Source organism: Oncorhynchus keta, chromosome 11, assembly GCF_023373465.1.
Source record: "Oncorhynchus keta strain PuntledgeMale-10-30-2019 chromosome 11, Oket_V2, whole genome shotgun sequence".
NCBI classification, from domain to species: Eukaryota; Metazoa; Chordata; class Actinopteri; order Salmoniformes; family Salmonidae; genus Oncorhynchus; species Oncorhynchus keta.
The window spans coordinates 18846463-18918551 of NC_068431.1; the positions used below are offsets into that span (position 1 = coordinate 18846463).

The window sequence follows — 72089 nt, forward strand, 5'->3', positions numbered from 1 at the left end:
CGGTGTCGGCGCGCTGCGGGAGCCGCGCGTCAGGAGGGGGGTACTGTCACGAGTCCGACCGAGGGTGTTTCCCCTTCCCGGGCGGGTGGCGCTCGGCGGTCGTAGTCACCGACCTATTAGCTGCCACTGATTGTTTTTCCTCCCCCTCCTTGTATGTTTAGTGGTAGCACCTGTTCATGTTTAATTAGTTTGTCTTTATTAGACAGCCGGCCCGCCTGGTTGTTGTGCGGGATTATTTCTATGTAACCTTCGGCTCTGTTGTAGAGGTACGTGTGCCTTGTCGTGATTTTTTCCATTTTACTTTTTGATTCCCTGTGGTTGGGAACGTACTTTTGTGAGCACCCCGTGGTGCGTTGGTGCTATTAAAAGACGCACAGCATTGAACTGTGAATTTAAGTATGCTCTCTCTAATTCTCTCTTTCTCTCTTTCTTTCTCTCTCTCGGAGGACCTGAGCCCTAGGACCATGCCTCAGGACTACCTGACATGATGACTCCTTGCTGTCCCCAGTCCACCTGACCGTGCTGCTGCTCCAGTTTCAAATGTTCTGCCTGTGTTTATTTTTATTTGACCATGCTGGTCATTTATGAACATTTGAACATCTTGGCCATGTTCTGTTATAATCTCCACCCGGCACAGCCAGAAGAGGACTGGCCACCCCACATAGCCTGGTTTCTCTCTAGGTTTCCTCCATAGATTTTGGCCTTTCTAGGGAGTTATTTCCAGCAACTCAGCTTCTACACCTGCATTGCTTGCTGTTTGGGGTTTTAGGCTGGGTTTCTGTACAGCACTTTGAGATATCAGCTGATGTACGAAAGGCTATATAAATACATTTGATTTGATTTGATTTGATCTGTTGGTGCGGTATGCAAATTGGAGTGGGTCTAGCGTTTCTGGGATAATGGTGTTGATGTGAGCCATGATCAGCCTTTTAAAGCATTACATGGCTATCTTTGATAAGCTACCCAGGAAATGGCTGAAAATAGCCCATATTAATATTAAGTAGCCATAGAAATAAGGTTAATGAAATCAATAACTTGCTACCATCAGATAACATTCATATATTAGCCATTTCTGAGACTCACTTAGATCATTTATTTGATGATACAGCAGTAGCAATACACGGATATAACATCTATGGAAGAGACAGAAATGCTTATGGGGGAGGTGTTGCTGTATATATTCAGAGCCATATCACTGTAATGCTGAGAGAAGATCTTATGTCAAGTGTTTTTGAAGTTTTGTGGTTGCAGATTGGCACATCTTGGCACATCTAAAGCCTTTTCTGATGCTATAGGCCACCAAGTGATAACAGTCAGTACCTAACTAATATGTTTGAAATGCTTGATAGTGTATGTGATGTAAACGTGGAGGTCTACTTTCTTGGGGACCTGAATATTTTCTGGTTTTCATCAAGCTGTCCACTCAAGAGGAAGCTTCTCACTATAACCAGTGCCTGTAATCTGGTTCAGGTTATTAATCAACCTACCAGGGTGTTAACAAACATTACAGGAACAAGATCATCCACATGTATTGATCACATTTTTACTAATACTGTAGAACTTTGTTCTAAAGCTATATCCGTACCCATTGGATGCAGTGATCACAATATAGTGGCTATATCTAGGAAAGTGTATTGAACACGATGGGAGAGATAGAGCTGGTTTCAAGCGCAGGTGTTTATTTGTAAAGGACCACAGGAGCAGGCAGGTAGCTGGGTCCAGGGGCAGGCAGAAGGTCATACACAGGGGGTCCAAAAAGGCAACAGTACAGGCAGGGAAAAGGCAATAGGTTGATAACAGGAAATCCGATAGGCTAAAGTACAGGCAGATAATAGCCCTCGTTAGTGAGGCAGGCCAAAACTATCATACATGGGAGGTTTAAATCACTGGAATCCCAGCGCCCTGAATAGAAGTGTGTCAAAAAAGAAACAATACCTCACAATGATGGGATATTGGAAAGAATTCAACTAAATAGTGTGTGATAATGACATACAGGTGTGTGAACAGGTGATCAGAATTCAGGTGATTGGGATCTGGAGAATGAGCTGTGTTCAGGGGATCTATGTGTTTGAGAGTGTGAGCTGGAAAGTTGGCTGGAAAGTGAGCTGCATTTGGGGATCTACGTGTTTGAGAGTGTGAGTTGGAAGCAGACGTTACAGAAAGTCAAATATTCCAAAAGCTGGGCCTAAAATAGTGAATAAGAAAGCATACAAAAGATTTTGCTGTGACTCTATTGTGGATGATGCTAAAAATATTTGTTGGTCTGATGTGATTAATGAGGAGAATCCAGATGCTGCACTTGAGGAATTTATGAAATTGCTTCTTCCAATTATTGATAAACATGCACCTGTTAAGAAACTAACTGTTAGAACTGTTAATGCTTCATGGTTGATGAGGAATTGAAAAACTGTATGGTTGAAAGAGATGGGGCAAAAGGAGTGGCTAATAAGTCTGGCTGCACATCTGACTGGCTTACTTACTGCAAATTGAGAAATTATGTGACTAAACTCAACAAAAAAGAAGAAGAAACTGTATTATGAAGCCAATATCAATGATATAAAGAATACTGTACTTTAAATGAAATTATGGGCAGAAAGATGCATATAACTCAATTTTTCATCGATTCAGATGGCTTATTCATCATGAAACCATTTGATGATGCCAATTATTTTAATGATTATTTTATTGGCAAAGTGGAAAAACTTAGGCAGCAAATGTCAACAACAAACAGTGAGCAATTGTATTCATGCATAAAAATATCAAAATAATGAAAGAAAAGCATTGCAAGTTTGAATTTTGTAAAGTTCGCGTGGGAGAAGTGGAAAAATTATTGTTATCGATCAATAATGACAAACCTCCTGGCATTGACAACTTAGATTTGGGGCGGCAGGTAGCCTAGTGGTTAGAGTGTTGGGACAGTAACCGAAAGGTTGCTAGATTGATTCCCTGTGTTGACAAGGTAAACATCTGTTGTTCTGCCCATGTACAAGGCAGTTAACCCACTGTCCCTGGTAGGCTGTCATTGTAAATAAGAATTGGTTCTTAACTGACTTGCCTAGTTAAATAAATTTTTGTTTTTTATATGGAAAGCTACTGAGGATGGTAGCTGACTCTATAGCCACGCCTATCTGTCTTATTTGTAATCTGAGCCTAGAGGAAAATCTTTGTCCTCAGGCCTGGAGGGAAGCCAAAGTAATTCCGCTACCCAAGAGTGTTAAAGTTGCCTTTACTGGTTCTAACAGCAGACCTGTAAGCTTGCTGCCAGCTCTTAGCAAACTGTTGGAAAAAATGTGTTTGACCAAATACAATGCTATTTCTCTGTAAACAAATGAACAACAGACTTTCAGCATGATTAAAGAGAAGGGCACTCAACATGTACTGCACTGACACAAATGACTGATGATTGGTTGAAAGAAATTGATAATAAGAAATTTGTGGGAGCTGCACTATTAGATTTCAGTGCAGCCTTTGATAGTATTGACCATAACCCGTTGTTGAAAAAACTTGTGTTATGGCTTTTCAACCTCTGCCATATCGTGGATTCAGAGCTATCTATCTAATAGAACTCAAAGGGTTTTCTTTAATGGAAGCTTCTCTAATGTCAAACATGTAAAGTGTGGTGCACTGCAGGGCAGCTCTCTAGGCCCTCCACTCTTTTTGTATTTTTACCAATGACCTGTCACTGGCATTAAACACAGTATGTGTGTCCATGTATGCTAATGCTTCAACCATAACTGTCAGGCAAATGTGTATAGGTGGCAGGGAAGTATGGGTACGAAGACCCGTCGCGCACCTAAACAACAAAAACACTACACTGACAATAAACAATCTCTGACAAAGACATGCGGGGAAACAGAGGGTTAAATACACAACAGGTAATGAATGGGATTGAAAACAGTTGTGTGGGAAGACAAGACAAAACCAATGGAAAATTAAAAATGGATCAATGATGGCTAGAAGACCGGTGACGTCGAACGCCGAGCACCGCCCGAACAAGGAGAGGCAACGACTTCGGCAGAAGTCGTGACAGTACCCCCCCCAGCCTCGAGGACGACCCGGAGGGCGAGGTGCAGGGCGATCCGGATGGAGACGGTGGAATTCTGATAACATGGAAGGATCTAACACGTCCTCCACCGGAACCCAGCATCTCTCCTCCGGCCCGTACCCCTCCCAGTCCACGAGGTACTGAAGGCCCCTCGCCCGACGTCTCGAATCCAAAATGGATCGAACAGAGTACGCCGGAACCCCCTCGATGTCTAGAGGAGGCGGAGGAACATCACGCACTTCAGCCTCCTGGAGCGGGCCAGCCACCATCGGCCTGAGGAGAGACACATGGAACGAGGGGTTAATATGGTAATTAGTGGGCAGTTGTAACCTATAACATACCTCGTTCACTCTCCTCAGGACTTTAAACGGCCCCACAAACCGCGGACCCAGCTTCCGGCAGAGCAGGCGGAGGGTCAGGTTTCGGGTCGAGAGCCAGAACCGGCTGATACCCTAATACACATTGAAAAGGAGTAAGGTTAGTGGAGGAGTGACGTAGCGAGTTCTGAGCCATCTCTGCCCAGGGCACGAATTTCGCCCACTCTCCCAGCCGATCCTGGCAATAAGACCGCAGAAACCTACCCACATCCTGGTTAACTCTCTCCACCTGCCCATTACTCTCGGGGTGAAAACCTGAGGTAAGACTAACCAAGATCCCCAGACGCTCCATGAACGCCTTCCAGACCCTTGATGTGAACTGGGGACCCCGATCAGACACTATATCCTCAGGCAACCCATAGTGCCGGAAAACGTGTGTAAATAGGGCCTCTGCAGTTTGTAAGGCCGTAGGGAGACCGGGCAAAGGGAGGAGATGACAGGACTTTGAAAACCGATCCACAACAAAACAGGATCGTGGTGTAACCCTGTGAAGGTGGAAGATCAGTCAAAAAATCCACCGACAGGTGCGACCACGGCCGTTGAGGAACGGGTAGAGGTTGTAGCTTACCTCTGGGCAGGTGTCTAGGAGCCTTGCACTGGGCGCACACCGAGCAGGAAGAAACATAAATCCTCACGTCCTTAGCTAAAGTGGGCCACCAGTACCTCCCTTCAAGACAGCGCATCGTCCGACCTATCCCAGGATGACCAGAGGAGGGTGACGTGTGAGCCCAATAGAGCAAACTTCCGGCGCCGACAGAGATGGCCGCCTCGCTTCGCGTTCCTAGGAAACTATGCAGTTTTTTGGTTTTTTTACGTGTTATTTCATTAGTACCCCAGGTCATCTTAGGTTTCATGACATACAGTCGAGAAGAACTACTGAATATAAGATCAGCGTCAACTCACCATCAGTACGACCAAGAATATGTTTTCCGCGACGCGGATCCTGTGTTCTGCCTTACAAACAGGTCAACGGAATTGATTCCATGCAGCGACCCCAAAAAACGACTTCGTAAAAGAGGGAAACGTAGCGGTCTTCTGGTCAGACTCCGGACACGGGCACATCGTGCACCACTCCCTAGCATTCTTCTTGCCAATGTCCAGTCTCTTGACAACAAGGTTGATGAAATCCGAGCAAGGGTAGCATTCCAGAGGGACATCAGAGACTGTAACGTTCTCTGCTTCACGGAAACATGGCTCACTGGAGAGACGCTATCCGGGGCGGTGCAGCCAACGGGTTTCTCCACGCATCGCGCCGACAGGAACAAACATCTTTCTGGTAAGAAGAGTGGCGGGGGCGTATGCCTCATGACTAACGAGACATGGTGTGATGAAAGAAACATACAGGAACTCAAATCCTTCTGTTCACCTGATTTAGAATTCCTCACAATCAAATGTAGACCGCATTATCTACCAAGAGAATTCTCTTCGATTATAATCACAGCCGTATATATCCCCCCCCCAAGCAGACACATCGATGGCTCTGAACGAACTTTATTTAACTCTTTGCAAACTGGAAACCATTTATCCGGAGGCTGCATTCATTGTAGCTGGGGATTTTAACAAAGCTAATCTGAAAACAAGACTCCCTAAATTTTATCAGCATATCGATTGCGCAACCAGGGGTGGTAAAACCTTGGATCATTGTTACTCTAACTTCCGCGACGCATATAAGGCCCTGCCCCGCCCCCCTTTCGGAAAAGCTGACCAGGACTCCATTTTGTTGATCCCTGCCTACAGACAGAAACTTAAACAAGAGGCTCCCACGCTGAGGTCTGTCCAACGCTGGTCCGACCAAGCTGACTCCACACTCCAAGACTGCTTCCATCACGTGGACTGGGACACCGCTGATTCGGTGTGCGAGTTCATTAGAACGTGCGTTGAAGATGCCGTGCCCATAGCAACGATAAAAACATTCCCTAACCAGAAACCGTGGATTGATGGCAGCATTCGCGTGAAACTGAAAGCGCACTGCTTTTAATCAGGGCAAGGTGTCTGGTAACATGACCGAATACAAACAGTGCAGCTATTCCCTCCGCAAGGCTATCAAACAAGCTAAGCGTCAGTACAGAGACAAAGTAGAATCTCAATTCAACGGCTCAGACACAAGAGGCATGTGGCAGGGTCTACAGTCAATCACGGACTACAAGAAGAAACCCAGCCCAGTCACGGACCAGGATGTCTTGCTCCCAGGCAGGCTAAATAACTTTTTTGCCCGCTTTGAGGACAATACAGTGCCACTGACACGGCCTGCAACGAAAACATGCGGTCTCTCCTTCACTGCAGCCGAGGTGAGTAAGACATTTAAACGTGTTAATCCTCGCAAAGCTGCAGGCCCAGACGGCATCCCCAGCCGCGCCCTCAGAGCATGCGCAGACCAGCTGGCCGGTGTGTTTACGGACATATTCAATCAATCCCTATACCAGTCTGCTGTTCCCACATGCTTCAAGAGGGCCACCATTGTTCCTGTTCCCAAGAAAGCTAAGGTAACTGAGCTAAACGACTACCGCCCCGTAGCACTCACTTCCGTCATCATGAAGTGCTTTGAGAGACTAGTCAAGGACCATATCACCTCCACCCTACCTGACACCCTAGACCCACTCCAATTTGCTTACCGCCCAAATAGGTCCACAGACGATGTAATCTCAACCACACTGCACACTGCCCTAACCCATCTGGACAAGAGGAATACCTATGTGAGAATGCTGTTCATCGACTACAGCTCGGCATTCAACACCATAGTACCCTCCAAGCTCGTCATCAAGCTCGAGACCCTGGGTCTCGACCCCGCCCTGTGCAACTGGGTACTGGACTTCCTGACGGGCCGCCCCCAGGTGGTGAGGGTAGGCAAAAACATCTCCTCCACCGCTGATCCTCAACACGGGGGCCCCACAAGGGTGCGTTCTGAGCCCTCTCCTGTACTCCCTGTTCACCCACGACTGCGTGGCCACGCACGCCTCCAACTCAATCATCAAGTTTGCGGACGACACAACAGTGGTAGGCTTGATTACCAACAACGACGAGACTGCCTACAGGGAGGAGGTGAGGGCCCTCGGAGTGTGGTGTCAGGAAAATAACCTCACACTCAACGTCAACAAAACTAAGGAGATGATTGTGGACTTCAGGAAACAGCAGAGGGAACACCCCCCTATCCACATCGATGGAACAGTCTCTTCGCCTGCCGGATGTACTCCAGATTGCGGTGGTCAGTCCAGATGAGAAAAGGGTGTTTAGCCCCCTCAAGCCAATGCCTCCACACCTTCAAGGCTTCTACGACAGCTAACAGCTCTCGGTTCCCCACATCATAGTTTCGCTCCGCCGGGCTGAGCTTCTTCGAAAAGAAAGCACAGGGGTGAAGCTTCAGTGGCGTACCCGAACGCTGAGAGAGCACTGCTCCTATCCCAGCTTCGGATGCGTCCACCTCCACTATGAATGGCAAAGAGGGATCCGGATGAGCCAGCACAGGCACCGGGGTAAATGGAGTCTTCGGGTGCTCAAAAGCCCTGTTCGCCTCAGCCGACCACTGCAAGCGCACCGGGCCCCCCTTTAGCAGTGAGGTAACGGGAGCTGCCACCTGACCAAAACCCTGGATAAACCTCCGGTAGTAATTGGCAAACCCCAAAAAACGCTGCAACTCCTTTACCGTGGTTGGAGTCGGCCAATTACGCACGGCTGCAATGCGGTCACTCTCCATCTCCACTCCTGAAGTGGAAATCCGATGCCCTAGGAAGGAGATGGATTGTTGGAAGAACAAGCATTTCTCAGCCTTGACATATAAATCATGCTCCAACAGGCGACCAAGCACCCTGCGCACCAGGGACACATGCTCGGCGCGTGTAGCAGAGTATATCAGAATATCATTGATATACACCACTACACCCTCCCCGTGCAGGTCCCTGAAGATCTCATCTACAAATGATTGGAAAACTGATGGAGCATTCATCAACCCATATGGCATGACAAGGTACTCATAATGACCTGAGGCGGTGCTAAATGGCGTCTTCCTCTCATCATCCTTCCGAATACGCACCAGATTGTACTCACTCCTGAGATCCAATTTTGTGAAAAAACGTGCCCCGTGCATTAACTCAATAACCGCATTGATCAGAGGTAGCGGGTAACTATATTTCGCTGTGATTTTTTTCAGACCTCGATAATCAATGCACGGGCGTAAACCGCCATCCTTTTTTTTCACAAAAAAGAAACTCGAAGAGACGGATGAAATGGATGGCTGAATGAACCCCTGATGCAGGGATTCAGAGACATATGTCTCCATAGCCTCCGTCTCCGCTTGTGACAGGGGATACACGTGACTCTTGGGATATGCAGCGTCTACCAGGAGATCTATCGCACAATCCCCCCGTCGATGAGGTGGTAATTGAGTCACCTTCTTTTTGCCAAATCGGCATATTCGGGGGGAATGCGCACGGTGGAGACCTGGTCTGGACTTTCCACCATAGTAGCACCAACGGAAACCCCTAAACACCTACCTGAGCATTCTTGCGACCACCCCGTGAGAGCCCTCTGTGGCCAAGAAACAGTGGGGTTATGGCAAGCTAACCAGGGTAGGCCTAGCACCACAGAATAGGCAGGAGAATCAATAAGGAAAATACTAATCTTCTCCTTGTGACCCTCCTGCGTTATCATACACAAAGGTGCGGTTACCTCCTTGATAAACCCTGACCCTAATGCTAAGGCATGAATAGGGAAAGGCATATCCACAGGAACAATAGGGATCCCTAAACTATGAGCTAGACTTTTATTAATGAAATTCCCAGCCGCACCTGAATCTACTAGCGCCTTATACTGGGAATGCATTGAAAAATCAGGAAAAGAGACAGAGACAAACATTAGTGCAGCAGAGGGCTCTGGATGAGAATGGTGCCTACTCACCTGGGGTGATGCCAGAATGCCCTGCCTGCCTTCTCTATTCCCAGAGGAACCAACCCGGCACCGACCAGCAGTGTGCCCTCTGCGACCATGAATGGTGCTCAAGCGAGAACCCCCTCCGGTCTCCCTGCGCACCATCCCTCCCAATTCCATAGGTTCGGGAGAGAGGGTGCGGGAGGATGGAACAACCAGACCCCGATCTAGACGTCCACGAGTAGCCAGCATGTTGTCCAGCTTGATGGACATGTCCACCAGCTGGTCGAAGGTGAGGGTGGTGTCTCTACAGGCCAGCTCCCGACGGACATCCTCGCGTAGACTACAACGGTAATGGTCGATCAGGGCCCTGTCGCTCCATCCAGCGCCGGCAGCCAAGGTCCTAAACTCCAAAGCAAACTCCTGTGCACTCCTCGTCTCCTGCCTCAGATGATAGAGGAGCTCCCCCGCTGGTTTGCCTTCAGGTGGATGATCGAATACTATCCGGAATTGGCGGGTGAACTCCTCAAAATGGTCCAACGCCGCATCCTCCCTTCTACACACAGCACTGGCCCATTCCAGGGATTTCCCAGTGAGGCATGAGACGAGGGCGTAACTCTTCTCACGGTCAGATGGTACTGGGGAGGCCGTGGCTAGATATAAGTTCAGCTTAAGGAGGAAACTCTGGCAGCCGGCAGTATCTCCGTTGTATCCCGTGGGTAGGGATAAATGGATCTTCGATTCCGATTGTGGTGGTGGTGGCGCTGGAGAAACTCCCTGTCTCTCCCAGCGATCCATATTCTGGACAATGCGATCCATGACGGAGCTTATACAGTCAAGCTCCCTCGCTTGTTCCTGAACGCGTTCCTCCAGCTCCATGAGCATAGTGTCCTCTCCTGCTGACTTATAATAATATAATATATGCCATTTAGCTGACGCTTTTATCCAAAGCGACTTACAGTCATGTGTGCATACATTCTACGTATGGGTGGTCCCGGGGATCGAACCCACTACCCTGGCGTTACAAGCGCCATGCTCTACCAACTGAGCTACAGAAGGACCACAGAAGGACTTCATATTGTAGGGTCAGAGATTCTGTCAGGCATATGTGTATAGGTGGCAGGGAAGTCAGGCGCAGGAGAGTCAAACGGAGTGTAAAATGGAGTCTTTTAATATTGTCCTAGTAACATGCTCCATAACACTAAACAGGAAAAGAACATAAACAAATATGGGTACGAAGACCCGTCGCGCACCTATACAACAAAAACATTACACTGACAATAAACAATCTCTGACAAAGACATGAGGGGAAACAGAGGGTTAAATACACAACAGGTAATGAATGGGATTGAAAACAGGTGTGTGGGAAGACAAGACAAAACCAATGGAAAATGAAAAATGGATCAATGATGGCTAGAAGACCGGTGACGTCGAACGCCGAGCACCGCCCGAACAAGGAGAGGCAACGACTTCGGCAGAAGTCGTGACAATAACAGCATCAGCAAACACAGCTAATGAAGTCACTAAAACCCTTAACAAAGAGTTGCAGCCTGTTTTGGAATGGGTGGCCAGTAATAAACTTGTCCTGAACTTCTCTAAAACTAAGAGCATTGTATTTGGTACAAATCATTCCTTAAGTTCTAGACCTCAGCCAAATCTGGTAATGAATGGTGTGGCTGTTGAACAAGTTGAGGAGACTAAATTACTTGGTGTTACTTTATATTGGAAACTGTCATGGTCAAACATATAGATTAAATGGTTGGAAAGATGGGGAGAGGTCTGGCCGTAATAAAGAGATGCTATGCTTTTTTGACACTACACTCCAAAAAGAAAGGCTCTGCAGGCTCTAGTTTAGTCTAATCTTGATTATTGTCTTAATTAAATCCCAAATTGTTTACATAGTCAACTTACACACAGCTCTGACATGCACACTTATCACACCAGACATGCCACCAGGGGTCTTTTCACAGTCCCAAAATCCAGAGCAAATTAAAGAAAGCGTACAGTATTAAATAGAGCCCTAATTGCGTGGAACATCCAAGTTATTTTACTTCTGTTGAAATAGGACAAAAAGGCTACAAAACATTTCCATACACACAACAGCTGTTAGATACTGCTAACTGATAGATAGCTAAAGGCTATAGCCAAACTAGCTGTGGTAGCTACTAGCTAGCTAGTTCATTCTCTTCAGACAGAACTTCAGTCGAGAGTGGATGAAACATTAGCTAAAGTTACATGTCAGTTACACTGCGATTTGTTCGAGACCACCTAAAGTGAGACTGATTCAATACCAAGACCGGAGCAAATCGAGCCCGAGTCAAGACAAAGACTGGAGGGGGGGTGAGACCAATTCAAGACCGAGACCGGGAGGGGGACAAAGGGTCCGAGACCGAGTCAAGACCGAGACCAGAAGAATGTGAGTCCAATTTAAGACCATGATTGTCATTTTGTCAAATCACCAGCATAATAAGGGTTCAAAATGTCCAGTATTCCTGTGTTTATATTTCAGGACAACATATGGATTCTTTAGACTTTCAGAATAGTGAAAAAAATGCATTCTGAGGGAAATGAGAGACACTCTATGAATTATTAGTGACCCAAACACAGTGGGGAACAATGGGCCTTCAACACCTTCAGAGAAGGGCTATGGATTTATTAAATTATTATTATTATAATGACAAGTATATTCTTTTCAATTATGTTCTGATTCAATCTCTTCAGTTTTTGTTGGAAAGGAACGGGTTAACACTAAAGAGAAAAAATATATAAAATATATTTTTCTGTCTCTAGGGAAATCAATCTAGCTAGCTAAGTCAGCCATTGGCTAGCTAGACCATAAGAACCTAGATAAAGGTATCTGCCGTTCAACTGTATTAAGGTAACATTTTGGAGTGCATGCGGAATCAACCAATCACATTTTGACTTAATAGTATATGAGTGGGACCATTTTTACAAAACCGAATGGGAACTTCTGCCTTCTTGAAGGCCAACAGGTCATTGTGCAGTAGTTTTCCCCCAGTCTAGCTAGCTAGCTTTTGTTGTCGACTAGTTTGCAGCGGCTGCAGCAGGTCTTATCAAATAGTATGTTGTTGCTAATCTGTGAGCTTCTCCTTTTTCAATAATAACTTTCAATAATAAGCTAAGTTTCAAATGATCATCATCTGATGAGTGGAACTGTGTTTTTTTATTGCAGTGTGCTTGCTGTTGTTAGCCATCTCTTTTGAAAATAACTTATTTGTGTCAAGCTTTATTGCATTTAAAATTGAACTGACAGCATTTTAGCAACATTACATATTTTTTAAATCGGTACATATACAACCCAGGAAAGAATGACCCTTTAAAAAAAAAACGTAGATATAGTCATTTTCATGTTTTCATTAATTCTTAGAATGTTTTGGAATTACGTATACTAAGAAATTTGTGAAAATTCTATAGCAATATAGAGTGCGAAAACGGCCGTGTGTTTGGACAATTAATAGACACTGCAGTAAATAAAACTGAATAAAAACATATGTCTTGTCCAGGACTGGAGTCTACACAGACCAGTGCGCTATAGCCAGTCAGAGCTACAGTAGACCTTTATACAAACAAGCCATTTGCCACACGGGTCTGCCATCATTCACTTTGAACTGGGCTGTGTGTGTTTACAGGCAGTAGCAACAGCGTGAATTTAAGTCATTAGAACGCATTCGCCAAAATACACAAAATACACCTGAAAGGATTTTAAGAAAATATATAAACACCACAGGAGTCCTCTTACATTTAGGAAATTCACAGTCCTATTGATCGAACAACCATGAACAGGTAGTCTCTCTCTCTCCCTGAGTTATGCACTTCAACAACAACAAGATCAACACAAAAATCACCAAAAAAAACACAAAAAAGTTTTCCTGTAGATTTTTCAGATTTTCACTCTCAAAATCACACATGATCTAAGTCCACAACAATTGCTTAAACCACATCAATCTGATTGGGTGGGCCTGTCAGGGCCTGGTTCCCCAGTGGGTGGGCCTCTGTCCACCCAGAACCATCCATGTCTACGCCCCTGATGCAAACATCATATGATGACAATATTGAACATCACAAATAGCCTACTAACCAATACTTCAGACTAAATGTTTTCAATACCTGATTTGCATAACCATTTTTGCCTTAGTTAGCATTTACTTGTAGATACTGTATCATAAGTAGAAATGTATTTTCTTCCCTTCCTTCTACCGATGTCATTCTTCTGTGAGCTACTCCATGCCAAAACCAGTGAAGAGCTGCACACTTGCTACCTGCAGATGATATTCCACTGGCTATACAGTATGTGCAGCACACACATGAATATACAGTACAAACCTGTAAAACAACGAAGGCCTATAGGTTTGCCACTGCGCAAACATGTCTGTAACAGATATAAAGGCTGTTAAGATATACATTTTTCAAGAAAGGAGTGTATATATTCGGCCTGGCGAAGCGGTTTTATGCGCTGCTGAATGAAGACGATAACGACACGTTTTTTACTCCGCTGGACTCTGGAAGAAATTACGAGTCTTCATTGTCCGAAACAGAGTCAAAGTTACCTCTGCTGCAGAGGATAAGTTCATTAGAGTTACCAGCCTCAGAAATTGCAGCCTAAGTAAATGCTTCACAGAGGTCAAGTAACAGACACACCTCAACATCAACTGTTCAGAGGAGACTGCGTGAAATCAGGCATTCATGGTCAAATTTCTGCAAAGAAACCACTACTAAAGGACAGCAATAAGAAGAAGAGACTTGCCTATTCCAAGAAACATGAGCAAGGGATATTAGACCGGTGGAAATCTGTACTTTGGTCTGATGAGTCCAAATTGGAGATTTTTGGTTCCAACTGCCGTGTCTTTGTGAGATGCAGAGTAGGTGAATGGATGATCTCAGCATGTGTAGTTCCCTCCGTGAAGCATGGAGGAGGAGGTGTGATGGTGCTTTGCTGGTGACACTGTCTGTGATTTATTTAGAATTCAAGGCAGACTTAACCAGCATGGCTACAACAGCTTTCTGCAGCAATACGTCATCTGGTTTGTGTTTGGTGGGACTATCATTTGTTTTTCAACAGGACAATGACCCAACACACCTCCACGCTGTTTAAGGGGTATTTGATCATGAAGGAGAGTGATGGAGTGCTGCATCAGATGATTTGGCCTCCACAATCACCCAACCTCAACCCAATTGAGATGGTTTGAGTTGGACAGCAGAGTGAAGGAAAAGCAGCCAACAGGTGCACAGCATATGTGGGAACTCCTTCAAGACTGTCGGAAAAGCATTCCAGGTGAAGCTGATTGAGAGAATGCCAAGAGTGTGCAAAGCTTTCATCGGGGCAAAGCTCAGCTTCTTTAAAGAATCTAAAATATTAAATATATTTTGATTTGTTTAACACTTTTTTGGTTACTACATGATTCCATACGTGTTATTTCATAGTTTTGATGTCTTCGCTATTATTCTACAATGTAAAAATAAAGAAAAGCCCTTGAATGAGTAGGTGTCCAAACCTTTGACTGGCACTGTATATTTATATTCTGGACTTTGACATTGCTCGTTATTGGGATTTGCTTGTATTGTTAGGTATTACTGCACTGTTGGAGCTACACCCGCGATAATATCATCAAAATATGTGTATGCCACCAATACAATTTGATTTGATTGTACAATGCAATACAATTGGCTGCATCACCGCTTGGTATGGCAACTGCTTGGCATCTGATGCAAAGGCGCTTCAGAGAGTTGTGCGTACGGCCCAGTACATCACTGGGGCCCGAGCTCCCTGTAATCCATGACCTCTACACCATATGGTGTCAGATGAAGACTCTAAAAATGGTCAAAGACTCCAGCCACTCAAGTTCTATCTGATACCGCACAGTAAGCAGTACCGATGCAGAAAGTCTGCAACCAGTAGGACCAAATAGTTATTCTGAGTATCTACTGGTTAACTGTTTAACTATCTGAATTGAACCTTTTTGCACTAACTCTTTTGACTCATCACATATACTGCTGGTACTATTAATTATGTATCCTTACCTATATGTACAGGGGACAGCAGGTAGGCTAGTGGTTAGAGTGTTGGACTTGTAACCGAAAGGTTGCAAGATTGAATCCCTGAGCTGATAAGGTAAAAATCTGTCTTTCTGCCCCTGAACAAGGCAGTTAACCCACTGTTCCTAGGCTGTCATTGAAAATAAGAATTTGTTCTTAACTGACTTACCTAGGTAAAAATATAATAATAATATCTACCTCAATTACCTAGTATCCCTGCACATCGACTCAGTACTGGAACCCGGTGTATATAGCCAAGTTATCATTCATTACTCATGAAAGAAGTATTTATTCCTCATAGTATTATTTTTCATTTTTTTCTCTCTCTTGCATTGTTGGAAAAGGGCCCGTAAGTAAGCATTTCACTGTTAGTCTACTCCTGTTTACGCAGCATATGACAAATACATTTTGATTTGAAATGTATGTGTGTGGAATGCTGATGCTGATATGACTTTGTCACAAGGTGGCAGTAAAGCCTCATTAATGTATGAAGTCTGAACCCTGATGTACAACTGAAAAGATTGAACAAAACTGTGCCCTGTGGTAGAAAACATACCCACACTTGGTAATTTGACAGATGTTCTTATCCAGATCGACTAATAGTTGGTGCATTCAACCAAGGTAAGACAACCACATATCACAGTAATTGAAAGTAAAACCTTCCGCAAAAAGTAGACATCAAGAACTCTATCTATACGTCACCACACAGACACATACCTGCATTTTGAGTGAGAGTAGATCAAGATGTTTGCTTTCGCATGGTACCCCAATCCAGATGAATCAAAAGAAGAAGAATCTCATTATAGCATGTGTAGTGTTGCAAAGGGAGGGCATTTTACCAGTACCTTTTACAATTTAACGTTCAACAGTTTGGCGAATTTGTAAAAGGTCTAGAATAATAAAAGAAGCATGTAAGATCAGTATTACACCTGCTTATGCTATATTTGTTTTGCACATTGCACCACAGTCTCCTGACAATGTATGCCCCTTCCTTCCTCACTAAATCTCTGATCTCGCCCTGCAGAGTCCTGCTAATAAATGATGGAGAACAGTGATAATGGGCCTAATGATAAACTACAGTTGCATGGTGGGAATGAGCAGATGACAGAGTGCAAACACGTACACACGCACACACACACAGCCATGTCTCACTGTGTGGTCTGTGGTTGTACTGTGTGTCTGTGTGTGTGTGCGTGCCTGCGTGCATCTGATCTCCCTAAGGAGTCCTCAGACTGGACTTGGTTAATGAGATTATAACTCATTGCTGTCACAATCTGGGAACTCCCAGTTCCAATCCAATTCTAAACCCATGTCATTACCACACGTAAGCATAAGTCTACCACAATGCAGTTAGGAATGTATGCTTGTTTATATACTGAACAAGAATACAAACACTACATGCAACAATTTCAATGATTTGACTTAATTACAGTTCATATAAGGATGTCAGTCTCTCAAAATAAATTAATTAGGCCCTAATCTATGGATTTCACATGACTGGGAATACAGATATGCATCTGTTGGTCACCTTAACAAAAAAGATAGGGGCGTGGATCAGAAAACCAGTCAGTATCTGAAGTGACCACCATTTGTCTCATGCAGAGCAATACATCTCCTTCACATAGCGTTGATCAGGCTGTTGATTGAGGCCTGTGGAATGTTGTCCCACTCCTCTTAAATTGCTTTGCGAAGTTGGATATTGGCAAGAACTGGAACACGCTGTAGATCTATAGCATCCCAAACATGCTCAATTGGTGGTATGTCTGATGAGTATGCAGGCTATGGAAGAACTGGGACATTTTCAGCTTCTAGGAATTGTCTACAGATCCTTGCAAAATGGGGCTGTGCATCATCATCATGAAACATGAGGTGATGGCGGCGGATAAATGGCACGACAATGGGCCTCAGGATCTCATCACGGTATCCCTGTGCATTAAATTGCCGTAGATAAACTATAATTGTGTTATATAGCCATCTCTTTTGAAAATAATTTTTGTTGTGAAACATTGTTTAAATCTTATTAAAATCTGTATCTATACAACCCCAGGAAGAATGACCCTTTAAATCAATTTAATAAAATCTGACAAGCTACCACTTGGTCATTTCCACTTTTTCATAAATTCTTACAATGTTTGGGAATTATGTATACTAAGGCATTTGTGAAAACACTATAGCAATATAGAGTGGGACATTGGCCATGCGTTTGGACAATTAATAGACACTGCAGTAAATAAAACCACATAAAGACATTTGTCTTTTCCAGGACCGGGGTCAACAAAGACCGGAATGCTAAAGCCAAATAAGAGCTACAGTTGACTTTGAACTGGACTGTGTGTTTAAAGGCAGTTGCAACAGCATGACTTTAGATCATTAGAACGCATTCGCCAAAAGACACCAGAATGAATTTCTGCAAATATGTAAACACCATGGGAGTCATCTTACATTTGGGAAACTTTACAGTCCTATTGATCAAACAACCATGGAAAACCAGGCTCTCTATACCTCAGTTATGCACTTTTTTTATGTAACCTTTATTTAACTAGGCAAGCCAGTTAGAGAACAAATTATTATTGACAATGACAGCCTACCGGGGAACAGTGAGTTAACTGCTTTGTTCAGGGATTCAATCCAGCAACTTTTTGGTTACTTAGCCAATGCTCCAACTGCTAGGCTACCCGCCAGCCAACAACAAGATCAACAACTAATGGTAGCTAGAGCTAGATGAGCTAAAATCTAAAGAAGGAACATTTCAGCTAGTTGGCCTATAAAATTGCACTGATAGGAATCCCGAGTGGCGCAGTGGTCTAAGGCACTGCAATCTCTGTGCCACTAGAGATTCTGGGTTCAAGTCCAGCCTCTGTCGAGACCGGGTGGCGCACAATTAGCATAGCGTTGTTAGGGAGGGTTTGGCCAGCAGAGATATCCTTGTCTCATTGTGCACTAGCTACTCCTGTGGCGGACCGGGCGCAGTACACGACCGCCAGGTGTATGGTGTTTCCTCCGACACTTTGGTGTGGCTGGCTTCCAATTGGATGGACAGTGTGGCTTGGTTGGGTTGTGTTTCGGAGGACGTATAGCTCTCGACCTTTGCCTCTCCAGAGTCCGTATGGGAGTTACACGATGACACAAGACTGTAACTACTACCAATTGGGGAGAAAAAAAGGGGTGGAATTGTATTTTTTATTTTTTTATTTAAATAAAATTTGCACTGATAAACAATGAGGAATTGTAGCCTCCTCGTCCTTCTGAAGTTTGCCTGCCAATGCATGCTTGTCCCAACCAAGCACCCAAGTTAACTAGCTGAAGTTGGCTAGTTTGCTATCTAAACTCAGCAAAAAAGAAACGACCCTGTTTTTCAAAGATCGAAAAATCGAAATAACTTTACAGATCTTCATTTTAAAAGGTTTAAACACTGTTTCCCATGCTTGTTCAATGAACCATAAACAATTAACGAACATGCACCTGTGGAACGGTAGTTAAGACACTAAGAGTGGGGCAATTAAGGGCACAGTTCTGAAAACTTAGGACACTAAAGAGGCCTTTCTACCAAAAGAAAGATGCCCAGGGTCCCTGCTCATCTGCATGAACGTGCCTTAGGCATGCTGCAAATAGATACGAGGACTGCAGATTTGGCCTGAGCAATAAATTGCAATGTCCGTACTGTGAGACGTCTAAGACAGTGCTACAGGGAGACAGGATGGACAGCTGATCGTCCTCGCAGTGGCAGACCACATGTAACAACACCTGCACAGGATCGGTACAGCCGAACATCACATCTGCGGGACAACAACTGCAACAACTGCCTGACGCACAATCCCTCCATCAGTGCTCAGACTGTCAACAATAGACTGAGAGAGGCTGGCCTGAGGTCTTGTAGGCCTGTTGTAAGGCAGGTCCTCACCAGACATCACCAGGAACAATGTCGCCCATAGGCACAAACCCACCGTCACTGGACAAGACAGGACTGGCAAAAAGTGATCTTCACTGAGTCGCAGTTTTGTTTCACCAGGGGTGATGGTCGGATTCGCGTTTATCGTCGACGGAATGAGCGTTATACCGAGGCCTGTACTCTGGAGCAGGATTGATTTGGAGGTGGAGGGTCCGTCATGGTCTGTGGCAGTGTGTCACAGCATCATCGTTCTAAGCTTGTTGTCATTGCAGGCAATCTCAACGCTGTGCCTTACAGGGAAGACATCCTCCTCCCTCATGTGGTACCCTTCCTGCAGGCTCATCCTGACATGACCCTCCAGTAGGACAATGCAACCAGCCATACTGCTCGTTCTGTGTGTGATTTCCTGCAAGACAGGAATGTCAGTGTTCTGCCATGGCCAGCGAAGAGCCCGTACTTCAATCCCATTGAGCACGTCTGGGACCTGTTGGATCGGAGGGTGAGGGCTAGGGATATTCCCTCCAGAAATGTCCAGGAACTTGCAGGTGCCTTGGTGGAATTGTGGGGTAACATCTCACAGCAAGAACTGGGACATCTGGTACAGTCCACAAGGAAGAGATGCACTGCAGTGCTTAATGCAGCTGGTGGCCACACCAGATACTGACTGTTACTTTTGATTTTGACCCCACCCCCTTTGTTCAGAGACACATTATTCATTTTCTGTTAGTCATATGTCTGTGGAAATTGTTCAGTTTATGTCTCAGTTGTTGAATCATGTTATGCTCATACAAATATTTACATGTTAAATTTGCTGAAAATAAAAGCAGGTGACAGTGAGAGGACGTTTTTTTTGCTGAGTTTCGCTACACAAACGAGAGAACACCTCACTCTGATCATTTTACTCACCGAAGCAGAGCTGGTTAGGCTGTTTACATATTATCTAGAGCATTCTTGACTAATTATTACTTTTTTTGCCTACGTTTAATGACATCGGTCTTATTCAGCAGGTGTTGCGCATTCGTAAATGAATCAGGTGAATCCAAGAGATATGCTAACTGTTGTCGTGTCTTCGGATATGCCGGATTAAGTGATATGACATGCTATTCTACAAAATAATTTCTCCGTAATTAATATTACCTGATTGAGCTAATCATGTACATGTAATTAACTAGAGAGTCGGGGCACCACGAAATAACATTTATAGAGCTGTTATCTTCCGAATAGACCTAGTAATATTTTACATCAATAGCAGTCAATATTAATCGTCATCTTAATTCAGTCTCCTCTGGAAGTTGTAAATTCTTAGTTATCTGCACAAACCCTGGCTAACAAGTTGAATTAGCAATACAAAATTGGGTTTAATTATTTATTTACTAATTACCTAACTAATCACACAGAATTACACATACACATAATTAAATCATAACATGATTACAAATGACGTCATAAAGGAAAACATCCCTAGGGGGCAGAACAGATATGACAGCTGGTTACACAAAAGAAAAGGGTCTGGGTTTGAGTGAAAGAGCGGGAAGACTGAGGAACAAAGGGTGAAGCTGTGCTATCGTAAATACAATATCTTATGCATTCTAAATTACCGCCCATTTGGAAAAGGAAAATGGAATAAATATTTACGCTTGAGCTGCGCTTCAGTAGGTTGGTGGTAGATGGAAGGCCGTGTTGCCAACCCGAGTCCTTTGTCCTTTGAAGAATGTCTCTGGTGGTCAATTGCATACGTTGTAGTAACGTCGTTGTGTGGTAGACGGGATACTCTGTCTGTTCCTTCCTAACCTGTGTTTGCATCTGCTGTTGCTAATTCAACGGCTAGGAGGTATCACTTCTGGAGTGAATAAGAGTTCAAAGTTCATACCATTCGCAACCAAAGCTCACGTTGAAGTTGGCTTCGTTCTGTAGTTATTATCTGAACCATTCTGACATCGGACCGCCGTCCTCACATCCTCAGAACCTTACATCCTTATTCACTACATTGTCGTCAAGGCTTTATATAGGAAGGGAGAGGAGGGCGTGTTTGAAAGGTTTTATAGCCCATGTCCCTTCACAGGGGCGGGCCACTGATTGAGTAGAGCCCTACCTTATGAAAACCCAAATCTCACATTTTAGAAGATAAAATCACATTTCATCCCATCACGAATAATTTCATATTCAAACATTTAAATTGAACAACAATTCCATGTGAATCCGATAACTCTGATGTGTAGACTTTCCATTGTAGAGTTTATGTCATCTTATCATTGATGAGAAGGTCTCAGATGACAACCGAACTGACATCATATTCATTAAGTACCACTGCATATGTTCAATTGGTCGGATTACCAAAATATAGTTAATCTCCCCCCACCTGCTGATGTTCCCAGAATCTCTATGTTTACCAAGGGGTTTGCAAATGTAACATCAGTAGGGTAGAGAGAGGAAAAAGGGGGAAGTAGGTATTTATGACTGTCATAAGCCTTCCCCCAGGCCAATGTCATGACACTGTATAACAGTCTTTCTACTTCTTGCGAGCTAACCGAATGACACTTGCATCTTTGGCTGTGTATAATCAAAGAAAAAAATGATATGAGGGGAAAAAGTCAGTCACTCACCCACGCCGTGTTTTTAGCTTGCTACATAAATAGATATGATATAGCCAGGTTTTGACTGACTTGTGATCATTGCCCTTGCCAGGTTGATTGTATTGACATTCCCAGCCTTAGTTACATTCGTCCGTTTTTGTCCAGAATATTGAGTCATTATAACTGAAACAGTGCATATCGAATGGAGGCAGAAAACAATGTTCCAGGGCAGCTGTGATTTACAATGGGATAGCAAAATGTTTTGGACAACCAACAAATGTATTGATGAATTATATTAATCATGCATTGACCTGAATCCATCTATTCTGCCAACAATGATTTAGTGTATGTCATGGAATGTTGAGTCAAATAGAACCTATTTTTAAAAGCTCTTATAAAGTTGGTTTTGTAGCATAAACTGGGAATTTGATATTTTGGACTGATATTATGATTATCTGTTTGTTTCATATCTGCAAAGTAGTTCAAATGCTGTCAGTTCCATTTGAAACTTTAGGTCACCAGTTGCTTTGTGTGCTAATGAACATGAAGTGTTTTTTGGAATGGGAAGTCATCATTTTGCCAAAAAGTTCCCAAACGGCCTGCCCAGCGAAGGAAAGGCACCCTGTGTGATAGTCTAAGTCTACAACAATGCTTAAACCCTATCAATATGATTGGGTGGGCCTATCAGGGCCTTGCTCCTCAGTGGGTGGGCCTCTATCCACTCAAGTCCATCCATGTCTACCCCCCTGATGCAAACAGCGTGTGACGACAATTCCCTTCACAAATAGCTTACTAACCAACACTTCAGACCAAACTTTTTCAATAGCTGGTTTGCATACATGTTGTTGCCTTAGTTAGCATTTACTACATATCATACAATGATACGTCTCTCATACCTTATCGGCTACCAATGTCATTCTTCTGTGAGTTGTTCCATGCCAAAACCAGTTGAGAACTGAGAGAAGACTGAGAAACTCATATGGTATTGAGACAGGACTCGAGACCAATCGTATATAATTTAACATAGTGGTGTCGCATACTCATTTGGAAAACAGACATCTGCATGGTGTCCATATTAGGACAACCTCAGTTTTTAGAATATGTTTTTTTATTGCTGTTTACTGTGGTGTGAAGTGGAACAGAAATAGCAAATCGTTTTTTGGTGTCATAATGACCTGACGCAACCAATTAATATATATGCACAGATCATACTTTCCCTGTCAGAAACCCCCTGGGATGTTTGTAGTTAAATGGAGTTGAGGTCATGGCCTATGCAGTTTGCAGTTTGTGGCCTAACTGGGACCTTTCACCCTCATTGTGTTTATATGTGTTATTCAGAACATGATACTCTGACTTCAGTGCTTTGGTGCTTTATTTAGTGTGTTACTGGTCTGACCTTGCCTGGTCCCAGATCTTGTTGTGCTCTTGCTAACTCCATTGCTGTCCTTGTCAAGCCAAACAATGAGTATGGAGGAAACACACCATGTGGAGGTGTGTCACTATTATAGTCCATATTAGGACAGACCCAGTAACAGAGAGCCAAGTAACTTGTAACGATTGTCGTTGGTGGAAGAAGCTGAGGACCAAGGTGCACTGTGGTACATGTTCGGCATTTTATTCGAAAATAACTACCCACACCCATAGTGGGAAAACAGGCTGCCTAAGTATGGTTCTCAATCAGAAACGATTTCCAGCTGCCTCTGATTGGAAACCATACCAGGCCAAACACATAGAAATAGAAAACATAGAACACAAAACAGAATGCCCACCCCAACTCACGCCCTGACCAAACTAAAATAGAGACATAAAATAGGAACTAAGGTCAGGAAGTGACATAACTGACCCATCCGTATCCATTAAAGCAGAGTATTGAAACCAAAACTGCCACTAATCTCCATGTATATTTATCAGACTCAAACATTGTGCTTTAAAAGCCTCTCAGATTTCTCCCCAGATGTCAGGGGGGCTGTGCATCAGAAGCATTGGGGATTATTTTAAAAGAAAGGTGCCTTTATCAGGTTATATCAAATTAATTAACTCAATGACCATATGACACCACTGTGATATTCTCCTGTAACTCCTACCATTATCTAATTGACATTATGTGTAAACAAAGGAGAAGTTCAAAGTATAGTATATTTTTTACTTATCAAAGCCATGTGATTGCAGAATATCCACCTACCTACTACCTCAGAGTAAGGTGTAATACTGACAGCATTTTACCACCTACCCTTCACTTGCCTAGCAACAAGCCCAAACAATGCAAAGGTTACTGGAAACGGAGTACGCAAAGTGGAAGCAATTATCATCATTTTAGTTTGATGAGTAAGCGCAGAGCTGAGAAGAAGTTGTCACAACGTAAGGGCTTTCTGTGTTAGTAACCATGTGGAAGAAATCAATTGATTTAGAATTGGCTCTTTTGTACACAAAAATATAAACGCAACATGTAAAGTGTTGGTCCTATGTTTCATGAGCTGAAATAAAACAGCTCTCAAAATATTTCTATATGCACAACAAATATTTATTTCTCTCAAACTGTGTGCAAAAATTTGTTTAAATTCCTGTTAGTGAGCATTTCTCCTCAGGCAAGATAATCCATCCACCTAAAAAGTGTATCATATCAAGAAGCTGATTAAACAGCATGATCATTACACAGGTGCACCTTGTGCTTGGGGAAATAAACGGCCACTTTAAAATGTGCAGTTTTGTCACACAACACAATGCCACAGATGTCTCTAGTTTTGAGGGAGTGTGCAATTTGCATGCTGACTGCAGGAATGTCCACCAGGAATGTTACCAGATAATTGAAAGTTAATTTCTCTACCATAAGCTGCCTCCAACATCGTTTTAGAGAATTTGGCAGTACTTCCAACCTGTCTCACAACCGCAGAAAACATGTTACCATGCCAGCCCACGACCTCCACATCCAGCTTCTTCACGCGTGGGACCATCTGAGACCACAGGTGGGGGGTGGTGCTGAGGAGTATTTCTGTCTAATAAAAGACCTTTTTTTGTGTGGAACAATTCATTCTGATTGGCTGGGCCTGGCTCCCCAGTGGGTGGGCCTATGCCTTCCAAGGCCCACCTATGGCTGCACCCCTGCCCAGTCATGTGAAATCAATTAATTAGGGCTTAATTTATTTAAATGGACTGATTCTGCTATATGAACTGTAACTCAGTAAAATCTTTGACATTTTTACATGTTACATTTATATTTTTGTTCAGTATAGTTGCAGTTATCATAGAGCACCAATAAGACACGTGTGAGCAGGCAATGTGTGACATCCACTTGAACATTCTCAATTCAGGTTACCGCAAGAGAAGTCTTTGGTCTCTTTGTTGCCTCTCTCGTTAATGCCCTCCTTGCCCTGTCCGTGAGTTTGTGTGTGGCTCTCTCTTGGCAGGTTTGTTGTGGTGCCATATTCTTGCCATTATTTAATGGATTTAATTGTGCTCCATGGGATGTTCAAAGTTTCTGATATTTTTTAATAACCCAACCCTGATCTGTACTTCTCCACAACGTTGTCCCTGACCTGGTTGGAGAGCGCCTTGGTCTTCATGGTGCCCCTTGCTTAGTGGTGTTGCAGCCTCTGGGGCCTTTCAGAACAGGTGTGTATATATATTGAGATCCTGTGACAGATCATGTGACACTTAGATTGCACACAGGTGGACTTTATTTAACTAATTATGTGACTTCTGAAAGTAATTGGTTGCACCAGATCTTATTTAGGGGCTTCATAGCAAAGGAGGTGAACACATATGCACACACCACTTTTCCGTTTTTGCATTTTTTGAAACAAGTTTTTTTTCTTCATTTCACTTCACCAATTTGGACTATTTTGTTTATGTCCACTAAATTAAATCCCCCAAAAAATCAATTTAAATTACAGGTTGTAATGCAACACAATAGGAAAACGCCAAGGGGGATGAATACTTTTGCAAGGCACTGTATACTCAATTGTCTGCCTTTATTCATTGTACTTTCAATGATTGGGTCATTCTTGAATTGCGGTGGCATTTGGGCAGGCCTTTTGGAAAAAATGAAGTACATTTTTCTATATGCTTTTATTTAAATATATTTGGGTACATCTTCCCATTCTAAATGAACTAATATGGCAGCTCAGTGACTTTAAATAATTTGTACCATTATTATAACATTGTGCCACAGGTAGGACTAGTAGCACAAATGGCTTTAGGTTATTGAAGATTTTCTTAAATGGAGGCCACAGGTGCTCAAATATAAGGTCATTAACCCTTTAAAATGATTTACTAAAGCAATATGATTAATAATTTAGTTCACAATGTAATTTCCCTTTTATTAAATTGAGTAACATCAATGACACTTTATTTAGACACACCAAATTATCAACCGAATCTGGACCAGCTGCAGTTTAACAATATCTTTCTTTGCAGCACTTGACCAAACTAGAGCCCGCAGGACTTACTTGTGCAGTTTGGTGTCAAAAAAGCTGAGCATCTCTTTATTCCAGCCAGACCTCTCTCCATATTTCAAATCAAATCAAATGTATTTATATAGCCCTTCGTACATCAGCTGATATCTCAAAGTGCTGTACAGAAACCCAGCCTAAAATACCAAACAGCAAACAATGCAGGTGTAGAAGCACAGTGGCTAGGAAAAACTCCCTAGAAAGGCCAAAACCTAGGAAGATACCTAGAGAGGAACCAGGCTATGTGGGGTGTCCAGTCCTCTTCTGGCTGTGCCGGGTGGAGATTATAACAGAACATGGCCAAGATGTTCAAATGTTCATAAATGACCAGCATGGTCGAATAATAATAAGGCAGAACAGTTGAAACTGGAGCAGCAGCACGGCCAGGTGGACTGGGGACAGCAAGGAGTCATCATGTCAGGTAGTCCTGGGGCATGGTCCTAGGGCTCAGGTCCTCCTCCGAGAGAGAGAGAGAAAGAGAGAATTAGAGAGAGCACATGTGGGGTGGCCAGTCGTCTTCTGGCTGTGCCGGGTGGAGATTATAACAGAACATGGCCAAGATGTTCAAATGTTCATAAATGACCAGCATGGTCAAATAATAATAAGGCAGAACAGCTGAAACTGGAGCAGCAGCACGGCCAGGTGGACTGGGGACAGCAAGGAGTCATCATGTCAGGTAGTCCTGGGTCATGGTCCTAGGGCTCAGGTCCTCCGAGAGAGAGAAAGAAAGAGAGAAAGAGAGAATTAGAGAAAGCACACTTAAATTCACACAGGACACCGAATAGGACAGGAGAAGTACTTCAGATATAACAAACTGACCCTAGCCCCCCAACACAAACTACTGCAGCATAAATACTGGAGGCTGAGACAACCATTGAATCTATATGTTTTGACCATGACAGTTTACAATCTAAGGTAACACCAAGTAATTTAGTCTCCTCAACTTGTTCAACAGCCACACCATTCATTACCATATTCAGCCGAGGTCTAGAACTTAGGCAATGATATGTAGCAAATACAATGCTCTTACTTTTAGAGATGTTCAGGACCAGTTTATTACTGGCCACCTATTCCAAAACCGACTGCAACTCTTTATTAGCTGTGGATGCTGATGCATATATGGTTGAATAATCAGCATACATGGACCCTGTGATATACCACAATTTACATGTTTGATATTAGAGAAGCTTCCATTGAAAAAAAAATTGAGTTATATTAAGAAGATTGTCATATCGTAGATTCAGAGCTGAGGTTGAAAAGTTAATGGTCAATATCAAAGGCTGCACTGAAATCAAAGAGTATAGCTCCCACAATCAAATCAAATCCAATTGTATTTGTCACATACACATGGTTAGTAGATGTTAATGCGAGTGTAGCGAAATGCTTGTGCTTCTAGTTCTGACAATGCAGTAATAACCAACGTGTAATCTAACCTAACAATTCCACAACTACCACCTTATACACACAAGTGTAAAGGGATAAAGAATATGTACATAAAGATATGAGTGAGGGATGGTACAGAACGACATAGGCAAGATACAGTAGATGGTATCGAGTACAGTATATACATATGAGATGAGTGATGTAGGGTATGTAAAAATAAAAGTGGCATAGTTTAAAGTGGCTAGTGATGCATGTATTACATAAAGATGGCAAGATGCAGTAGATGGTATAGAGTACAGTATATACATATGAGATGAGTAATGTAGGGTATGTAAACATTATATTAAGAGGCATTGTTTAAAAATGGCTAGTGATACATCTTTTACATCAATTTCCATAATTAATGTGGCTGGAGCTGAGTCAGTATGTTGACAGCAGCCACTCAATGTTAGTGGTGGCTGTTTAACAGTCTGATGGCCTTGAGATAGAAGCTGTTTTTCAGTCTCAAGGTCCCTGCTTTCATGCATCTGTACTGACCTCGGCTTCTGGATGAATGTGGGGTGAACAGGCAGTGGCTCGGGTGGTTGTTGTTCTTGATGATCTTTATGGCCAACCTGTAACATCGGGTGGTATAGGTGTCCTGGAGGGCAGGTAGTTTGCCCCCGGTGATGCGTTGTGCAGACCTCACTACCCTCTGGAGAGCCTTACGGTTGTGGGCAGAGCAGTTGCACCTCTACTTTGTCTCTAATCTTCTTATTAATGATTTATTTCAACCAATTGTCAGTGCAGTACATGTTGAGTGCCCTTCTCTTATAAGCATGCTGAAAGTCTGTTGTTAATTTGTTTATAGAGAAATAGCATTGTATTTGGTCAAACACAATTTTCTCCAACAGTTTGCTAGGAGCTGGCAGCAAGCTAATAGGTCTGCTGTTAGATGTCTGCTGTTAGAACCAGTAAAGGCCGCTTTACCACTCTGGGTAGCGATAAGACTTTGGCTTCCCTCCAGGCTTGAGGACAAAGACTTTCCTCTAGGCTCAGATTAAAAATAAGACAGATAGGAGTGGCTAAAGAGTCAGCTACCATCCTCAGTAGCGTTCCATCTAAGTTTTCAATGCCAGGAGGTTTGTCATTATTGATTGATAATCTTTCCATCTCTCTCACACGAACTTTACAAAATTCAAACCAGCAATGCTTTTCTTTTCTTTCATTATTATTATTTTTTTATCCATGAATACAATGGCTCAGTGTTCATTGTTAGCATTTGCTGCCTAAGTTTGCCCACTTTGCCAATGAAATAATAATTCAAATAATTTGCAACAGCAAATTATGTGATAAGCCATCTGATTTGATGAAAGATGGAGTATATGTCTTTCTCCCCATAATTTCATTTAAAGTTTCATTTAAGGCGTCATAACGGTTTCTTCTTTTTGGTGCGTTTAGTCACATAATTTCTAAATTTGCAGAAAGTAAGCTATTCAGATGTGCAGCTAGACTTACTAGCCAATTATTTCTCCCCCATCGCTTTCAACCATAGTTATTCAATTCCTCATCAATCCATGGAGCGCTAACAGTTCTAACAGTCAGTTTCTTAACGGGTGCATGTTTATCAATAATTGGAAGAAGCAATTTCATAAATTCAAGTGCAGCGTCAGACCAACAAATATTTTTACCATCATCCACATTAGTCACAGCAAAATCCTTTGTATGATGTCTTATACACTATTTTAGGCCCAGCTGTTAGAACTTTGGCTTTCCTGGATATAGCCACTATATTGTGATCACTGCATCCAATGGGTACGGATACAACTTGAAAACATTTCTTAGTCTCAGAAATGGCTAATATATGAATGTTATCTGATTTTGGAAAGTTGATTTCATGAACTTTATTTCTAAGGCTACATATATTAATATGGGCTATTTTTCAGCCCTTTCCTGGGTAGCTTATCAGAGATAGACATAATACTGAAAAGAGCAAAAAAAGCTAAATATAAATTCAGCAGTCCATTAATCAATTGGTGTGTGTGTGAAGCAACAAACCCATAGGCTCGGCTCTCTCATCCCTTCCAGCCTTCTGGGAGGGAGGGTGGCAGCTTTCATGGCTGGGATCAGTTCTTTCCTCTTCTGGCGCACAGATTCAGGATAGTCCTCGTTGACGAAGAGATACGTTTCTCTCAAGTTCTTGGCTCTTTCTAGAACAGCTACCTTGTCCTTGAACCTCAGAAACTTGACCACTATCAGCCTATCACCTGGGCCGGGGTTGTGTTTTCCAGTCCTGCGGGCGCGCTCCATCTCAGAGACCATTTCCCTCACTTTTTCTTCAGATGCCTTCCAGGTCTCATGTGGTGATTCCGCCCACAACCATGTTCTGCCTTGATTGTCCCTCGAGATTTATCCGTCATTGTTATCATGGAGTCACACACAGAACTAATGTCCTCTCTCAATGACTTAGGCAAGATGACAGCTATCTTTCTCCTGTTTCAAGTCATCAAGCTGACCCTGGGAGAATGTTATACCTTAGGCCTAGTATGTCACATGGGCTAAGACTAAGCATGTAATCTAGAGGGACAGGGTCAAAACATCACTTATTTATTCACAGCTAAGTTTAACATGTATCAGGTGGAATTTCCTGTCCAGCAGCCCCATGTTTGGCAATGATGTCAGTCTAGCCGCTACTCTACTGTGGCTATTTTTAGCTCTGTGTGTGTTACATGGGTATTTGTGTGAAGGTGAGGAGTAAAAATAGGAGACCCACACCACAGTTAGTTTTGTTTATACTGTTTGGTATACAACATTCTCATGTAAAAATCATAATAAAAGCTCTGCTCTTAAATGTTCAGCGATAGGCCAGGCTCAGCCCAACAAATCTTGTATGTATAAAGCAAGAAAGAGGATTCTGACACCTTTTTTTTAATCCTATATTCACAAAGCCTCAAACTAAGAGTGTTGATATAGGATCAGCCAGCCAGCCCCTCTTTCAATGTAATCTTCTTAACTTAAAAGGGAAAAACTGATCCTAGATCAGCACTTCTACTCGGGGACGCTTGATGAATACAGACCCACGCATAGAACCAGCTGTCTGTCATTTAAAAAATTTAAACTTTACAATTATACAAAACTTTATTACATTACAAAAAAAGATAAACAAATGCTGTAAAATAATTTTGGAACTTCTATTTATAGAACTTGCGATAGCATTTAGCATTTGGTTGTAGGGTTTCGTTCCCTCAAATATGAGAGTACTTCACACCTTTCTAAACATATTCAATAGGGCACACCGCAACAACCTGTAGCAAAAAGTTTTACAACACAAATTAGTTTCTTATTGGACAGGTTCAGGTAGTCCCTCCCGTTTCCTTCAATTTATTTCCTAGTGAATACAACCCAGGGTAACAGTCGAAATGTGAAAGCTCTTAACACATTTAGGGGAACTCATGACAAAGCATGTCGAGACAGTGAATTATGGCTTTGTCAGGGAAATATGACAAATTGGACATATTTTTGTCAGGTGGAAACATGACAGTGGTGGCATTGATAGATATATAGAGCACCTAGTGTTACCCTCCATACCCTGGATGTCTGTAGCAGTCCTCAAACAAATAATTCATTAAAAAGGACTTCAGTAGCCCCTTGTGTAAGAGTAGTCATTGATTTGAGACTGGCACAAAAAGCCCAATGCTTGGCTGCTAAAATGGCTGTGGATTGTCAATGTGGTTTCCAGAGAACAATACTGAACACAGAAAAACACCAGTCTTAGGTCCCAAAGGGTACATTTCTTTTGCCATGTGCTCCATTTGAATAAAATTATCTAACCTCCTTGGGTGATGGCCATGTCCATTTCCAAGTAACTCGCTTCCATTGTCTTCAGCAACTTGACAGGAGTCTGATTGTATTTGCATTATGTATTTTTTGTGTGATTGTAAATGCTTTCATCATGATCTCCTACAACAGCGGTAGGCAAATAGATTCAGCCTTGAGATGATTTTTGCCAGAACATAATAATAAAAAGAGTATTTGAAAATAACAATCATTTCCTACTTTGATTACATTGAGACATAATCACATCTTTTTTTATGGAATTCTTGGGAACAAATTTCCTAAAGTAGGCAACCTGTTGGCAACCCCTGTCCTATACAAGCGTGTATGTTACCTGGTGGTGCCAGACCACACCCACATCTCTCTCCTGTGTCCGGGATCATGTCAAGCATGGCGTGAATCTCCTCTGCACTGTATCCCAGAAGGCCGTTCAGGTCGCAGACAAAGCGGTAGACATATCGCTTGCCAGACGTCTTGTGGATTATGTTCTTGTTGTAGTAGTAGCGCAGGCCGCGGCTCAGCTTTTCATAGTTCATCTTGGGCTTGTTCTTCCTCTGGCCCCAGCGCCTAGCCACCTGGAGGGGAGGAGTGAGGACGAAAGGTGGGAGAGAGCGGGAGAGGGTCAAATTATCTTGATCCACCTCATCCCTAATTTCCTATGGCAAGATCAAGCAAATATACTTTTAACTTTGTCTATTCCATTAGGTATTGTCAATGTGAATTAGTAGCTGGATATAGGATGACGTGATGATCAAATCAGGTGTTGCTTGACACTTCCCTGGTTGCCTAAGTGGAAGGGATGTTCTCACCTCATCGGGATTGGTCAATTTGAATTCCCAGCCATCTCCCGTCCAGCTGATGACCGACTGACAGGAAGTGTCGGTCAAGAGCTCCAACAGAAATTGCCACAGCTGGGTCGGACCACTTCCTGTGGAAGCACAACCAAGGAACATACAGTTTATTACTTAAATTACTTGGTATTTAATTGAATCTCAAAGAAACAAATAATCACCTTTTGAGTTAGTCAGCAATTGTTGTGCATTCTTGGGTTACATAAACACACATACACACACCTGTGTATCCCGCAAGAGCCGCTGCCGGTATGACAGACTTGTCTTTGGTCAGGTCCATGCGCTCCTTCACATAGTCTTTGAAGGTGCCTTTGGCTGGGTGGCCACGCAGCGTGGCCGGGTAGTCGTCTGAGTCAAAGCTGTTGTAGGAGGGCATGCGCTGCAGACTGCAGAAGTGGGAGTGGCTGCCCCGGGACTGGGTGAGACGCTCACAAGCATCTAGGCTCTCCACACTCTCAAAGGATTCTTGGCCCCCAATTTTACCTGGGATGAAAGAGTGGAACACCACAGCCATGTTCAGTTGGGGGAAAACATTTTGAAACAAAGTGAAGCATGGGGGCACTACCTGAACCAAAATCCTAAAATATTCTGCTGAAAAATAGTTGCTACGGTGTGCAATACTGAACACCAACCAGGTATTTATAATGAGGATCATAAAACTGAATGTTCATTTGCATCACAGTGAATAATATCCATCCACACAATGTCCATAATGAGCTCGTTAATGATCTCCTTGCTTAATCTGATTCTACCAGGCTAAAGTGTCATACATTCAATGTACGGGAGAATATTATATACAGCACACAAACATTCTCCCATGATGTCTTCTATAGCATTTAAGGTGGAGGAGAATGTGGTTGAATTGGTAGAACATGGCGTTTGCAACAGGGTCGTGGGCTGATTTCCACAGAGGTCAATAAGATAAAATATGTATGCATGCATGTATAACTTTCGTAAAACTGACCATCCTACCGATCCTCGACTTCGGCGATGTCATTTACGAAATAGCCTCCAACACTCTACTCAGCAAATTGGATGCAGTCTATCACAGTGCCATTCGTTTTGTCACCAAAGTCCCATACACTACCCAGCACTGTGACCTGTACGCTCTCGTTGGGTGGCCCTCGCGTCATACTTGTCGCCAAACCCACTGGCTCCAGGTCATCTACAAGTGTCTGCTAGGTAAAGCCCCGCCGTATCTCAGCTCACTGGTCACCATGGCAGCACCAACCCGTAGCATGCGCTCCAGCAGGTATATCTCACTTGTCACCCCCAAAGCCAATACCTCTTTTGGCCGCCTCTCCTTCCAGTTCTCTGCTGCCAATGACTGGAACGAACTGCAAAAACCACTAAAGCTGGAGACTCTTATCTCCCTCACTAGCTTTAAGCACCAGCTGTCAGAGCAGATCACAGAACCTGTACATAGCTCATCTATAAATAGCCCATCCAATCTACCTCATCCCCATTGCATATTTTTTATTTCTCTTGCTCCTTTGCACCCCAGTATCTCTACTTGCACATTCATCTTCTGCACATTCTAACATTCCAGTGTTTAATTGCTACATTGTAATTACGTCGACACCATGGCTTATTTATTGCCTTACCTCACTTATCCTACCTCATTTGTACAAGCTGTATATAGATTTTCTACTGTATGTTTGTTTATTCCATGTGTAACGCTGTTGTTGTGTGTCAAACTGCTTTGCTTTATCTTGGTCAGGTCGCAGTTGCAAATGAGAACTTGTTCTCAACTAGCCTACCTGGTTAAATAAAGGTGAAAAAAATAATTACGCACATAAATATCTTTGGACAAAAGCATCTGCTAAATGGCATATGTTATTATATTACATGACTGTGGTCTTACCTCGAATGACGTGCCCCATGCACATGTTGTCATGGGAGACCACTTCCTGTTTGATGGTGAGGTAGTCCCTCTGCTTAGGCCCCAGTGGGCCAGTAGAATGTCCGTTCTCAGTCTTGATTGACAGCAGGTCCTCACAGGTGGTTGGTAGAAGTGTCTGATTGGACTCTGTGGTGAAGCCTGGCTCTGAGTTGTCCGATGGAAGGATGCACTGGGCACGTTCAGTTCCATAGTCTACGGAGAAGAATTGGGGGAGAGACATTACATCTCTCCCAAAAAAGGGAGTAATGATATTTCTCTCCATTATAAAATGGACAGTATGATTTGGACAACAGTGGTCCCTTGTGTTTTGGGCAGAGAAGCTATACTCACTGGCAAGGGACTCCTGGAATGTGGGCATCAAGCCATTGACTGGGAAATGCCTCACATCTTTACCAAGAAAGACACAGTTATGATGGTACCCCCCCTCCCCGCTTTAACACAAAAATATATATACAGTGGGGCAAAAAAGTATTTAGTCAGCCACCAATTGTGCAAGTTCTCCCACTTAAAAAGATGCGAGAGGCCTGTAATTTTCATCATAGGTACACTTCAACTATGAAAGACAAAATGAAAAGGAAAAAAATCCAGAAAATCACATCGTAGGATTTTTAATGAATTTATGTGCAAATTATGGTGGAAAATAAGTATTTTGTCACCTACAAACAAGCAAGATTTCTGGCTCTCACAGACCTGTAACTTCTTTAAGAGGCTACTCTGTCCTCCACTCGTTACCTGTATTAATGGCACCTGTTTGAACTTGTTATTAGTATAAAAGACACCTGTCCACAACCTCAAACAATCACACTCCAAACTCCACTATGGCCAAGACCAAAGAGCTGTCAAAGGACACCAGAAACAAAATTGTAGACCTGCACCAGGCTGGGAAGACTGAATCTGCAATAGGTAAGCAGCTTGGTTTGAAGAAATCAACTGTGGGAGCAATTATTAGGAAATGGAAGACATAAGAGCACTGATAATCTCCCTCGAACTGGGGCTCCACGCAAGATCTCACCCCGTGGGGTCAAAATGATCACAAGAACGGTGAGCAAAAATCCCAGAACCACACGGGGGGGCCTAGTGAATGACCTGCAGAGAGCTGGGACCAAAGTAACAAAGCCTACCATCAGTAACACACTACGCCGCCAGGGACTCTAATCCTGTAGTGCCAGACGTGTCCCCCTGCTTAAGCCAGTACATGTCCAGGCCCGTCTGAAGTTTGCTAGAGAGCATTTGGATGATCCAGAAGAAGATTGGGAGAATGTCATATGGTCAGATGACACCAAAATATAACTTTTTGGTAAAAACTATACTCTGTATTTTTTGCAGGACAAAGAATGATGAGTTGCATCCAAAGAACACCATACCTACTGTGAAGCATGGGGGTGAAAAAAAAAAATCATGCTTTGGGGCTGTTTTTCTGCAAAGGGACCAGGACGACAGATCCGTGTAAAGGAAAGAATGAATGGGGCCATGTATCGTGAGATTTTGAGTGAAAACCTCCTTCCACCAGCAAGGGCATTGAAGATGAAACGTGGCTGGGTCTTTCAGCATGACAATGATCCCAAACACACCGCCCGGGCAACGAAGGAGTGGCTTCGTAAGAAGCATTTCAAGATCCTGGAGTGGCCTAGCCAGTCTCCAGATCTCAACCCCTTAGAAAATCTTTGGAGGGAGTTGATATTCCATGTTGCCCAGCAACAGCCCCAAGACGTCACTGCTCTAGAGGAGATCTGCATGGAGGAATGGGCCAAAATTCCAGCAACAGTGTGTGAAAACCTTGTGAAGACTTACAAAAAACATTTGACCTCTGTCATTGCCAACAAGGGTATATAAAGTATTGAGATAAATAAGTATTTGGTCAATAAAAGTTTTCCACCATCATTTGCAAATACATTCATTAAAAATCCTACAATGTGATTTTCTGGATTTTTTCTCATTTTGTCTGTCATAGTTGAAGTGTACATATGATGAAAATGACAGGCCTCATCTTTTTAAGTGGGAGAACTTGCACAATTGGTGGCTGACTAAATACTTTTTTGCTCCATTGTATACCAACTAAACAATACCACAGTAAAGTATGAATGTTTGTGGGATCGGATGCCAACACATTTTATACAATAGGTTTTGATGTCCGTTAAATCTATTTTGCGCTGATGATAGCCGTAGTCTCTCAATAGCCTAGCAATTATGCTAATATACAGTGGGGAGAACAAGTATTTGATACACTGCCGATTTTACAAGGTTTCCTACTTACAAAGCATGTAGAGGTCTGTAATTTGTATCATAGGTACACTTCAAAATAAATAACATTGGGATGAGGTAGTTGGGTGGGCTATATACAGATTGGCTGTGTACAGGTACAGTGATCGGTAAGCTGTGTGGGATTTCCAACAATACGAAAGAGGTTGAACAGGCTAGTAATAGGGGTTGCAACAATTGCGGTGGATCATTTTAGAAAGAGAGGGTGCAGATTGTCTAGCCCAGCTGATTTGTAGGGGTCTAGATTTTGCAGCTCTTTCAGAACATTAGCTATTTGGGTGCAGAGCTGTTGGCCGGGGTAGGGGTGGCCAGGTGGAAAGCATTGCCAGTCGTAGAAAAATGCTTATTGAAATGATTGATATCTTAGTTTTATCAGTGGTGATAGCGTTTCCTAGCCTCAGTGGAGTGGGCACCTGGGAGGAGGTGCTCTTATTCTCCATGGACTTCAGTGTCCCAAAACTTATTGGAATCAGTGCTACAGGATGCATATTTCTGTTTGAAAAAGCTAGCCTTAGCTTTCCTAACTGATTGTTTATATTGGTTCCGGACTTCCCTGAAAAGTTGCATATTGCGGGGGCTATTCGATGCTGATGCAGTACGCCACAGGATGTTTTTGTGCCGATCAAGAGCAGTCAAGTCTGGAGTGAACCAAGGGCTATCTATACCTCTTAGTTCTGTTTTTTTGAATGGGGCATGCTTATTTAAGATGGTGAGGAAAGTACTTAAAGAATAACCAGGCATCCTCTACTGATGGAATGGAGGTCAATATGCTTCCAGGATACCCGTGCCAAGTCGATTAGAAAGGCCTGCTCGTTGAAGTGTTTTAGGGAGCATTTGACAGTGATGAGGGGTGGTCGTTTGACCACGGACGCAGGCAATGAGACAGTGATTGCTGATATCCTGGTTGAAGACAGCAGAGGTGTATTTAGAGGGCAGGTTGGTCAGGATGATATCTAGGAGGGTGCCCGTATTTACAGATTTATGGTTGTACCTGGTCCTTGATAATTTGTGTGAGATTGAGGGCATCAAGTTTAGATTATAGGATGGCCAGGGTGTTAAGCATATCCCAGTTTAAGTCACCTGACAGTACAAACTCTGAAGATAAGTGGGGAACATTCACAGCTGGTGGCTGAAGGGAGTCTATAACAAGCAGCAACAGTGAGAGACTTATTTCTGGAAAGGTGGATTTTTAAAAGTAGAAGCTCAAACTGTTTGGGCACAGACCTGGATAGCATGACAGAACTCTGAAGACTAACTCCACCCCCTTTGGTAGTTCTATCTTGGTGGAAAATGTTGTACTTGGGGATGGAAATTTCAGAATTTTTGGTGGCCTTCCTAAGCCCGGATTCAGACACTGCTAGGACATCAGAGTTGGCGGAATGTTGTAAAGCTGTAAATAAAATAAACTTAGGGAGGAGGCTTCTGATGTTAACATGCATGAAACCAAGGCTTTTACGGTTACAGAAGTCAACAAATGATAGCGCCTGGGGAATGGAACTGGGGGGCTACAGGGCCTGGATTAACCTCTACATCACCAGAGGAAAAGAGGAGTATGATAAGGGTACGGCTAAAGGCTATAAGAACTGGTCGTCCAGTGCGTCGGGAACAGAGAATAAAAGGAGCAGATTTTTAGGCGTGGTAGAATAGATTCAGGGCATAATGTACAGACAATGGCATGGTAGGATGTGAGTACAGTGGAGGTAAACCTAGGCGTTGGGTGAGGATGAGAAGTTGTCTCTGGAGGCACCAGTTAAGCCAGGTGAGGTCTCCGCATGTGTGTGGTGGGACAAAAGACCTAAGGCATGTTGAGCGGGACTGAGGGCTCTACAGTGAAATAAAACAATAAGAACTAGCCGAGACAGCAGTAGACAAGGCATATTGACATTAGAGGCATAAAGCAATCACAGGTGTTGATCGGGAGAGCTAAGACAAAAATGGGTAAATGGCGATGAATGTCATCTAATATTTTAAATTGTATTTAACCACCCTAATGTTGCAGGACCCCAGGAAGTTTAGCTGCTGCCCAGGTGATATTTATTTATAACAACATTTCAACCCTTAGGTCTTCATTAGGCATGGAGCAGCAGTGTGGTGTTTTCCATGAGTTTGCTCCAGCACCTGCGGAAAGTACCTGGATGTGCATATGTTCTTCAGATTTTGACCCTTAATAAATAGTAATCCAGTAAGGTTATGGGCACCATGTTGCTGGGTTAGCAGTGATGCTAATAGCCTTACTAGAAGTTGCTGGGTTAACAATGAAGTTAATAGCCTTAATAGATGTTGTTGGCCTAACATTGATACTAAAAGCCCTAGTCTACTACTGTATGCTGCTGGCCTAGCAATGATGCAAATAGCCACTAGCCACTGTATGTTGCTGGTCTAGTAATGATGCTAATAGAAATGTAAAAAGCCATCTGTTGCTATCCTAGCGATGACACAGGTGCTACCTACCTCTCTGCATCATCTCCAGGTGTTCCCACAGGATGTCCCCCACAAAGTCAGGTGCCAGGTCCAAGAAGCACTCCTTCCCCAGGGCACAGAGACTTACCCCGGCCATACGGAAGCAGTGCAGGTCCACGCTCTTCAGGCTGAACTCGTTCACTGTCCACAGCAGCCACTGGCCCACCTGGCTCTCTGACCAGTGCCTGGGGTCTGGACACAGAGGAGGAAGGGGTGTAACATCAAAAACAGTCTTCCTTAGTGTGATCCCGTGTATTCACTGACTATCTGGATCATATGTCGCTGTGTATGCAGATACGTTGGTTACTTAACAGTGACCCTCTACAGTGTTGCATCAATACAGTATTGAGGGCCAAAACATAGAGCAAGAGGCTGGGACAGTCACAAAATAAAATGTATTTTGCTATTATTCATAATAAATTGTGCATCATTCATGACAATGCATTATCTGTGGAGCAATACTGTACATCCAGCTTTAAACTTGAAATACCACTTTTTGTACAACACACTAACAGCAACGGTTTGACACTGGGAGCAGGTCAACCTTAATCTGAAATCACCATAAGTGAAACATTGCCAGCACATGTTTTTGTTGGAGAAACAGGCATCCAGCAATGTGGAAAAAACTATTTGCAGTACATACCTGGTTAAATAAAGGTTAAATAAAAAAACGGTTTTGTTTGAACCAACTTTGTTGCTGTAATATCCTAAACGCATGTAGCAGTTTCACAAATAGGGATTCCGGCTTTAAGTCAGTGGGACCTTATCCAAAAATAAAATGCTCCTCAAACAGTTTTGAGAATACATCATATACACTTGTGTATAGTGTGGTGTTTAGCAGAAGTTATAACCCTCTCGCACAGAATCCCAATCCTTAGACTTTTTGGCAGATAAAGTTAAAACTCCCTGCACCAAAATTCCTCAGCAACTGCCGAGACTCCTAGGCGCTTATTAACAGACACCCCCTAGACGGAGTGACTCACTGTCTATCCACGCCTCACACTTTGTTTACTCTTAACAGGCTGCTCCTCCAACTCTCCCACCAGGTCACATGGTCTCATGCCTACTCTAAAGAGTGAATGGGTTGTCATGTCGAGATATATTGCAAGTTGGTTTAACAACCAACCAGTGGTGGAAAAAGTACCCATTGTCCTACTTGAGTAAAAGTAAAGATACCTTAATAGAAAATGACAAGTAAACACGAGTCACCCAGTAAAATACTTAGAGTAAACATCTTGGTTTTATATATACTGATGTATCAAAAGTAAATGTAATTGCTAAAATATACCTAAGTATCAAGAGTAAAAGTAAAAGTATAAATAATTTAAAATTCCTTACATTAAGCAAAGCAGACAGACACATTTTCTAGTTTATTTTAAATCCAATCCAACACTAAAAGACCTCCTTTACAAATTAAGTATGTGTTTAGTGAGTCCACCAGATCAGAGGCAGTAGGGATGACCAGGGATGTTCTCTTGATAAGTTTGTGAATTAGACAATTTCTGTCTTGCTAAGCATTCAAAATGTAACGAGTACTTTTGGGTGTCAGGGAAAATGTATGAAATAAAAAGTAGATCATTTTCTTTGGGAATGTAGTGAAGTAAAAGTTGTCAAAAATATAAATAGTAAAAGTACAGAACACAAAAAACTTAAGTAGTACTTGAAAGTATTTTTACTTAAAGTACTTTACACCACTGCAACCGACTTGGCTTTGACAGACAGCTCCCACCCGCATGTTGTAAACACTGTTGAGGCAGCACATTCCTACTGGGTCAAAAAATCTGCCACGGAGAAAAATAAATAAGGCATGCTCACTTTCATCAATCAATAACTTGGATTGACCTGTGTGTGTAAAATGTGCAAAACATTTGATGTAAATTGTATAAATTTCTACGATTCATATACAGTCCCTTCATAAAGTATTCAGACCCCTTGACTTGCCACATTTTGTTACATTAACCACTCTAAAATTGATTTTATTTTAATTATTCAAAAACTTAATCTACACAGAATACCCCATAATGACAAAGACACATTTAGAAATGTCTGCAAATTTATAAAAAAAATAATTAACAGAAATACCTTATTTACGTCGGTATTCAACTTTGAGTCCAAGAATTCAATTGCTTTGACATGATTTGGAACCGCACACAGATCTATATAAGGTCCCACAACTGACAGTGCATGTCAGAGCTAAAACAAAGCCATGAGGTCAGAGGAATGGTCCGTAGAGCTCCGAAACAGGATTGTGTCGAGGCACAGATCTGAGGAAGGGTACCAAAAAAATGTCTGCAGCATTGAAGGTCCCCAAGAACACAGTGGTCTCCATCAATCTTAAAATAGAAGTGTGGAACCACCAAGACTCTGCCTAGAGCTGGCTGCCTGGCCAAACTGAGCAATTGAATTGGAGAAGGGCCTTGGTCAGGGAGGTGACCAAGAACCCGATGGTCACTGAAAGAGCTCCAGAGTCCCTCTGTGGAGATGGGAGAACCTTCCAGAAGGACAACCATCTCTGCAGCACTCCACCAATCAGGCCTTTATGGTAGTGGCCAGATGAAAGCCACTCCTCAGTAAAAGGCACATGACAGCCCACTTGGAGGAGTTTGCCAAAATGCACCTAAAGACTCAGACCATGAGAAACAAGATTCTCTGGTCTGATGAAACCAAGATTGAACTTTGTCCTGAATGCAAAGCGTCACATCTTGAGGAAACCGGATACAATCCCTACAGTGAAGCATGGTGGCAGCATCATGCTTTGGGGATGTTTTTCAGCGGCAGGTACTGGGAGACTAGTCAGCATCGAGGCAAAGATGAACGGATCAAGAAGAGATCATTGATGAAAACCTGCTCCAAAGCACCAAAAACCTCAGACTGGGGCAAAGTTTCACCATCCAACAGGACAACAACCCTAAGCACATAGCCAAGACAACGCAGGAGTGATCGAACATCTCTGGAGAGACTTGAAAATAGCTGTGCAGCGACACTCCCCATCCAACCTGGCAGAGCTTGAGGATCTGCAAAGAATGGGAGAAACTCCCCCAAAGAAGGGAAGACACGGTGGTATAATCACTGCCAAAGTACTAAGTAAAGGGCCTGAATACTTATATAAATGTGATGCTTCCATTATTATTTATTTTTTATAAAACAGCAAACATTTATAAACCTGTTTTTGCTTTGGCATTATAGAGTATGGTGTGTAGAATGATGAGGGAAAAAAACTTCAACTTTAGAATAAGGCTGTAACAAAATGTGGAAAAGGTAAAGGGGTCGGAATACTTTCCAAAGGCACTGTACTTCATGTACAGACATCTATTCTACACAATTAATTTCTCTGGGCCCATATTCTTAAAGCGTCTCAAAATAAGTGATTTTAGATGCAAACTGATCCGAGATAAGCAATCTAACTCTGAGATGCTTTTTGAATTTGGGCCCTGAGCATTTAACATTGTAATGCTCTCCTAAACAGGGCCCTGTTTTATTGGTTGCCATAGGCAGTGCGTTTCTGAATGCTGTGCAGGGGGGGGTGGACTTACCTCTGGGCATGCCCAGTCTCTGTTGCTCCTTGGTGAAGCCGCTAAACATGGCCCTCAGGGCCTGTGACATCATCTCCCTGCTTCCCGGGGTGAGCAGGGGCACGTCGCTGAAGTCCACATCTGCCAATACGAACAAAAAAAGACAACTCAGCCCCAATGCTAGTACCCTTGGTCACCAATCTGATACCATACTGTAAACTGGGCTCCGGGCAACATTAGTATGCATTGACGGTTCTACTTGTTTATTATGTCACACAACTTCCCAAGTCTCCTGTCCACTCCATCGACTCGTCGTGGCCCAAACACAGTGGTTTATACCACAAACAGCATGAAAAGGGGTCTTGCCCTGATCACTGCGCCTGCCCCCCCCCAAACCAAAGAGACAGAAGCCCTGTGCCTGTCTACCCCCCAAAGCCAGAGAGTCAGAAGCACCAGCTTGGATATGTTTAATGTTGAAGTAATTAAGGGAATATGTAGGTAAAGTGACTAAGCATAGATAAACAGAGTAGCAAGCAGGAATCAGGAGGATAGTTATGGTCAGATCAGCCAAATGGAGGGCGAGGGAGAACTTTGTACGTGTCAGTGTGTGGAGTAAGGTTTTTTAATACTCTGGTTGCACATGTAACATGCTGGTAAGTTTCCCTGCATTAAAGTCTCCAACCACTAGGAGCGCCACTTCTGGATGAGCATTTTCTTGTTTGTTTATGGCCTTATACAGCTCGTTGTGTGCGGTCTTAGTGCCAACATCGGTTTGAGGTGGTAAATACACTACGAAAAATATAGATAAACACTTGGTAAATAGTGTGGTCTACAGCTTTTCATGAGATACTCTACCTTAGGCAAGCAAACCCTAGAGAGTTCCTTAATATTAGATTTTGTCCACCAGCTGTTATTGTCAAATAGACAGACCGCCACTCCTTGTCTTACCAGAGGCAGCTGTTCTATCTTGCCGATGCACGGAAAACTCACCCAGCTGTAGGTTATCCATATCGTCGTTCAGCCACGACTCTGAAATATAAGATATTACAGTTTTTAATGTCCCGTTGGGAGTCTTGATTGGAGCTCATCCAGTTTATTATCCAATGATTGCACGTTGGCTAATAGGACTGATGGTAGAGGCGGATTATCCACTCGCCATCAGATCCTTACAAGGCACCCCGACCTACTTCCACGATATCTCAGTCTCTTCTTAATGCTATTGACGGGTATTTGGACCTTGTCCGGTGTCTGAAGTAAATCCTTTGCGTTCACTGTCCTGAAATCCAGAAGCTATTTTTGCTCAAAGAGACGATGGCAGAAATACCACATATAAAATTAAAATAAAAAGTTACAAATAATGCGAAAAAAACACAATAGCACAATTGGTTAGGGGCCCGTAAAACGGCAGCCATCTCCTCCGGTGCTATTGCAACTAATGTCAGAAAAGATAGAAATGCACCAGAGACCATCCTTAAAACCAGTCAGACTGATGAGTGTCAGAGACTCACTGGCTATGGTCAATCTAGAGTCATCAAGAGAAAACATGAACATAATTAACAGTTTCCATTTTGAACACACCCCCCAGGGGTCAGGGGGTGTGAAATCTGCATTCTGTGGCTTGCCAACAGAAGATCACATGGTTGGTTCCTGAGGGGGTAGGGTTGAGGAGAGGAGAAGAATTGCACTGAGAACTTCTGTTTTTTCCCCAGTATCAAGTTTGTGAGCAGGTTGATTTGTTTCATTGTACTCTCAGCACACTTTATTGTCCTGCCTGATACAGAAAATCCCAATCAAAGCGAATACTACTAAAACACCCACTATCCAATCCCTCCCTTAATAACTTATTGTTCTAAATCATGATTTTAAAAAAGGGCAGCCATCACAAAGCTAGACATGTCACTGGCAAACACTCCAGTCTAGCCTACAATATTCTTTCAAAGAGTTGTGGAAATTTCCTTGGAATCTGTGGCAAGGAGAGACAGGGAATGGGAACCACATGTTGGATATCCTGCTATGATGTCTCTGGGATAGTCTGGTTTGCCAACAGCGACACGGGAAGTCACAAAGGCCCAAGTGGGAACCTCAAGTTATGGTGTACAACACAGTCCAGGTCAGAGTTGTTGGAACATTCCCACTGCACTGTCTGCATAGCCCAGAAATCATTAACAACAATGACCTAATAAGCAGATAGTTTCAATTGCCAAAAAGTTGCTAACTTCATTTAGTTGGTGTGTATTTTTCATTTTGAATGCTACCAGAGATGGTTACTGCTAAAAACATGTAGGTTCATATTGGGACATGGGACGATACCAGTATAAAGATACTAGTTAGTACCGTGGCAAGGAGACAAAACAAGAAGCAAATTTAACTTATTTTAAAAAACAGCCTTCATGTTGGAAACAAACTTCATTATATTGTCATCCAGAGTCACATTTATTTACCAAGCTATTGCACACAATATTTTACATGCAGGTATTTAAAGGACCAAAGAGTTAGGTCTGCATCATGTTCTTTTTTTGCCCTAAATTGTATTATTTATTTTTTTGACAAAATAATTGGGATACTGGCATTTTCACAGCCCTAGTTTATGTAAGTTTCTCACTACTGACACATTCAAACATGCTGTTAATTTGAGTCGCCAACTAGCCTAAAGCTTGTCACTTTTGTCCTCTTTGTATGTGTCAAAGAAATTGGGCGATAAATCCAGTTTTAGATTATTTAGCCGGGAAACATAATTTCTGTTTACTGATGTCTGTTTGGATACTGATGAAGACATAAGAGTCAAACAGATTTAGGGGCATCAAACAACAAAGGTAATGTATTACATTTTGATTAAACATTTCATATAAAAACATTACTTGGGGTCAAAATCTAGTTTCTAAAGAAATCCACCTTTTCCTCAGGGCATTCTGGGGGGAAAAACTCAAATGAAACAGATCCAAAAGTGCATGAATAAGTGATTAGGGAGATGGTTTAAAAAAATTAAAAAAATTTAAAAAAATTTTTTTTAAAAATCACTGAATTAGTTTGACACCCTCTATGACATTGCTGGATTTCGTGGACCACGAAGCCTGACTCACGCGTGTCTCATGTGCTGGGAGAGGGAAACGAGAACACCCTCACAAAATATATGGGCTGAGCAATGATCTCCCATTGCTTGAGGAGACACCCTCCACCACGCAAACAACCCGGTGGTCTGGTTAAAAGATCACACAGAACCATTATGCAGGTTACCAGTCAGCTTGGGTTTCTGTGATTATTCTAAATCCTAATCATTCTCTGGCATGGCTGTCATTCAGCGCTGATAATAGATCTCAGATTAGGAGTGTGGCTACATCCCAAATGGTACCCTATACATTGCAAAGAACCCATAGGGCTTCAGTCAAAAGTAGTGCCCTTTATAGAGATTTGAGTCCTAATTTTAGACGCACCCTGTGTTTTATGACTAAGCGTTACAAGGCGGGATGAGGCAGTCCAGTCAGTCCACTGGCATGCCAAGAGAGCTACACTGTTTAGAGAAAGCACACCAAGGCCAGGGTGTAAGAGAATGGAATGGAATGCGGCCCCCCTCTTCCACGCATGACACGTGAATGGTTCACCTATCCACCCTTGTCAGACAATGCCTCAACCTCCTTCCTGGAACTCCACATCAAAGTGTGAATAGTTTTTTTTATTTTTACAAAAAATATTTTTTTTACATGATTTAAATAAAGTCACTCTCAGTATAATTAACTAGGTCACATGACGAAATCCTACAAATTTTAAAATATTAAAAAACATTCCCCCGGCCCCCCCGAACCTTTTGACTCTAGCATTCATTACGATACCCAAAGCTGTAGAGGCATGGCCATTTCATATTTAACTGCCACCTTTCACAGTAAAACAGATGCCTCACGTGTTCTTACCACAAGAGGAGTTACGAGACTGTCCTAGAATTGCTATACAAGCACTACGGAAAGCCCCATGAAGTAAACAATACATTGAACACGCGTAGGAAAACCTAAAAACAACCTAAAATAGCTCACTTCAATTCAAATCATCTTGTAATAATATCACTCAAGAAGATCTGTGTTTGACTTTGAATTAAACATTTCCAGATCATGTAAAAATGTATCTGATCATTTATCCATATGTACATTGGATGGTGCCCTCATTGATCGTGTCCTCGCTTATAAATATTTGGCTATTTGGATTGACGAGTTACTTAAGAAAATGTAATTAGGGCCAATACCAGTATCGCGATACTCATTAGTATCGTGGCAAGGAAACAAAACACGAAGCAGATTTAACTTCCTTAGGAAAATAGCCCTAATGTTGGAAACAAAGATTATGTTGTCATCCAAAGTCACATTTATTTATTTTCCAAGATATAGTAAATCATATTTTACATACAGCAGGTTTTTAAAAAGGACCAAGTGTTTTAATTTTTGCCATGGAAAAAAATATTGCGATACTGGCATTTTTATTTACTTAACTAGGCAAGTCATTTAAGAACAAATTCTTATTTACAATGACGGCGTACCGGGAAATAGTGGGTTAGGGGGGCAGGATGACATTTTTACCTTGTCAGCTCGGGGATTCAATCCAGCAACCTTTTGGTTACTGGCCCAACGCTCTAACCACTAGACTACCTACAGCACCTTGTTGTCCCAGTCCTAATTAAAATAGTCTTCTTTTACAGGAATAAGTCATACCTTTCATTAAATAGCAGAAAAAAAATATTCAGTCGACATTCATAAGTGTTACACAGATGTAGTATCTTAATTTGAACTAGTTTGCTACAGCAGGAAATAATTTTGCAGCGACGGGAAATGTGATTTATAATTCATGGACATTTTTTGTAGGGGTTGATAAATTTTTCATTAGTTCAAATCAAGTCTCACATTTTAAAGTGGAAATAAAAATGTAGAACCCTTTTTAAAGCTTGAATAAAAAACAAGTTTGGAATTCTTGCACAAATTCTCAGCAACAAAAGTGATCAAATTAAGATCCTAGAGCTGTAAACTATGGCAATATTATCTATAAGAGTGCAGCTGCCACTGTTTTGAAAAGTAGGCTGGTTCTCTGAAGTTTCGTAGATCGACACATTGCATTATTTGTCTATAAAGCCCTCCTGGCATAAACTTCCACTGTAACTTACTTAATTGTTTACTTACAGATGTACAAGATTACAGACCCAGTCTCAGGTCTGCACTGAGTTAGCCCTTCGATCTGCACGGAGTTAGGTAAATCTGCTTTTAGTTTCTGTACCTTACTTGTGGAATGATATCAAAAGGCTCTCTAAAGTTGTATTAACTGGTGCCTCTAGGGCACTTCAAAAGGCTGATTAAGGAACTTTTTGGTGAAGAATGTGTTTATTTTTCTGTGATTGTTTTTCTTTTCATATATTGATGTGAATAATGGTGTATGTTGATTAGTATAGTGTATATTGATATGTATACAGGGATCACCTCTTCAAGGAATACCTAGGATAGGGTAAGTAAGGGTAGGTAATCCTTCTCCCCCCCCAACAAGATTTAGATGCAAGTGGCTGTTCCACTGGTTGTCATAAGGTGTATGCACCAATTTGTAAGTCGCTCTGGATAAGAGCGTCTGCTAAATGACTTAAATGTAAATGTAAATGTAAATGGATCATCTGTGATAGAGACCTTGGTCTCAGCATGAACCCATTATTTAAACAATTGTAACATAACAGTCTAATCATTTTTGCTTACTTTTTTTGGGCAGGATGCCCCTGAATTATCTCCACAGGTGTGGCCGGTCCCCTATCCACAGTAGTTGACTTTATTTTGACTTTATTTTGACAGCTAATGTTTCAGTCATCATTCAGTCATCATGGCTGATCGGCTTACTTCAAGCAAAGACGTTCGCCAGAAGTCTAGTGATCACAGGCAGTGATCAGATGGGGACAGATTCCTATAAGTGACTAGTGTACATATCCTAAGTGAGACATCTCCAGGACCGGAGAGGTAATGTGTGTCACTTCAATGCAAAATGGTGGAAAAGGCTGCTCTCTTTAGATGTCCAACACCTGCCAGAACCTCACCAGCCCAACACGCCTTTGAAAGACGTGACAGACTAAACCCATCACAACAAACGTCATTAGACATTTAGGGCTTATAGACATAACATTCAACCTCTAACTCATTTAATAGCGCTTTTTTACAATACCATTGTCACTGAGCACAAGTGTAATAAAACAAGTGTACGACCAAAGTATCATGGTTGTGTTACTCAGTGTGGTAGCTCTCCCCCTTGAGTGAAGAGGCTGGTTGTTGGGAGAGTTGGCAGGATGGTGCAAGCTTGTGCAGACAATACTATACCTATCAGCACTTTCACGCTCTGCTGATCACATGAACATTGTGTGTGTGTGTGTGTGTGTGTGTGGTACTCTGTTTTCTCACTTGGATCTTAGTTTAATGTGGTTGACGAATGTGTGAATAGCCTAGTTTCCATGACGTTTTATGTCGTCTGCATTAACACAGCAAGTCTTGAGCAAAAACATCTGAGAAATCATATAGTTTGAATCATATCAGTGAAAGTAGAATATGAAACAAATATAAAAAGGGAGCAAGCTACATAATCTGATATTTAAGCATTGGCAACCTATTGACAACTGAGTCTATGGGTGACAAATAGGACAACTATGGCAATGTGAGATATATCATAACAAGGATGAGAGAACAAGAGCATCTAAAAACAGGTAAGAAAGTGTAGACAAGTCAGTAACCTATGCTAAAAAGGGTATCTGAGCCAATAGACGACTATCGTTGGACATGTGATAGCATTCATTTGGCAACGAATGCTACGCCTCTCGCGCGTGAGCAAGGTGAGCTCTGGCCAACAGCAAAATCGGCTCAAAACAAAAGTGACATAGGTTAAGCACGGGGTAATGAGCAGGATTCTGTGTTTACACATGCAAACATGATTGCTTTTTGATAAAAAACGCTTTATCTGCATTCCCAATGAAAACTAATTTGAACATATATTTTATAGAAAAGAGTTATATTTCTGAACGATGCACCATGATTCCTTGTTAACAACCTGACCGAACCGCGCAGATTATACTGTTCGATTTGAGGTCACTCACAGGGATAAACCGGTGCACCTTAATCGAGTGCTGCCATTAATTAATGGATTTTTTTCTCACAATTTTTTATTTTACCTTTATTTAACCAGGTAGGCTAGTTGAGAACAAATTCTCATTTACAACTGCGACCTGGCCAAGATAAAGCATAGCAGTGTGAACAGACAACAGAGTTACACATGGAGTAAACAATAAACAAGTCAATAACACAGTAGGAAAAAAAGTATATATACATTGTGTGCAAAAGGCATGAGGAGGTAGGGGAATAATTACAATTTTGCAGATTAACACTGGAGTGATAAATGATCAGATGGTCATGTGCAGGTAGATATACTGGTGTGCAAAAGAGCAGAAAAGTACATAAATAAAAATAGTATGGGGATGAGGTAGGTAAATTGGGTGGGCTATTTATCGATGTTAACAAAAAGTTGTGCACAATTACTGATGTGCGCCTAAATCATCACTTATCTGCATAGGTAGAATACAATTTTGCGTTGTAAAAAAAATGTATGCATGTATGATAACACAATCGTGTTCTCCATCATTTACATAGACTTAGGCTAAATGGAATAAAAGCTATCAAATGAAACGGCATTTTGATGCATCATATTTATGGCACTCAACATAAATAGTCTGCAATAGGGTTAATGTTGGTAGTTGTCTGACTGTGTAAACTCAAAGTATGCCTAGATGTCATATCAGTAATACAAATAATTATTAGACAAAGCTACTTACAATCCAATTTTTCGGACTTCATCAAAGTTAACGCTGGTTTGATATCAAGAACGGCCGTCATCTCGGCAGCTTCTTCATAACGTTGATCCAATTATCACTTTTGAGTCCCAGCCGCTGCCGATTGATGCGTTATTCAATTGACTGATTTGTAGGCTATTTGAGCTCTGGGCGAATCTTGATTGCGATCCCTTTATTGTCAACTTCGAATGGTATTATTCCCCATAATTTTTCTTAAGACATAAAAGTGTGTAATAAGTCCCTCTGAAATGACGTATACGCCACTGAAAGCTACAACAAACACTCATGATGATTATGTTCTACGCTCTTCGCTGAAAGGGGCAGGGTTTGACACATGACGCGTATTAGAGGCGGGGCCACAAACTCTACAGATGCCTGTCAGATTACTAATCATAAACAGAGCAATTTTAGGTAAATAAAACCGTTAAATGGTTTACAATGAGTGTGAGTCCATGCCAAGGTGAGTCATGCACCAATAACTATATGTGTTCTACAAATAGCATTACATTCATGTTAATTTCCCTTCTCAAGCTTGAAAAAGGAGGACGCATTAGTTGAACTTCATAGTAGTTGGTTTGGTTTATGACTGATTAATAACATTGAATAGATGGAATATCCCAGGGTGAAACGTCTATGTGGATTCCATAGCCTGAGTGAATGCAGACAGATGATCTAATAATTGATTTATTCTGGGAGTCAGTCAAATTTAACTTGTCCATCATCCAGTCAAGGAATGAGGCAACGTGTGTGTAGAAAATGTTGCACTGTGTCGTTATAGTTTGTTTTTTGCCATTAATGCTATCCTTCTATGAGTAGATTGAATGTGCCCCTAAGTGCTGATATTGGGTCAGTTTTGCAATTTCCCCACTAATGGTTAAGTAATAGGATTGGGGGAAAGGAAGCTGGTCCTACATCTGTACCTAGGGGAAACTTCGCTCTGAAGCCTGATTGATTGTTCCATATTAATGAGACCCAGTTATAATTTCCAGTCAGTGGAGAGACACCAAGTCACATTGATTGGAATGTTTCCTTTGGTGACTGATTCTAACCACAAAGCACAAACACACACATACACCTTGTCACTTGCTTGCTCATTGACTCACTCATTCACTCAGGGACGCACACATGCCTGTTCGTTCGCACACACGCACACACATCCACACGCATGCATGCGCACACGCACGCAGACAGACAGACACACACCCTGTCACACACAATGCATCTTGTGTCCTCAGTGCCTTACCTATCCCAGTCTCCTCTCCTTGTGGTCTGTGGTCTGTGGGGACTCTGTGGAGAGGCAGAGGGGACAGTGTAGTGTGGTCTGTGAGGACTGTGTGGAGAGGCAGAGGGGACAGTGTAGTGTGGTCTGTGAGGACTGTGTGGAGAGGCAGAGGGGACAGTGTAGTGTGGTCTGTGAGGACTGTGTGGAGAGGCAGAGGGGACAGTGTAGTGTGGTCTGTGGGGACTGTGTGGAGAGGCAGAGGGGACAGTGTAGTGTGGTCTGTGAGGACTGTGTGGAGAGGCAGAGGGGACAGTGTAGTGTGGTCTGTGGGGACTGTGTGGAGAGGCAGAGGGGACAGTGTAGTGTGGTCTGTGGGGACTGTGTGGAGAGGCAGAGGGGACAGTGTAGTGTGGTCTGTGGGGACTGTGTGGAGAGGCAGAGGGGACAGTGTAGTGTGGTCTGTGGGGACTCTGTGGAGAGGCAGAGGGGACAGTGTAGTGTGGTCTGTGGGGACTGTGTGGAGAGGCAGAGGGGACAGTGTAGTGTGGTCTGTGAGGACTGTGTGGAGAGGCAGAGGGGACAGTGTAGTGTGGTCTGTGGTCTGTGGGGACTGTGTGGAGAGGCAGAGGGGACAGTGTAGTGTGGTCTGTGGGGACTGTGTGGAGAGGCAGAGGGGACAGTGTAGTGTGGTCTGTGAGGACTCTGTGGAGAGGCAGAGGGGACAGTGTAGTGTGGTCTGTGAGGACTCTGTGGAGCGGCAGAAGGGACAGTGTAGTGTGGTCTGTGGGGACTGTGTGGAGAGGCAGAGGGGACAGTGTAGTGTGGTCTGTGAGGACTGTGTGGAGAGGCAGAGGGGACAGTGTAGTGTGGTCTGTGGGGACTGTGTGGAGAGGCAGAGGGGACAGTGTAGTGTGGTCTGTGGGGACTCTGTGGAGCGGCAGAAGGGACAGTGTAGTGTGGTCTGTGGGGACTGTGTGGAGAGGCAGAGGGGACAGTGTAGTGTGGTCTGTGGGGACTGTGTGGAGCGGCAGAAGGGACAGTGTAGTGTGGTCTGTGGGGACTGTGTGGAGAGGCAGAGGGGACAGTGTAGTGTGGTCTGTGAGGACTGTGTGGAGAGGCAGAGGGGACAGTGTAGTGTGGTCTGTGGGGACTGTGTGGAGAGGCAGAGGGGACAGTGTAGTGTGGTCTGTGGGGACTGTGTGGAGAGGCAGAGGGGACAGTGTAGTGTGGTCTGTGAGGACTGTGTGGAGAGGCAGAGGGGACAGTGTAGTGTGGTCTGTGAGGACTGTGTGGAGAGGCAGAGGGGACAGTGTAGTGTGGTCTGTGGGGACTCTGTGGAGCGGCAGAAGGGACAGTGTAGTGTGGTCTGTGGGGACTCTGTGGAGCGGCAGAAGGGACAGTGTAGTGTGGTCTGTGGGGACTGTGTGGAGAGGCAGAGGAGACAGTGTAGTGTGGTCTGTGGGGACTGTGTGGAGAGGCAGAGGGGACAGTGTAGTGTGGTCTGTGGGGACTGTGTGGAGAGGCAGAGGGGACAGTGTAGTGTGGTCTGTGAGGACTCTGTGGAGAGGCAGAGGGGACAGTGTAGTGTGGTCTGTGGGGACTGTGTGGAGAGGCAGAGGAGACAGTGTAGTGTGGTCTGTGGGGACTGTGTGGAGAGGCAGAGGGGACAGTGTAGTGTGGTCTGTGGGGACTGTGTGGAGAGGCAGAAGGGACAGTGTAGTGTGGTCTGTGGGGACTCTGTGGAGCGGCAGAAGGGACAGTGTAGTGTGGTCTGTGGGGACTGTGTGGAGAGGCAGAGGGGACAGTGTAGTGTGGTCTGTGGGGACTGTGTGGAGAGGCAGACGGGACAGTGTAGTGTGGTCTGTGGGGACTCTGTGGAGAGGCAGAGGGGACAGTGTAGTGTGGTCTGTGGGGACTCTGTGGAGAGGCAGAGGGGACAGTGTAGTGTGGTCTGTGGGGACTGTGTGGAGAGGCAGAGGGGACAGTGTAGTGTGGTCTGTGGGGACTGTGTGGAGAGGCAGAGGGGACAGTGTAGTGTGGTCTGTGGGGCAAGGGTCCAGCAGGGTCTCCCTGTGGGGAAGGAGGGACAGACAAGGGGTCAGAGTGAACAAAGCTTTGGCTCATTCCGACCAATTAGCCCAGTCAAAGAGTCAGCTCATCCCGTTACTGCCATCATGTGCCCTCCATCAAATCATAGTGGTCGTAAGTCCATTATCTCTCCCCCCCAGCCTCTCTTAGCGCTGTCTCCCTGTGACGACCCTCCCACTCTGTCTGCCTTATTCTCTCTTTGTTATTGTTTCCTTATTAGGATGCCGGTGGGCGGAGTTGGGAGGGTCGTCAGCTACATGGGAAACACCTGGGCCAGGTGTCTCCCAGGATAAATAGACCTCTTCCACATTCATGGAGGAGACTCTCTCCATGCAGACACCTTTTGTAGATTGTGTTGTGGTTCTTGGTGGCCGTTTGTTTGTTTGTTTGTTTGTTTGTTTGTTTGTTTGTTTGTTTGTTTGTTTGTTTGTTTGTTTGTTTGTTTGTTTGTTTGTTTGTTTGTTTGTTTGTTTGTTTGTTTGTTTGTTTGTTTGTTTGTTTGTTTGTTTGTTTGTTTGTTTGTTTGTTTGCACCTTTCATCACCCTGCATTATCACATTCATGCATGCAAAACACTCACTTACACTACTGATTACACACACCATTGTATATACTTAGTTGCTTTAGTTAATAAATATATATTTTGCTACTCCTTATCTCCATGTTGTCTCCCTTTGTTACGGGCTTTGAGCCGGTTCGTGACAAGTGGGGGCTCGTCCGGGATGTTTGGGAGACCGTGAAGGTACGTGTTTGGTTTGCATATTTTGTTTGAGTTTGATATGCCCAGTATTGGTTGCCTTTGTTGTTTGGTTTGTGTGCTGTGTTAGAGAGAGTATAATGGTTAGTTTCCAGGCCCTGCCTAGCCTGAACTCTTGTTCTACTTTCTGTTGGGATGTCAGTCTGAGGTGAGTAATCGGCTGTGTACCTCGGTGAGAGATTTGGGTAGGGTAGTGGAACTTGCTACCCGGAGCTATAGCCTTTTTCCCCTGATAGGTTTAGCGACATGTTTAATTTTTTGGAATATGTTGGGCATGGTTAATGTTTGTTATTTTTGTGTGGTGTCTGTGGACTGAGCAGTTGTCTTGGGGGCACATCCGTGGCTTGGTGGAATTTGCCAGCATGCTGGGGAGTTCTATTTCCTTGCCAGCGGGCTACAGTGCGTAAATTCCCACCGCAAATCTACACGAAGACTAGGGTTGAGTTATTGTAGGTTTTGGGGAAGCTCTGTATCTCATCTCTCTTCTGTGGTGCTCAGGGTGATCGTCAATTCTCAGGTTGTGGTCTGGTGTGCTCAGCAGAAGGGAAGAGCGAGATTTTTTTTGGAGGTGTGATTATTATCATTCGCTCTCCATCAGAGGAATTGTTAGATTTAGGTACTAAAGAACAGCTGTTAAAGGTCGTGAAACACTACAAGGTTGAGATTAGTGATAAACATCTAAAGAATTATATTAGGTTGATATTGAAGGCCAATCTGATGGAGAGTGGTATTCTTGAAGTTATCACTGGGCCAGCCTCTGCTGAGGATTTGTCGTCTCCCCATAATGTTACAATGGCCATTCCATCGGTTAGTCCTAGTAGCCTTCTTTTTGAACAGCAGAAAGAACTGCTTTTGTTACAGCTGGAGCATGATCGTGAGAAGAGAGAGCATGATCGGCAGCATGATCGTGAGAAGCTAGAGCATGATCGTGTAAAATATGAAAAGGAATTGGCATTTAAACAAGATATGGAGCGTGCTAAAATCAAGTTGCAACAAGAACGTATAGAGTTGGTTAGGGAAGGAAAGATCCCAGGGGAGAGTTTGTTTTGGGAAGGTGACCCAGATTTACCTAGGGGTAGTTCCGCTTTTGGTCGTGCCCCAGAGACATTTGATATTGTTGGGAACTTACGGTTATTGCCTCGGTTTAATGAAAGGGACCCTGAGACATTATTTTCGTTGTTTGAGCGGGTTGCTGACGCTAGGAGTTGGCCTGATTCTGACCGCACTTTAATGTTGCAGTGTGTGCTAACTGGTAAAGCGCAGGAAGCATATTCAGCTCTTAGTGTACACGACAGTGCCAGTTATGATAAAGTTAAAACGGCTGTGTTACAGATTTATGAATTGGTCCCTGAGGCTTACCGCCAACGATTTAGAACTTTAAAAAGGGATGATAACCAGACTCATGAGTTTGCGCGACAGTTATCTTTACAGTTTAATCGCTGGTGTTCCGCCTCTGCAGTGGTGACTTTCCAAGGGCTGTGTGATCTGATTATGTTAGAGCAATTTAAGGACACAATTCCTGATCGTATTGCCACGTATATTAATGAACAGAAAGTAAAGAATGTTGCTGAAGCTGCGGTTTTGGCGGACGAGTATGTGTTGACTCACAAAAGTGTCTTTGCAGGGCCCCGTATTCGGAAAGAGTGGGGGCGTTCGGATAGATTTGGGCTTCGCTCACCGAAATGCTTTGGTTCTCTGGCAGAGTTCTATTCAACTAGGGTTGAACCTGACTCCCATGGAAAAGCTGATTTTGGGCAGGAGTGTCACTACTGTCAAGGTTCAGGTCATTGGAAAAACGAATGTCCACTTCTCAGGTCAAAGGGTGCTTACGCTAAATCTAAGCCTACTGCGTTAGCTGCACCTGTTCCACATCAGTTCATTCATGACTCATTTCCTCCGGCCCAGGAGAATGTGAAAGTCTATATTGATCCAGACTATTTACCTTTCATTACGGAAGGTTTTGTGTCTATGTTAGGAAGTAAAGACCTAGTGCCAGTGAAGATCCTGAGAGACACAGGTGCCTCTGAATCATTTGTGTTGGAGTCTGTGTTACCCTTTTCTGCTGAGACTGATTCGGGGAATAGTGTTCTAATTAGGGGAATAGGTTTGAACACTCTGTCAGTTCCATTGCATAAACTGATGTTGGATTGTGGGCTGGTGAAGGGTGAAGTTGTTGTGGGTGTGCGTCCTTCGTTGCCTATTGAGGGTATCGATGTTATCCTTGGGAATAACTTGGCTGGTGAGCGGGTATGGCCTGTCGTGTTTCCATCTCTAGTGGTTTCCACTAAGCCGTCATTTGATGGGATTCCTGATGAGTGTACAGAGTTTCCCAGAGGTGTTCTCTGCGTGTGCAGTGACACGTTCTATGAGCCGTGGCGAACTGGTCACTGCGCCGACTAATGATAATAATACAAAGTATGTCACTGTTTTCCCTGTTATCCCGTTATCTGTAACCCGCTCAGATCTAATCAATGCGCAACGGGATGACCCCACGTTGGAAGAGTTGCGTGATCAAATTGTGCCTATAGAACAGTTGGGAGATGTCACCCATGGCTATTTTCTCCAAGAGGTGTCCTGATGAGAATGTGGGTGTCTCATGATAGTGTTTTTCTGGGGGAGGCAATTAGTCAGGTTGTTGTACCAGTTAAGCTTCGTGAGTTGGTGTTGGAAACTTCTCACAGCGACGTTGCTGGACATATGGGGGTGAGGAAAACCTACAATCGCATATTAAGACATTTCTTTTGGCCTAGATTAAAGAGATGTTTCTGATTTTATCAAAACTTGTCACACCTGTCAATTAACTGGTAAGCCTAATCAAGCTATTAAACCAGTACCATTGTTTCCTATTCCTGTACTCAGCCAACCTTTTGAGTATCTGATTATTGACTGTGGGTCCTCTGCCTCATTCTAAAAAAAGGTAGCAGTTACCTGTTCACTGTGATGTGTCAGACCACTAGGTTTCCTGCTGCCTATCCTCTCCGATCTATCACGACTAAATCGGTGTTAAAAGCTTTGACTCAGTTTCTCTCATTGTTTGGAATCCCTAAGGTCATTCAGAGTGATGAAGGATCTTATTTTACCTCTATTCTGTTTGGTCAAGTTCTTCAACAGCTCCATATTAAACACAATTTGTCAAGCGCCTATCACGCGCAAAGTCAAGAAGCACTGGAACGTTTCCATCAAACACTTAAGTCTTTGTTGAGAGCTTATAATAAATAAATAATAATATGCCATTTAGCAGACACTTTTATCCAAAGCGACTTACAGTCATGTGTGCATACATTCTACGTATGGGTGGTCCCGGGAATCGAACCCACTACCCTGGCGTTACAAGCGCCATGCTCTACCAACTGAGCTACAGAAGGACCACAAGCTTATTGTACTGAGATGGATAAGGATTGGGAGGAGGGGTTGCCTTGGTTACTGTTAGCCGCTAGGGAAGTTTCACAGGAGAGCACAGGTTACAGTCCAAATGACCTTGTGTTTGGACATAGGGTGCGTGGACTTTTATCTGTTCTCCAGGATGACTGGAAGTCTCCCGAGCCTCCTCAGTCCCTGTTATCGTATGTGTGATTTCCGGCGACGGCTGTACGCCGCTGGTGAAATGGCTAAAGAGAAGTTATCATCTTCACAGGAGAGGATGAAGGGCATATTTGATCGCCTAACTGAGCCTCGTCACTTTAGTCCGGGTGACCAGGTTCTTGCTCTCTGCTTTTCAAGCCAAGTTTCAAGGTCCATATACAGTGGTGCGCCAGTACACTGAGCAAAATTATCTAGTTGCCACTCCAGAATGGAGGAAAGCACACCAGCTGTGCCATGTAAATCTGTTAAAACCCTATTATGCACGTTCCTCTGAGACTGAACAGTGGGATTCTACAGAGGATGGTAAAACCTGTTCTTTTGGCTGATACCGTTGTTTCCTTGTGTTCTTGTCGTGCAAGATCTGTGCATGAGGAGGAAGATGTTCCTGGTCCCGACGATTGTATATTGCAGGGTAGATTGAAAAATTCAGAAACACTGGATATTTTAGTCTTCTCACTCACCTACCTGTTGATGGTCAGAAAGAGATGGTTGGTCTGATTCAGAGATTTCCAGGTTTGTTTTCTGATACACCTACACGTACAAACTTAATAGAACATGATATTGACATTGGAGGTGCTGACCCCATTCGTCAGCGGTTCTATAGAGTTTCTTCAGAGAAACTACGTTGTCTGGATGCTGAGGTCAAGTACATGCTGGAGACCAAGATAGCAGAGCTTTCTCCAGTTGGGCTTCTCCCTGTATCTTGGTCAGTAAACCGGATGGAACAAACCGTTTTTGTACGGACTACCGTAAGGTAAACAGTGTCACAAAGCCAGATTCATTTCCTCTTCAGTCCATTGTTTCGTATTGTCATGTTCTCTCTGTCCTGTCTGCTCCCTCCTGGTCTTGTTTTCTTCTTTCCTCTTAAATGTTGCTTCCTGTGCGAGGGTCGCTGGGGTAAATTGAAGGCGTGAACACGTAAACCCTTGTCAATTTGGGAGGCTGTGTCAATTTGGGAGGCTGTGTCAATTTGGGAGGCTGTGTCAATTTGGGAGGCTGTGTCAATTTGGGAGGCTGTGTCAATTTGGGAGGCTGTGTCAATTTGGGAGGCTGTGTCAATTTGGGAGGCTGTGTCAATTTGGGAGGCTGTGTCAATTTGGGAGGCTGTGTCAATTTGGGAGGCTGTGTCAATTTGGGATGCGGGAGGCTGTGTCAATTTGGGATGCGGGAGGCTGTGTCAATTTGGGATGCGGGAGGCTGGTATGTTTTTCCGGGGTCCTTGTTGGTCCCCGGTTTTATGGGGGGGAATGTGACGACCCTCCCACTCTGTCTGCCGTATTCTCTCTTTGTTCTTGTTTCCTTATTAGGATGCCGGTGGGCGGAGTTGGGAGGATCGTCAGCTACATGGGAAACACCTGGGCCAGGTGTCTCCCAGGATAAATAGACCTCTTCCACATTCATGGAGGAGACTCTCTCCATGCAGACACCTTTTGTAGATTGTGTTGTGGTTCTTGGTGGCCTCTTGTTTGTTTGCTTTGGCACCTTTCATCACCCTGTATTATCACATTCATGCATGCAAAACACTCACTTACACTACTGATTACTGATTACACACTACTGATTACTGATTACACACACCATTGTATATTATACTTAGTTGCTTTAGTTAATAAATATATATTTTGCTACTCCTTATCTCCACGTTGTCTCCCTTTGTTACGAGCTTTGAGCCGGTTCGTGACACTCCCCCACTCAATCACATATGGTTTAGTGCGTACCAAATGGCAACCTATTCCCTATATAGTGCACTACTTTTGACCAGGGCCCTATGTAGGGAAAAGGGTACCATTTTGGACGCATTCATTGTCTAGCCTACTGACTGACCAAACGTCTGAGGAGGAATGCGCATTCAGGAATGACTTAATTAGTACACACAGTGAATGAAGCATTGTGTGGCACAGACAAAGACGACCAATTTTTATTACGATATCAATCTTGCTAACAACACATGTATTTTACTGATTCAGAGGGGTTGGATTAAATGTGGAAGACATTTCAGTTGAATGCAATCAGTTGTACAACTGACTAGGTATCCCCCTTTCCCTTTCCCATTAAGGGGTGAATCCTAACATCCACTTTAGTAAAATGTTCACTTATTGACATCAATGCATTACATTGACATCAATGCATTACTAAGGGAAAATTCAATTTTAAGTGGAAGTTAGTATTCACCCCTAAATTAGCAAGTCTTTGGGCTCAATACAACATACACGTTTATGACGCATTCAGATTAAATGGAAGAGGTGGCGCTTTGCCATGTTAACTTGGCTAATTGAGAGAGTGAGGTCTTCTATCTCAGTGGTTTATGACAGGAATAAATGTGTTATGAAGCTGATTAGTTTCCTCTTTTCCCAATGCCCCACCTTGTTCACATCTGTTTACATAGAAGAGAAAAGGAAACATGGCTGTACCCCCACCCAATCCACAAAGTGTCCTTCTGACATCCTCTCACACTAGGCCTGGGATGTGTTCTGTAGAGCACATATCAGTTAAATGCTTTGCAACATCCTGGGACAATTAATGTTCTTATTGGACAAGTTTAAGTAGTAGCTCCTAGTTTCACTCCACCCTTTTTTCTCCCTGCTGTTTTCTTCCTGTCATGTCGTTATAGCGTTGGGCCAGTAACCAAAAGGTTGCTGGATCGAATCCCTGAGCTGACAAGGTACAAATCTGTCATTCTGCCCCTGAAGAAGACAGTTAACCCACTGTTCCCCAGAAGACCATTATAAATAAGAATTTGTTCTTAACTGACTTGTCTAGTTAAATGAAAAAATAACAAAAACATTAGGTTTCCTCTACTGCAACACCCTATGGCCACAACCCAAACATGTATTTTATTTCTCCATATCTACTTTTATGTACAGCTATGAGTTCATTTATGTTCATATAAGTCCATGTGTGTGACTGACTCTCTCAGTGTATTAATTCCTGTGTGCTTTTATGAGTTTGAAAGTATGAATGCGAGTGGGAGTTGTGCGACGTCATAGACAGAAGAAGGCTGTTCACACACATCTTTGGTGTTGAGGAGGAGACAATCATGCCCACGGGGTATGTGTCGCCCTCTAATGGATACATGAACATTTTACATTTTGATCATTTATCACTTTTTTTTTTCTTTAAAATTGAACCCTTTTTCTCCCCAATTTCGTGGTATCCAATTGTTTTTTTTAGTAGCTACTATCTTGTCTCATCGCTACAACTCCCGTACGGGCTCGGGAGAGACGAAGGTTGAAAGTCATGCGTCCTCCAATACATAACAAGGATATCCCAACCAAGCCGCACTGCTTCTTAACACAGCGCGCATCCAACCCGGAAGCCAGCCACACCAATGTGTCAGAGGAAACACTGCACCTGGCAACCTTGGTTAGTGCGCACTGCACCCGGCCCGCCACAGGGGTCGCTGGTGCGCTATGAGACAAGGATATCCCTAGCCCTCCCTAACACGGACAACGCTAGGCCAATTGTCCGTCGCCCCACGGACCTCCCGGTCAGAGCCTGGGCGTGAACCCAGAGTCTCTGGTGGCACAGCTGGCGCTGTAGTACAGCGCCCTTAACCACTGCGCCACCCGGGAGGCCAAATCAAACACTCTTATCCAGAGTTACTCAAGGTCAGTGGATTCAACTAACTATTCAGATTAAATGGAAGAGGTGGCGCTTTGCCAATGTAGCTAAGACAACCACATGTCAGATTGGCTGCAAGTAAAACCTTTCCACAATAAAGTAGCTATCAGTGACAAGACAAGTGTGAGTGTTAGTGCATAAAAGGCAAGTACAATAGTCAGTCTTTTTTGGGGAGGGGGGCAATGTGATTCATGGGCAAGGGAAGTCAATATAGGAAGGAGTAAAGACACAAATATGCAGGGTATGCAGCCACAACTGGCAGAAATGATGAGGCATCTGGAGAGAGATTCATTCTGCACACCACACACACACACACACACACACGCAGACAGTTAAGACATTATTCAAAATATTAAATTACATTAACAAGGATTCAAACATATTGTAGATCACATACTCTCTTCTTAAACTCTAAACCTATCTTAACCCTTGTAGAGCGATAGCACACAAAGCTATTTTGGTCAACCTATAAACTATTGTATGTCTGGGAAATAAACATGCTGATGAAATGTTACTGAGCTAAAAGGAAGAAGCAAAGCTACATAGCTTTTAATAAAGGTGACAATAACATGTCATTAACAGTCAGCCCTGTACACTCAACATATATCCTTATCACAAGTACAGCCGTAAAGAGAAGCTCACTTTCAAAAAATTGCACCTACTCACACCACTTCCACATCCACACATGCACTGCCATGGCCATGCCCCTGTGTGGTGCCCAAAGTGCAGTTTTGTAGTCGCATAATGTGTTTGATAAAGCAGATCAAGCGCCTCTCACATGTATGTGAAAATTATTTATGAATGAATTGAATCAGTGAATTAAGACTTAATTTTAGATCGTCCACTGTGAAGATGTTTGTGGACACAATGGCCAACACCTGCACTAAAGTCCACTGGGCAAAAACTGGTTGAATCAACGTTGTTTCCACCTCATTTCAACCAAAAAAATTCAATGTGATGACGTTGAATCAATGTGGAAAACAGAACAACGGATCGGTGATAGCTAGTAGACCGGCGACGACGACCGCCGAGCGCCACCCGAACAAGAAGGGGAGTCACCTTCGGTAATATTCGTGACACTTAAATCATTGTTGGTTAAGGGCTTGTAAGTAAGAATTTCACTGTAAGGTGAAATATGACAAAGACATTTTGATTTGATTGGCTCAAACACATTAAGAAGGAAAGAAATTCCACAAATGTACTTTTAACAAGGCACAGCAGTTCATTGAAATAGATTCCAGGTGACTACCTCATGATGCTGATTGAGAGAATGCCAAGAGTGTGCAAAGCTGTCATGAAGGCAAAGGGTGGCTACTTTGAAGAATCTCAAATATAAATCTATTTTGATTTGTTTAACACTTTTTTGGTTACTACATGATTCCATATGTGTTATTTCATAGTTATGATGTACTCACTCTTACTCTACAATCTAGAAAATAGTAAAAAATAAAGAAAAACCCTTGAATGAGTAGGTGTGTCCAAACTTTTGACTGGTGCTGTAAGTAGTACTGCAAGGTTTTACATAGTCAAATGTAACAAATAACTACATTTTTAATAAAGAATTGTACAAACGATACATTTGTGACATCAATATTGTCACAGGCCGGCTCATAGCCTGTGGCAAAAATGAGGGGACACGAACAACAGCCAATCAAAAAGGATCTATATTATAAACCAAACTATTGACTTTAAACAAAGATAAAGGAATGAGGTGTGAAAGTATCATAATGTAAGGTGTATGTAAAGTGCAGGGATGCGTGATTCTGTGTGTGTGAATGACTGAGTGAAAACTATGCAAAACTACAAAGGAACAAACAAAACAGGATCATACCTGGAGGAGCAGAGAGAGAGAGACGAGTGATTAGTGAAGCTGTCCAAATACCCTGAGCCCAGGTGACTCCAAACACTAACGACCCTCCTCTGCCTGCAGGAGGTACCGCCCCTGCACTGCAGAGGAGGGGCCGTGACAATATTTTGTAAAGAAACTTCAAAAACAATTCAATACAGTAATTTGTGTGTAACATATTTACAGTCCCTTCAGAAAGTATTCAGACCCCTTCACTTTTTCCACATTTTGTTACGTTACAGCCGAATTCTAAAATGGATTAAATACATTTTAAAAACTCTACACACAATGCCCTATAATGACAAAGCAAAAAAATATTTTTGAAATCTTTGAAAATGTATTAAACTTAAAAACAAAATTATCTTACTCACCTAAGTGTTCAGACCATTTGCTATGAGACTTGAAATTGAGCTCAGGTGTATCCTATTTCCATTGATCATCCTTGAAATGTTTCTACAACTTGATTTGGAGTCCATCTGTGGTAAATTCAATTGGTTTGACATGATTTGGAAAGGCACACACCTGTCTGTATAAGGTCCCACAGTTGACAGTGCATGTCAGAGCAAAAACCAAGCAATGAGGTTGAAGGAATTGTCCGTAGAGCTTTGACACAGGATTGTGTCAAGGCACAGATCTGGGGAAGGGTACCAAAAAATGTCTGCAGTATTGAAGGTTCCCAAGAACACAGTCGTCTCCATCAATCTTAAAATGGAAGAAGTGTAGAACCACCAAGACTCTTCCTAGAGCTGGCTGCCCGGCCAAACTGAGCAATCGGGAGAGAAGGGCCTTGGTCAAGGAGGTGACCAAGAACCCGATGGTCACTCTGACAGAGCTCTAGAGTTCCTCTGTGGGGATGTGAGAACCTTCCAGAAGGACCACCATCTGTGCAGCACTCCACCAATCAGGCCTTTATGGTAGAGTGGGTAGACGGAAGCCACTCCTACGTAAAAGGTACATGACAGCTCGCTTGGAGTTTACCAAAAAGCACCTAAAGACTCTCAGAGCATGAGAAACAAGATTCTCTGGTCTGATGAAACCAAGATTGAACTCTTTGGCCTGAATGCCAAGCGTCAAGTCTAGAGGAAACCTGGCACTATCCATACGGGGAAGCATGGTGGTGGCAACATCATGCTGTGGAGATGTTTTTCAGTGGCAGGGACAGGGAGACTAGCTAGGATCGAGACAAAGAGGAATGGAGCAAAGTACAGAGAGATCCTTGATGAAATCCTGCTCCAGAGCGCTCAGGACCTCAGACTGGGGCGAAGGTTCACCTTGCAACAGAACAAAGACCCTAAGCACACAGCCAAGACAACGCAGGAGTGGCTTCAGGACAAGTCTCTGAATGTCCTTGAGTGGTCCAGCCAGAGCCTAGACTTGAACCCGATCGAACATCTCTGGAGACCTGAAAATAGCTGTACAGCGACGCTCCCTATCCAACCTGACAGATCTTGAGAGGATCTGCAGTGAAGAATTGGAGAAACATTCCAAATACAGGTGTGCCAAGATTGTAGCGTCAAACCCAAGAAGACTCAATGCGGTAATCGCTGCCAAAGGTGCTTCAACAAAGTACTGAGTATAGGGTCTCAATAAACTCAGCAAAAAAAGAAACAGCCTTTTTTAGGACCCTGTCTTTCAAAGATAATTCGTGAAAATCAAAATAATTTTGCAGATCTTCATTGTAAAGGGTTGTGCCTATGGGCACAAACCCATTGTAGCTGGACCAGACAGGACTGGCAAAAAGTGCTCTTCACTGACGAGTCACAGTTTTGTTTCACCAGGGGTGATGGTCGGATTCATGTTTATTGTCGAAGGAATGAGCTTTACACCGAGGCCTGTACTCTGAAGCGGGATCGATTTGGAGATGGAGGGTCCGTCATGGTCTGGGGCGGTGTGGCATTTGAAATTACCATAATTGCTTACACCTATCCACTTGATTTATCAGGTTTAACTTAAAGCTAGATACCTCAATATGACATATAATTACATGTATAGATAGCAACATGTAGATGACCAACTAGCTAGATGGAAAATGGTTGTTGAAAAATGGTTGTACATGGCTAAATCTGTCAAGTTATCAGCTAGAAGTTAACTGCTTAACGTTACTCTGAATGTTGTTGCGCCTCTGACTAGGCAGGCTGAGGTAAATAAGTACACTAGCTAGCAAAGTCAATCTAAAAACAGCATAAATGATTTATTCCTATTTAACAATATTTTCTTATGTAAAAACAACGATATGGTAAGGAAAGTGTTCTCTTTCCAGTCTTTTCGCTCATTTGAGGCAGCAGGTAGTCAGCAGGTTGTCACTGTCAAAAACACCATCCTTGGAGAGCAATTCTGAGGTAATAAATTTGCACGGACTGAGCGAGCGCTTTGAGGTGAAATAGAACAAGAACTGCCCTCGTCCTCCTTCCTTCACGGCCGCTACAAGGTAAAATACAGCCAAAGCAACCAGCATAGCAACGGATGCTTTGGTTCATTACGTAATACGGTCAGAATTTTGCACATTCTAGCAACAGCCCTAGCAACAGAAGCGAGAACTCATCGAATCCCATTGTAACGGAGGGGGAAAACACTTTTTGGCAGGGGGACACTATTTGGCAAGACAGGCCCCAGGCCCGAGATCTTGCTTGAGGGAAATAAAAATACCTTAAATTGGGCTCCTAAGTGGCACAGCGGTTTAAGGCACTGCATCTCAGTGCAAGAGGTGGCAGGTAGCCTAGTGGTTAGAGCGTTGGACTAGTAACCGCAAGGTTGAAAGCTCAAATCCCTGAGCTGACAAGACAAAAATCTGTCGTTCTGCCCCTGAACAAAGCAGTTAAACACACTGTTCCTAGGCCATCATTGAAAATAAGAATTTGTTCTTTACTGACTTACCTAGTTAAATTAAGGTTACTTTTTATTTATTTTTAAACACACCTCCTCAGAGATGCTGAAGGATGCCATGCTTTCAACAGGAAAAAGGCACTTCCATTTCATTTATCTCATTGGGTACATCATGGGCGAATGTAAATAGTTATTTTCAGATTTTTGGTGGAATGACACACAAAGAAAAATGCAGAGGTGCCCTGTGGCTCCATACCTTCCCTGTGTAAAGACACCCTGTGACAGATTAAGCGTACACTGTTGTTTTTGCAGCCAGTTACCTGTAAGTTTACAGTAATGTAATGTTAAACCAAAGTTACTTTGTAATTTATGCTAACATACAGTACCTTTTTTACAGTAACTTACAGGTAACTGGCTGCCAGTAATTTACAGTAAAACGACTATATTTTGTACAGTGTAGTCCTGGACTTTAAACAAAAAATATCCATTGAACATGCTTCTTATTCCAGGACTAAGCTTAATAAAACTGACCCCTCAAGTTCAAGTACTTCACAGCATGCAGGGTTTTGTTGTGAACATCAATAAGTGCATCCAGAACAAATGTCAAAGGAACTAACCAAAGTCTCTGCAATTTGCAGTGAGGAGCCATAAACCCATAAAAAATCAGTTCAGCATTTTTCTTTGCTCATTATCACTGACATTCAAATCCTCCAACCCAGTTTGGTTTGATCTGATCACTGAGGCCAGACCCTCACAAGCCTGCTCGGTTAGTCTACACCTCTCCAGTCTTCAGTGAGTGGAGATGAGGAGGGAAAGGATAGAGAGAATTTGAAGTGACAGTGCACATCCAAACAATCAGAGCAGTTCACCTTGAAATGAAAATTCTCTTTGGATACCTTTACCCCTACCCAGTCCATGGATGTTGATTTGAGCATCCACAGACAGTGATTTTTGGTCCAGTCCAGCCTGGATTTGGCCTAAAAATAGATGTCTATGATTGGTTCCGATTTGGGCCGGAACGGCCTTCATTTGGCCTAAAAATAGACGTCAATGATTGTTTTAGATTTGTTTCGGACCGGCCCAAAAATCAACGTCTGTAGACGTTCAAATCAAAGCTAGGGCAAACCGACCAAATTCGGGCCTTGTTTGGGGAAGGATTTCATCAGAAATATACCCAGTGTGCTTTGCAAGTGTTCGTTTTCACATTTACATTCTGGTAATTTAGCAGACACTTATCCAGAGCGACTTACAGTCTGTGCATTCAACTAAGGTAGATAAACAACCACATATCACAGTCATGGCAAGTCAAATGTTTCCATAACCATTAGTGAGAATGTTGTTGTAGATTATTAAAGTGTTCTGTTGATTGTGTCAAAAGCCCTAGAAAATGATCACTACCAATTCTGAAGGACATGAAATGGGTAACATAAGTATAAGTGATATGTGGGAGCAATTATACATATTTCTTACTTCAATATCTGTTTTGCTCCAATTAGCTTTTTATTTAGTATTTTTGTATATCTGACATAATGCTTTCCTCTAACATTATAGGAGTGGCTCTTTTTACTGAATCCTTCGACTCATTCCGTTAATTTGATTCAGTCATGTCCAGAGTACGCAGTATCCATTACCGGCTGAGCAATGAACAAAAATCTCAAAATAATCATGATTCTACCACTCTCTCGTTCACCATCATGGGCTTATAGGAGCTACCACTTGTGACTGAGACGTATGAAAGTGTGCTTCAAACGATGTACATTTGTCATTGCTAGGCATACAAATAAGATTATTTCCTGATAACGTTGAAATGAGGTCCGTTGCAGCTGCAAAAAGAATAGATTGTCAACAATTCTTGGCGGAATGCAATTGCTTGACTGCTGCAAGGGAGAATAGCACAATATCGTCAGCGAACTGCAGCGAACTGCAGCAGCCAGCTTCTCGAGTTTGTTGAGCAGAGGTAGGCTGTGTATCCATTTTTTTTTGTTCTACCAGGCTGCGTCCATGTCAATCAATTATATTCAATAATCAATTCATTGCATTAATACTTGCACCATGCGAACAAATCAGTTCTAAACATTTAGTTTCCTGCGCATAGGCTACATATGATAGACAGTGGGTGGTCGGAACAGAGCCGACGAGGCTGTAGTGGAGCAGGTTGAGAGCTTCAAGTTCCTTGGTGTCCACATCAACAACAAACTAGAATGGTCCAAACACACCAAGACAGTCGTGAAGAGGGCACGACAAAGCCTTTTCCCCCTCAGGAAAGCCTTTTCCCCACTAAAGCCTTTTCCCCACTAAAAATATTTGGCATGGGTCCTGAGATCCTCGAAAGGTTCTACAGCTGCAACATCGAGAGCATCCTGACTGGTTGCATCACTGCCTGGTACGGCAATGGCTCGGCCTCCAACCGCAAGGCACTACAGAGGGCAGTGCGTACGGCCCAGTACATCACTGGGGCTAAGCTGCCTGCCATCCAGGACCTTTACACCAGGCGGTGTCAGAGGAAGGCCCTAAAAATTGTCAAAGACCCCAGCCACCCCAGTCATAGACTGTTCTCTCTACTACAACATGGCAAGCGGTACCGGAGTGCCAAGTCTAGGACAAAAAGGCTTCTCAACAGTTTTTACTCCCAAACCATGAGACTCCTGAACAGGTAATCAAATGGCTACCCGGACTATGTGCATTGTGTCCTCCCCCCAACCCCTCTTTTATGCTGTTGCTACTCTCTCTTTATCATATATGCATAGTCACTTTAACTGTACATTCATGTTCATACTACCTCAATTGGGCCGACCAACCAGTGCTCCCGCACATTGGTTGGTTGGTCGGGCTATCTGCATTGTGTCCCGCCACCCACCACCCGCCAACCCCTCTTTTACGCTACTGCTACTCTCTGTTCATCATATATGCATAGTCACTTTAACCATATCTACATGTACATACTACCTCAATCAGCCTGACTAACCAGTGTGTGTATGTAGCCTCGCTACTTTTATAGCCTCGCTACTGTATATAGCCTGTCTTTTTACTGTTTTATTTCTTACCTATTGTTCACCTAATACATTTTTTGCACTATTGGTTAGAGCCTGTAAGTAAGCATTTCACTGTAAGGTCCACACCTGTTGTATTCGCCGCACGTGACAAAAACTTTGATTTGATTTGATTCATGCTGTCATTTGAGACAGTTGTTGTTACTCAGATCCAGTTCTCTGATTTAGTTATTGGCACACATTAGAGATGATGCCACAGTTTCAAAGCTGTCTGGTTGAATCCGACAGTGGTCCAACCTGAGAAAAGTGTCATTGAGTGTCAACAGAAGCAAATGAGTGGAATATATCTGTTGAAGGAAGTGCAAACTCAGTCCTGTGAATAAATATCAAACAACATTGCTGTAAGTGAAAATACTCACAGAATTGTATTGTGTAACTTGATGACTGGCAAGCGGTTTGAGTGGCCATGTTGTTCTGCATTGTAGGCTTTAAAGTCAAAGACGTCTGAAGTTCTATCTGATACAATTAGCACACAGGCCAGGGCTAAGGATTGTGGGGCCATCAGTTCCATCACTGAGTTCAAGGTGGTCAGAACCCCCTCCTGTGAGCATTATCATGCAGCTCAGCCAGACAGTGAAACAAATTGTTGTGTCTCTCTGAATTGAAATTTGCATTGCTCTTGTCCATAATATACCCATATCCCTTTTGTGTGAGTATCTTCACGGATCTTGCATTTGACATGCTCAATTGTTTCAATGAGGCGGTCAAAAATCACATTGACTGTTGTCCATCTGTGCATCCTCCGAAACACAACCCAACCAAGCCGCACTGCTTCTTGACACAATGCCCATTTAACCCCGAAGCTAGCCGCACCAATGTGTCAGAGGAAACACTGTGCACCTGGCGACCGTATCAGTGTGCACTTGGCCGGCCTGCCACAGGAGTCGCTAGTGCGAGATGGGACAAGGACATCCCTGCTGGCCAAACCCTACCCTAACCCCTAAGAAATGTCACCATTCACTCTCCATATCACAGTTGTGTGCTGATCATATAAACTCAATTGCTCAAATATAGATTTGTCAAATACTCCAGCCACCCTAGTCATAGACTGTTCTCGCTACCTGCACGACGCCGAAGCGCCAAGTACAGGTCCAACAGGCTTCTTAATAGCTTCTACCCCCAAGCCATAAGATTCCTGAACAGCTAATCAAATGGCTACCCAGACTATTTGCATTGTCCCCCACCCCCTCTTTTACGCTGCTGCTACTCTCTGTTTATCTATGCATAGTCACTTTAACTCTACGTACATGTACATATTACCTCAACTAACCTGTTCCCCCGCACATTGACTCTGTACCGGTACCCCCTGTTTATAGCCTCGCTACTGTTATATTACTGCTGCTCTTTAAATATTTGTATTTTTTACTTATCTATTTTTTACTTAACACTTCTTTTTCTTAAAACTGCATTGTTGGTTAAGGGCTTGTAAGTAAGCATTTCACTGTAAGGTGTACCTGTTGTATTCGGTCCATGTGACATACACAATTTGATTTGATTAGACAGAGACGATTGCTCAAACCCAGACAATGAGCATTTGTTTTGTAATTCAAAAAGAACAGCTGACGTGGAAGAAGATCAGATTAGAATAGGGCAGGCACAAATGATCAAATACAGAATACAAATCTCTTATGATAGAATACTTACATTTGAAAAGTAATTTCCCTGACAAATCTTAAAACAAACAGAACAAAATATGAGTAAATGGAAGAGGCATGAAAGCACAGCCTCATGCAATTAGAATGATATAGCTCTACATGCAAAGCAAACAAAGACACCCACATTTAGAAGTGATACTTATGAGAGAAGGAGAGCGTATTGCAACATCCTCTGTGCATTGAGACTGGTCCCTTAAACAATGTACTATACAGTGCCTTGCGAAAGTATTCGGCCCCCTTGAACTTTGCGACCTTTTGCCACATTTCAGGCTTCAAACATAAAGATATAAAACTGTATTTTTTTGTGAAGAATCAACAACAAGTGGGACACAATCATGAAGTGGAACGACATTTATTGGATATTTCAAACCTTTTTAACAAATCAAAAACTGAAAAATTGGGCGTGCAAAATTATTCAGCCCCTTAAGTTAATACTTTGTAGCGTCACCTTTTGCTGCGATTACAGCTGTAAGTCGCTTGGGGTATGTCTCTATCAGTTTTGCACATCGAGAGACTGACATTTTTTCCCATTCCTCCTTGCAAAACAGCTCGAGCTCAGTGAGGTTGGATGGAGAGCATTTGTGAACAGCAGTTTTCAGTTCTTTCCACATATTCTCGATTGGATTCAGGTCTGGACTTTGACTTGGCCATTCTAACACCTGGATATGTTTATTTTTGAACCATTCCATTGTAGATTTTGCTTTATGTTTTGGATCATTGTCTTGTTGGAAGACAAATCTCCGTCCCAGTCTCAGGTCTTTTGCAGACTCCATCAGGTTTTCTTCCAGAATGGTCCTGTATTTGGCTCCATCCATCTTCCCATCAATTTTAACCATCTTCCCTGTCCCTGCTGAAGAAAAGCAGGCCCAAACCATGATGCTGCCACCACCATGTTTGACAGTGGGGATGGTGTGTTCAGGGTGTTTCTTTTACGCCGAACATAACGTTTTGCATTGTTGCCAAAAAGTTCAATTTTGGTTTCATCTGACCAGAGCACCTTCTTCCACATGTTTGGTGTGTCTCCCAGGTGGCTTGTGGCAAACTTTAAACAACACTTTTTATGGATATCTTTAAGAAATGGCTTTCTTCTTGCCACTCTTCCATAAAGGCCAGATTTGTGCAATATATGACTGATTGTTGTCCTATGGACAGAGTTCATCCAGAGTGATCATGGGCCTC

General features: G+C 43.1%; 1 protein-coding gene across 3 annotated transcripts; it reads right to left on the reverse strand.

The window, feature by feature from the left end:
* Positions 1-30383: 30383 nt before the first annotated feature.
* LOC118389858 (protein c-ets-1-B-like) lies at positions 30384-50553 on the reverse strand. 3 transcript variants are annotated; one of them, XM_035779774.2, is made up of 9 exons: positions 50250-50551; positions 43418-43456; positions 42449-42568; positions 38907-39107; positions 34527-34583; positions 34158-34388; positions 32516-32776; positions 32252-32370; positions 30384-32017 (listed from the first exon to the last, which is right to left on the reverse strand). In XM_035779774.2, exons 2-9 carry the CDS (start codon positions 43434-43436, stop codon positions 31724-31726), a joined length of 1302 nt encoding a protein of 433 aa, XP_035635667.1. In that variant the 5' UTR covers positions 43437-43456; positions 50250-50551; the 3' UTR covers positions 30384-31723. The 3 variants fall into 3 exon arrangements, with proteins under 3 accessions (XP_035635667.1, XP_035635668.1, XP_035635669.1); XM_035779775.2 differs by lacking the exon at positions 34527-34583 and having other exon boundaries at positions 50250-50553; XM_035779776.2 differs by lacking the exons at positions 42449-42568; positions 43418-43456; positions 50250-50551 and adding an exon at positions 39559-39779.
* Positions 50554-72089: the final 21536 nt, after the last annotated feature.

Excerpts from the sequence above, each read along its gene's own strand:
- LOC118389858 (XM_035779774.2), bottom strand. Across the intron at positions 39,108-42,448 it reads GAGACTGGGCATGCCCAGAG|ACCCCAGGCACTGGTCAGAG; the intron begins GTAAGTCCACCC and ends CTCTGTGTCCAG. Across the intron at positions 34,584-38,906 it reads CCTGGAGATGATGCAGAGAG|ATGTGAGGCATTTCCCAGTC; the intron begins GTAGGTAGCACC and ends TTCTTGGTAAAG.